The sequence below is a fragment of the Mytilus edulis genome, chromosome 3 (genome assembly GCF_963676685.1).
Source record: "Mytilus edulis chromosome 3, xbMytEdul2.2, whole genome shotgun sequence".
Lineage (NCBI taxonomy): Eukaryota > Metazoa > Mollusca > Bivalvia > Mytilida > Mytilidae > Mytilus > Mytilus edulis.
The window spans coordinates 58916743-58979681 of record NC_092346.1 but is presented as its reverse complement, the minus strand read 5'-3'; the positions used below and the strand labels follow the sequence as shown (position 1 = coordinate 58979681).

Here is a 62939-nt window from a genome sequence, read left to right as displayed (position 1 = left end):
AATCTTTTGTAGAGGAAACGCGCGTCTGGTGTACAAAATTTAAATTCTGGTATCTATGATGGGTTTATTGAAGAAATTTTATTATGCTTTACCAAAGATCAAAACATTACAGAACTGGAGAATGATATAGTAACTGTACAATTAAAGGAAAACCAGTTAAGAAATATATTAGCAAGTACACCGGAAAAACAAGTTGCAAGAGGTGAGACAACTGAAATGTACATTCTTGAATAGTTAATCAGAGGCTATTTGAAATGCATATGATGTATTGAAATCTGTTCTAAATTGTCAAATTAAAGAGAAGGCGATTACTGAAACTTCCATTTTACAAGTAATAGATGATTCATAAAGTAGTTACAAAGAAATTGGCAATGTCAAGTATTCATAAATCATACAGAATATTAAGAACTTTTTTTTTATTGATATGCAGGAATTTGAAGGACTTTTAAAAAAAAAACTTGCACCCTTCAGTGTTATAAAGAAATTATCAGGAATGGGTCATTTGAAAGGTTTATAAAAGAAGCATCACTGCTACAGCTTCTACTGCTGCTAAACTTGTAGGAAAGATGTATTTTCTTAAAAACGACAACCTCATACACATTGGACAGATTATGAGATAACAGGGACATTTTTGTAATAGATTCATGAGAGAAAAAATTCTCTTCTGAAAGGTCAATCAAACACTTAAAGATATGGACACTGGATAAATAGACGAAGAAAATACGCCAGATGATAAACGGTCACATAGATTGATGTTATTGTATGCAATAACCTTATGTGGTGGGATAACTACAGTTTGACGTAAGTTGTATACCTTTTTAAAATCTTTATAACTAAATATCCTTTTTGGTGCTCCTTCTAAACGAGGAATTCACCTGGAACAAAAACAGTGCCTGTAATAAAGAAACCTTATTCAAAGTTTTTATTTCTAGCATAAAATCAAGTCTTCGTTAGCCAAAGAAACGTTTTAGGGTTTTCCGTCTCACAAATGCAAATTAAACCACAATTCTCCTTAACGCTCAGTGACCTATACTTTTGCAGTTTAGTACGTTTATATAACGTTTTGTTATAAAGTGGTTTCAAAAATTTAAATTTGACAAGCATGCACTTACAAATTATTTGTTATAACCGAACTTATATTCTAGCGCACTAAAAAGTTACCAGACTTATTACTTGGTTAACCAGACGCATTTGGAAGATGAATTCAAGTATGAAGTTCAAGAGTAGTAAAGTTCGAAAAGTTGCGCCCAAAGGCAAAACCTCATAGATATGTGTTTCAACCGAAAAACAGTTTCCGGCAGGATTGGTTATGGACTATACAACATATTTTTATTCATTTGCCCTCAATTACATTAAAAACATTCAAGACTTAAGATTTAAGACTTCAGTTTTATCATGTATATCTTTGATATTCATTTGTAAAATTTACTGTTTGCAATAGCATAAATTGTTCTAAATGATAAGGATGTTCTTATCACAAGCAAATAACACTAGCCGTATTTGGCACAACCTTTTTCAACTTTTGATCCTCAGTGCTGTTCAACATTGTACTTTTTTTGACTTTCGAACTTTTATATCTGGGCGTCACTGGTAAGTCTTGTGTGGACGAGGCGCGTTTTTGGCCGGTATTGAATTTTAAACCTGATGCCTTTTGTTATCTATTATTCATGTGTTTCTTTGCATTATACGTTCTCCTATTTATTTGTATTGTAGTCCTGTAATATTATGTTGTCATTTTAATGTTATATTTAACATTGCCATTAAAGTGCGAGGTTTGGCATGCCACAAAACCAGGTTCAACCCACCATTTTTTCCTTTAAAAATGTCCTGTACCAAGTCAGGAATATGGCCATTGTTATATTATATTGTTTCTGTGTGTGTTACATTTTAGCGTTGTCTTTCCGTTGTGTCGTTTGTTTTCTCTTATTTTTGAGTGTGAATTCACATTACTATAAGACGTGTCACGGTACTTATCTATCCCAAATTCATGTATTTGGTTTTGATGTTATATTTGTTATTCTCATATGATTTTGTCTATTAAATGATTAGTCCGTTTCTGTGTGTGTTACATTTTAATGTTGTGTCGTTGTTCTCCTCTTATATTTAATGTGTTTCCCTCAGTTTTAGTTTGTTACCCCGATTTTGTTTTTTGTCCATGGATTTATGAGTTTTGAACAGCGGTATACTACTGTTGTCTTTATTTATTCATAATATTCTTTTAATAAAAGCTGGAAATTTATCTTACAGATTCGTAATACGTGTATTTTTGTTTTTAAAGAATATGCTGCGTTTGGTTAGGTGTTGTTAAAAAGTCGCTGTTTCCTGCAAATATGAGCAGCAAGACCTCAAATTGGTCATCATAACTAATTGTAAATCATCTTTCATTTGGGATTGTTGTCTATTGTTCTGTGCTATTTCTGCGCTTTGTTTTGCTAGTATATATAGATCTATAACATACAAAACTATGTAGTATAAATTTAATGATAACGAAGATATGCAATTTAAATCTTTTAAGATTCTTTTGATCATATATTTTTCGATCAAAGCTAACTATTTTCTCAATTTGCTTGTCACAGAAAGATAACTACCATTTTTTTGTGGGAATATAGTTTTTACGAGTACGTCGGTCATTTTCGTTTCAAACTCTTAATCAAGTATCGGGTATTTTATCAAAAGGGATTGCAACCTTACTTGGATATATGGCCACATATAAATGGAAGATATAAATACAGCATATGTGATTGAAATATTGCTTACATATTTATTCCCATATAAAATAAGAAAATACCTAAAGGTCAAGTTCATACTTACTACAAATAGATTTGTTTTAGACATTATTACGTCTGATAAATCATAATTGAAATGTTCCTTATAGCATGGAGGTATTAGTAAACAGAAACTGCCACCAGGTCACTAACAGCCTTTCCTTTTTATATTGGGGCTTGCTTTGATTTACAATTAATAGAAATAGCGAAGTGTAAATGAAGAATGGAATATATCGGACGCAGCGATAGGAATACTACCCATCACACGATGCAATGGTCTCATTCAGCAGTAAAGGTCATATAAAGAAAGCTGATAAAACCGACAAAAATGTTATTGTTAAATGGCGGACATTTGGGATCGAAAACAGTACAACTATAAAATGTCACTGACGAGTAAGAAATCTGTTACAGTCAATAAAAAATTATGGCCAACGTTGTTTTTCTTCGAATCCCAAATGAGTTTAAGCCTACAAAATCGCCACCAATAGAGCAAATGCTGCATGAATAAAGGCAACAGTAGTATACTGCTGTTCAAAAGTCACAAAAAAAACCAACCCCGGGTTTCAAAGTAAAACTGTGGGAAACAAATCAACTATAGAGTAAAACAACAGAACAACAAAAACAAATGCCAATGCAACATACATAAAACGAACAACTATATATATTGAAAACTGCCATATTCCTGACTTGGTACAGGATGTTTTAAGAACACATATCAATAATTATCGGTCGTCTGCTTAGCTCCTAATAAATTTAATATTACGGCTTTGTGACGTCAAATACGTTGACCCGTCCTTAATAACTTTGACCCCGAACTTATCAAGTCAACTTCCGGTTGCTCTGAACCTAAGAAATCTCTCCCAAAAGACACAGATACAGCCCGATAACTTGATTATCTGGTTATTTGCATGTTGATATTTTAAAATATCAGCTGTCAGTCCCATTATGAAGCTTTTTGTCGAGTGAGCGCAGAGAACGAGATCAAAATGCCTTCATATTGTGTAGAGCAGCTGATAATCGGTACTTATTGAGGTTGAACTGTATAAGATAATCATAAAAGTATTCTGACGACCATTTGACTGCAGAGACTGCATGGTGAGCTTATAAAATGATAACACTGATCTCAGAAATTTGGACTCACCCACTACAGGTTCTCGGGGATCAGTTTGATAACCAGTATACTGTTACGTTGCATAATATGCATTTAACATTAAAACTTGATAAATTTTCAGTTGTGGAAATATTTAATTTAGGATATTCTTTCCCTTCATTTTTGGTGTTACTTTTTGGTTTATTGTCCAACAGCGGTCAATACTTCCGGATGACCAATAGTATTATACTAGTTTATGGACAACTGACATCCAATAAATTTACAAAAATGAAAAAAAGACATCAGTATACCAATCCTAATTTTTTCGTTAACAAAGTTTTTTAATTTTATAAGAATGAAAATGCCAATATGCCTTTGGACTTTGAATAACCACCAATCCATCCATCCAATTTGCTCCGTTCCTGAGTGCTATTTTTATGCCCTTCCTACGATAGTAGAGGGGAATTATGTTTTCTGGTCTGTGCCTCCGTTCGTTCGTTCGTTCGTCCCGCTTCAGGTTAAAGTTTTTGGTCGAGGTAGTTTTTGATGAAGTTGAAGTCCAATCAATTTGAAACTTAGTGCACATGTTCCATATGATATGATCTTTCTAATTTTAATGTCAAATTAAAGTATTGACCCCAATTTCGTGGTCCACTGAACAAAGAAGAAGATAGTGTGAAGCTCAGGTTAAAGTTTTTGATCAATGTAGTTTTTGATGAAGTTGAAGTCCAATCAACTTGAAACTTAGTACACATGTTAACTATGATATGATCTTTCTAATTTTAATGCCAAATTAAAGTATTGACCCCAATTTCACGGTCCAGTGAACATGTAAAATGATAATGCGAGTGGGGCATCCGTGTACTATGGACACATTCTTGTTTTTCGTATAATCACATGACTATACATGCTCTACTCTCGTCTGCTGAAGGTGGTTTTATCCCCATCTGAAATCCATTGGCAGAATTAGTAACATCTATACTTCGTCGCATTGGATGTTTCGCTGATGATGTCCTAGTAGAACTTATATTTTTAGGTAAACTACTACTAACTTTGTCTCTCTCTTCACTTTCAAAAGAATTTTGTCTTTGAATAGATTTTTGTTTGTTAAACATTTTTGCAAAAGAGTTCTGGCGCGGCAGTGATTTTGCTTTTTTTTCTTTGATATTAGCCTCCTCAATCATGAAACTCAATTGCGTATTTAGTTTTTCTATTTTTGCATCCCTTTCTGTCACAGTTTCTTTCAGTTCTGTTACCTTAAAAATAAAAAAAAATGCAATTTGTCAAAACAGTTTCACTGTAGTGTATAAAATATGAAACACACTAGTTTATTATTTCAAGTTTGGAGCTCTAGTCAGGAATTTTGAAATAGTTTTATTGAATACTGTACCTGATACTGAAGTTTCGATATAGAAATATCTTTTGCTGTACAAGATGCTTTTAATGTTGCTAATTCTGTTCTGTATTGGTCAACCTTTTTCTGGAGAAATGACTGCTTTTGTAATAAATTATTTCGAACGTGTTCCCTGTAAAAACAAAACTACTGATTGATTTTCACAAATAAATTTCAAATGCTGAAAAAGAGAATTTTACACCTAATATTATACTGCGAATATATAAAAAGAAAGTATGCAGGACACTTATATATATATTATATACATTGCAATTTTTCTACCGCTGTCATATTTTAAATATTATACCAGCGTAGATCGGTCAGGACTGTTTATTGGAACTGGATTGCAACGCAGTTGTTTAACATCTCAACTATCACCACCTTTGGGAATTTAGAGTTGTGCCATATACACCAAGTGAATACCAGAGTCACTTCAACATACAGCAGTATACCAGAGTCATTTCAATATACAGTAGTATATTAGAGTCACTCCAATATACAATAGTATACAAGAGTCACATCAATATACAGTAGTATACCAGAGTCACCTTAATATTAAGTAGTATACCAGAGTCACCTCAATATACAGTAGTATACCAGTGTCTCCTCAATATTCAGTAGTATACCAGTGTCTCCTCAATATTCAGTAGTATACCAGAGTCACTTCAATATTCAGTAGTATACCAGAGTCACGTTAATATTAAGTAGTATACCAGAGTCACCTCAATATACAGTAGTATATTAGAGTCACCTCAATATTCAGTAGTATGCCAGAGTCACCTCAATATACAATAGTATACCAGACTCACTTCAATATACAGTAATATACCAGTGTCTCCTCAATATACAGTAGTATACTAGTGTCTCCTCAATATTCAGTAGTATACCAGAGTCACTTCAATATTCAGTAGTATACCAGAGTCACCTTAATATTAAGTAGTATACCAGAGTCACCTCAATATACAGTATTATATTAGAGTCACCTCAATATTCAGTAGTATGCCAGAGTCACCTCAATATACAATAGTATACCAGAGTCACCTCAATATTCAGTAGTATACCAGAGTCACATCAATATTCAATAATATACCAGTGTCTCCTCAATATTCAGAAATATAACAGTGTCTCCTTAATATACAGTAGTATACAAGAGTCACCTCAATATACAGTAATATACCAGTGTCTCCTCAATATTCAGTAATATACCAGTGTCTCCTCAATATACAGTAGTATACCAGAGTCACCTCAATATACAGTAGTATACCAGAGTCACCTCAATATTCAGTAGTATACCAGAGTCCCCTCAATATACAATAGTATGCCAGAGTCACCTCAATATTCAGTAGTATACCAGACTCACCTCAATATACAGTAGTATACCAGTGTCTCCTCAATATTCAGTAGTATACCAGAGTCACTTCAATATCCAGTAGTATAAATAACAGAGTCACCTCAATATACAGTAGTATACCAGTGTCACTTCTATAAACAGTAGTATAACAGAGTCACTTCTATAAACAGTAGTATACCAGAGTCACCTCAATATTCAGTAGTATACCAGAGTCACCTCAATATTCAGTAGTATACCAGAGTCACCTCAATATACAGTAGTATACCAGTGTCACTTCTATAAACAGTAGTATAACAGAGTCACTTCTATAAACAGTAGTATACCAGAGTCACCTCAATATTCAGTAGTATACCAGAGTCACCTCAATATTCAGTAGTATACCAGACTCACTTCAATATTCAGTAGTATACCAGAGTCACTTCAATATACAGTAGTATACCAGAGTCACTTCAATATTCAGTAGTATACCAGAGTCACTTCAATATACAGTAGTATACCAGAGTCACCTCAATATTCAGTAGTATACCAGAGTCACCTCAATATACAGTAGTATACCAGAGTCACTTCAATATACAGTAGTATACCAGAGTCACCTCAATATACAGTAGTATACCAGAGTCACTTCAATATTCAGTAGTATACCAGAGTCACCTCAATATACAGTAGTATACCAGAGTCACCTCAATATACAGTAGTATACCAGAGTCACTTCAATATTCAGTAGTATACCAGTGTCTCCTCAATATACAGTAGTATACCAGTGTCTCCTCAATATACAGTAGTATACCAGAGTCACTTCAATATTTAGTAGTATACCAGTGTCACCTCAATATACAGTAGTATACCAGAGTCACCTCAATATACAGTAGTATATTAGAGTCACTTCAATATACAGTAGTATACCAGAGTCACCTCAATATACAGAAGTATACCAGAGTCACCTCAATATACAGTAGTATACCAGAGTCACATCAATATTCAGTAGTATACCAGACTCACGTCAATATTCAGTAGTGTACTAGAGTCACTTCAATATACAGTAGTATACCAGAGTCACCTCAATATACAGTAGTATACCAGAGTCACTTCAATATCCAGTAGTATAAATAACAGAGTCACCTCAATATACAGTAGTATACCAGTGTCACTTCTATAAACAGTAGTATAACAGAGTCACTTCTATAAACAGTAGTATACCAGAGTCACCTCAATATTCAGTAGTATACCAGAGTCACCTCAATATTCAGTAGTATACCAGAGTCACTTCAATATACAGTAGTATACCAGAGTCACATCAATATTCAGTAGAATACCAGACTCACTTCAATATTCAGTAGTATACCAGAGTCACTTCAATATACAGTAGTATACCAGTCACTTCAATATTCAGTAGTATACCAGAGTCACCTCAATATTCAGTAGTATACCAGAGTCACCTCAATATACAGTAGTATACCAGAGTCACTTCAATATTCAGTAGTATACCAGAGTCACCTCAATATACAGTAGTATACCAGAGTCACCTCAATATACAGTAGTATACCAGAGTCACTTCAATATTCAGTAGTATACCAGTGTCTCCTCAATATACAGTAGTATACCAGTGTCTCCTCAATATACAGTAGTATACCAGAGTCACTTCAATATACAGTAGTATACCAGAGTCACTTCAATATACAGTAGTATACCAGAGTCACTTCAATATTCAGTAGTATACCAGAGTCACCTCAATATTCAGTAGTATACCAGAGTCACCTCAATATACAGTAGTATACCAGAGTCACTTCAATATACAGTAGTATACCAGAGTCACCTCAATATACAGTAGTATACCAGAGTCACCTCAATATACAGTAGTATACCAGAGTCACCTCAATATTCAGTAGTATACCAGACTCACTTCAATATTTAGTAGTATACCAGAGTCACCTCAATATACAGTAGTATACCAGAGTCATATACCAGAGTCACCTCAATATACAGTAGTATACCAGAGTCACCTCAATATACAGTAGTATACCAGAGTGACCTCAATATTCAGTAGTATACCAGACTCACTTCAATATACAATAGTATACCAGAGTCACTTCAATATTCAGTAGTATACCAGAGTCACCTCAATATACAGTAGTATACCAGAGTCACCTCAATATACAGTAGTATACCAGAGTCACCTCAATATTCAGTAGTATACCAGACTCACTTCAATATACAATAGTATACCAGAGTCACCTCAATATACAGTAGTATACCAGAGTCACCTCAATATACAATAGTATACCAGAGTCACTTCAATATTCAGTAGTATACCAGTGTCTCCTCAATATTCAGTAGTATACCAGAGTCACCTTAATATTAAGTAGTATACCAGAGTCACCTCAATATACAGTAGTATACCAGAGTCACCTCAATATACAGTAGTATACCAGAGTCACTTCAATATTCAGTAGTATACCAGAGTCACCTCAATATACAGTAGTATACCAGTGTCTCCTCAATATACAGTAGTATACCAGAGTCACATCAATATTCAGTAGTATACCAGAGTCACTTCAATATTCAGTAGTATACCAGAGTCACCTCAATATTCAGTAGTATACCAGAGTCACCTTAATATTAAGTAGTATACCAGAGTCACCTCAATATACAGTAGTATAGTATAGTATACCAGAGTCATTTCTATAAACAGTAGTATACCAGTGTCACTTCTATAAACAGTAGTATAACAGAGTCACTTCTATAAACAATAGTATACCAGAGTCACTTCAATATCCAGTAGTATAACAGAGTCATCTCAATATTCAGTAGTATACCAGAGTCACTTCAATATTCAGTAGTATACCAGAGTCACTTCAATATTCAGTAGTATAACAGAGTCACCTCAATATACAATAGTATACCAGAGTCACCTCAATATTCAGTAGTATACCAGAGTCACTTCAATATTCAGTAGTATACCAGAGTCATCTCAATATACAGTAGTATACCAGTGTCTCCTCAATATACAATAGTATACAAGAGTCACCTCAATATACAATAGTATACCAGAGTCACTTCAATATTCAGTAGTATACCAGAGTCACCTCAATATACAATAGTATACCAGTGTCTCCTCAATATACAATAGTATACAAGAGTCACCTCAATATACAATAGTATACCAAAGTCACTTCAATATACAATAGTATACCAGAGTCACCTCAATATACAGTAGTATAGTATACCAGAGTCATTTCTATAAACAGTAGTATACCAGAGTAGCCCAGTAGTCAACACTTTGGTGTTGACATGAATATCAATAATGTGGTAATTTTTATAAATTTCCTGTTTTCAAAACTATGAATTTTTCGAAAAACTAAAGATTTTCTTATCCCAGGCATAGATTACCTTAGCTGCATTTGGCACAACTTTTTGGAATTTTGGATCCTCAATGCTCTTCAAATTTGTACTTGTTTGGCTTTATAAATATTTGGATTTGAGCGTCACTGATGAGTCTTATGTAGACGAAACGCGCGTATGGCGTACTAAATTATAATCCTGGTACCTTTGATAACTATGTATACCAGAGTCACCTCAATATACAATAGTATACCAGAGTCACATCAATATTCAGAAGTATGCCAGACTCACCTCAATATTCAGTAGTATACCAGAGTCACCTCAATATACAGTAGTATACCAGAGTCACCTCAATATTCAGTAGTATGCCAGAGTCACCTCAATATTCAGTAGTATACCAGAGTCACCTCAATATTCAGTAGTATACCAGTGTCTCCTCAATATTCAGTAGTATATTAGAGTCACCTCAATATTCAGTAGTATACCAGAGTCACCTCAATATTCAGTAGTATACCAGACTCACCTCAATATTCAGTAGTATACCAGTGTCTCATCAATATTCAGTAGTATACCAGAGTCACCTCAATATTCAGTAGTATACCAGATTCATTTCAGTATACAGTAGTATATTAGAGTCATTTCAATATACAGTGTATACCAGAGTCACCTCAATATACAGTAGTATACCAGAGTCACCTCAATATACAGTAGTATACCAGAGTCACTTCAATATTCAGTAGTATGCCAGAGTCACCTCAATATTCAGTAGTATACCAGAGTCACCTCAATATTCAGTAGTATACCAGTGTCTCCTCAATAGTCAGTAGTATATTAGAGTCACCTCAATATTCAGTAGTATACCAGAGTCACCTCAATATTCAGTAGTATACCAGACTCACCTCAATATTCAGTAGTATACCAGTGTCTCATCAATATTCAGTAGTATACCAGAGTCACCTCAATATTCAGTAGTATACCAGATTCATTTTAGTATACAGTAGTATATTAGAGTCATTTCAATATACAGTGTATACCAGAGTCACCTCAATATACAGTAGTATACCAGAGTCACCTCAATATACAGTAGTATACCAGAGTCACCTCAATATACAATAGTATACCAGAGTCATTTCAATATACAGGGTTAAGTTAAATATCAAGGTCGTTTACCACTGGGCGATAAGCAAGCAATAACAATCTATCAATCGAATATGTTTATAAATAAAGCAGTAACTATTCAAAATTATGAAGGCTAATAGTTGGTTAACAGTCAGAAAAAAATGAGAATAGATATTTGAAATTTGAAATCAATATATGTTTGTTTAATCGATTTGTTTTTGTGTTGGGTGGCATTTTATACCAACAAAACCTTTATATTTCAACCAAAAATGAAAACTAGAAGTATAAGTGTACAGTTTAAAGGTTCAATACAATGATAATTGTGATTCTGGAAATAATATTAGTGTATAGTTGAACATGTTAACTATCATAAACCAATGCTAACAGGGATTTGTTAAAATGAGGACGGAAAACTTTATTCCTTAAATATAAATAAACAATGGAATAACACACAAAGATAACATGATTAAAGGATGAAATACTGTAAAGTTATAAACTCTTACGATTAAAGAAAGACAGTATTTAAAAGTCATGCAAAAACACAAAATATTAATCTGTATAACAATATTTGTCAAAATGAGGACATGCAAGACGATAGAGTATATACTTACTGCTCGAGACTTTCAGAAGTACTAGTAGGAGTAAATGAATTATGTTTAAAATCGATATACTCATGTATAGTACCTGTGTTTTGATATTACTAAGCAGGATACCACCTTTTAAAGTATATTTACTTTTACGAGAAGCATATATGATGGTCATTCTTTTTGGCTCATAAAATAATTTGTTTTAGTTTTTTGTTCATATTATTTTAAAGAACTGTATACAGAATATATATTTTAAAAACAAAATGCGATATATGTCCCAAAATTATACCAAATCTTTTCTTTGTTTCCCCTCTTTTGAATTACATAGTTTTTCCTATCCTATGGATATGCTAGTATATTCCATATGTGTGCAGTTATAATTCCAATGTGTTATGTTTACAAGTGAGATACTATATATTGTTTTATTCGCAGAAGTATTCTTAAACTTCTAATCGACAAACAACACAAAAATATGAAGATAAATTATAAACAACACATCTATATTAATTTAAATCAAATAATAAATGAAACGAAAACAATTCCATCAATTATCTAAACCTAACTTCATACTAGCTCACATTGACACCCATTATTGTTCGTGTATTGGTACTTACCAATTTCGCCTATCTCGATTTTTGAGTTCACTAGAATCGACACCAAGTAGATCAAGACCTTCTTTCTTCTTTTGCAGTTCTTGCTTTAATCTATCCAATTCCTAAAATATGGCAGTTGTTATCAAACAGTTTTATGTTGCATTGAGGTTTGTTTTGTTGCACTTCAGTGTTCCCGTTGTTATTTTGTTTTCCCCTTATATAGTTGTTGTTTCCCTCGGTTTTAATTTGTAACCAGGATTTGTTTTCTAAATCGATCTATGACTTTTGAACAGCGGTATACTACTGTTGCATTTATATAGTATAAGTATTGCTATAAGTATAACTTATTGTAAACAGGCATTGTAAAAAGTCAAATAACAAAAATACCAAACTCGGAGGAAATTCCCTAAGCAAATGGCAAAATCAAAAGCTCAAACACGTCAAACGAATGGATAACAACCAAACTAATTACGGGCAAATATAAGATATAACGGATTTCTTTCCTCAGAATATATAATGTACAATTACAAAATTTTTATGCCATGTTCAGGAACATCATCAATGACCGGATTCTTATTTTTTACCCTAATATCTGCATAAAACATATGAAGACTTTTAAGTTTAAAGCTCCGTCTATCGTATTTCTATCATAATCCAGACCAGTTACAAACATACCTCTTCTAGCGATAGTAAGTCCATCTGTCTCTTTTGGCACATTTCTTGTCTTCTATCTAAGCCAGACTCAATTTCATTCATCTTTGAAAGAAAGGATATAGAAAACAGAATGAACAAATGCAAGAAAAAAAGTCCAGTGATTAATTTACAATCTACTTGCAACTGTTTGAGAATACCATTGAGTCATCGGAAGAAAAAGAGCTCTTACAAAAAAAATATTGTGAAGGGTACAACTATGTTATGTAGTTATGGATTTAGAAAAAAGAATCATTTGGCGTCTGATAAGTTACATCAGCCCCCAAGCATGTGAGAAGAAATATCTAAAAAGAAACTTACAACGAAACAAACGCATGACAAGTTGTGGTCAAACTACAAGATATTGTTACCCACAGGATTTATTTATACACAGTAGACATTCCCCAACACCTGCAGACAAATTTTCCATGGAGGTTCATTCTGGAAACGGTGGTTCTAGACTAATATTGCATATCACCAAAACTTTGTAAAAACTTCTGTATTAAGTCAAGACCATAACAGTTATCTTGGAATTCATTTGTTCCATCGTGTTTCCCGTCTTGTACAGGAACTTGACTATCGATTTAGCAGTGCTTCCGTGGATTCGGTGCATGATTCTATCAGTTGTGAGAGATAAAAAAAATGTAATGATTTTTTTACAACAAATCCATTACAGATGTGAACTGATTGATATTTGGTCTTTGGTAAATAATTTTAATATTTGTTATTGGCTTTGTACAAGTTTTGAGTAACTGCTAGTTCTCTCAGATTGTGTTCTTATTTTGTGTTGTTGTAGTGGCAAAAGTGGGAATAAAGAGACATTAAATCTTGCCCTAATGATACAAATATTTACCTCTTTTTCATAATTCTCTAATTCCGTTTTTCTTTCTGATAAACTTTCTTCTTGGTCTGCTAACATGTTCTCTCTATCTATCTGGCTTTGACGTTTTGCTAGAATGTCCATGTCTTCCTGTAAACTATTTAATTTGTCGTGCCACATTTTTGTTACTGCCGTTGGATCTTTATGTAACACTCTGAAAAAAAGAAACATCTTAGAATGTATCAATTCCCATTTATTTATTTATGAGTTAACTGATATCTATAATATCCATATGCTTCACGTCCACATGCATTAAAATGTTCTTATGGAATAATGTAATTAGTCTTTCAAATGCACAGAATTAAAAAAATAATCGTAAGGGTTCCGCGGAACCCATTGTCTCGCCTATTTTTGCTGTAAATCGCAGGCTCAACAAAAATGAGGAAAAAAATCAATAAAAATATTCCTCTTTATACTATCTTTTGATTGTAAGAAGCTTCTTTCCAAGTTTGGTAGAAATCCAGGTTAGTTTAGGAATCTAATAAAAACTTTAACTGCAGAATGTATGTAATGTTAAAAATTTACTTCTGGATATTATCTTATGATCATAAACAAGCATCTGTCCAAGTTTAGTACAAACCCAGGATAGTGTAAGAAAGTTATTAAAAATTTTAAAAGTTTAACCACAGAGTGAATGTAATGTTTCCTGGCAGAAAATCAAAGTCTATTTATAAGTGAAATACGGGGAAAATGGATTCATTTTTTTACAAAATTTGCTTCATGACACTATCTTATGATCATAAACAATCTTCTGTCCAAGTTTGGTACACACCAAGGATAGATTAAGAAAGTTATTCAAATTTAAAAAAAAAAACGTTCACCACAGAGTGAATGTAATGTTTCCCCATTTATAAGTAAAATACAGAAAAAATGGAAATTTATTTTTACAAAATTTACTTCTAAATACTATCTTATGATCATAAACAAGCTTCTGTCTAAGTTTAGTAGAAATCCAGTATAGTTTAAGAAAGTTATTAAAATTTCAAAAACTTTATCCACAGGGTGAATATTTGTGGACGCCGACGAAATGTAGGATCGCTTAGTCTCGCTTTTTCGACTAAAGTTGAAGGCTCGACAAAAATGTGCGTAGTAATATACACATGTATATGCATAACTGAAACGAAATTTATCAATAGTATTGCAAATGCTATAATATAGTCTTTTGCTATCCACATATTAAGGCAAGCAACAGTTCGGTTGGTGAAACGTAGTATTAGTATAATTTCTCAGTGACTAATAACGTGGAACATTTCTTTGAAAAAAATAAAACTATTATTACGGAGTATGACATAGAGATTGGTATAGAAAAATGCATCAATGGACACTCGACAAAAATTATTAGGCTGTATGTAAAAATCAATACAAAGCTTTATTTCATGTTCTTCTTGTTGATTTTTTTTTTCGGACAAATACTGATGCTTAGATTGATGGGCATTCTGAATATGATCCTATTTAGAAATAAATTTAAAATATTCCTTGCTTTTTGCCAGAAAACATGAATATCGTAACACAGAATTGTATCAAACATTGCATATCATTTTTGCAGTGCACTTAGCTCAATTGTAGTCTAAAAAAATTCGTTTTTATACGCCCGTCAAAATTTTGACGGGACGTATTATGGTATACAAATGTCCGGTGTCCGTCCGTCTGTCCGTCTATCCGTCTGTCCGGCGTAAACATGTCGCACCGTAACTTGAGAACGACTTATCCAAATTTTATGAAACTTAACATCGTTGTTTCTTATGATGGTCAAATGATCTGTATACTTTTTGGTGAAAATAAGATTAAAACTTTTTGAGTTACGGCACTTTGTAACTAAAACAGGGGTGTGTTTTTTTCGCATGTCGCACCATATCTCAAAAACGATTCTTGATTATGGCTTAAAACTTTAAACACTTCTTAGTTATATTAATCTCAATATCTGTATACTTTTTGGTGATGATTCAAAATTTTATTTTTGACTTATTGAGTATTTTGTAAAAAAAGGGGGAGGGTTTTCTTTACATGTCGCACCATATCTCAAAAACGATTTATGATTATTGCTTAAAACTTTACACATGTCTTTGTTATATCAATCTAAAGATCTGTATACTTTTTGGTGATGATTCAAAATTTCATTTTTGAGTTATTGAGTAGTTTGTAAAAAAAGGGGGAGGTTTTTTTTTACATGTTGTGCCGTATCTCAAAAACAATTTATGATTATTGCTTAAAACTTTACACACTTCTTTGTTATATTAATCTAAAGATCTGTATACTTTTTGGTGATGATTCAAAACTTTATTTTGGAGTTATTGAGTATTTTGTTAAACAGGGGAGGTTTTTTTTACATGTCGCGCCGTATCTCAAAAATAATTTATGATTATTGCTTAAAACTTTACACACTTCTTTGTTATATTAATCTAAAGATCTGTATACTTTTTGGTTTTGATTCAAAATTTTATTTTAGTGATATTTAGTTTTTTGTAAAAATAAAACAGGGTTTGGGGTTTCACATGTCCCGCCGTGTCTCAAAAACAATATATGGTTATTGCTTAAAACTTTCTCAGAAACTATTTATGATTATTGCATAAAACTTCCACACAAGACGTCGGGCGTATCATGCGCTCATGGCGCAGCTGTTTATTACATATTTCTATCTATAAAACAAATGATCTCTTGTATTAAAGCTAAATTTGCTTCCTTTTATAAATTTATACCTTTTCTCCTGTTATAAATCAGTCGGTCTTACCCGTTCATCTCTTCTTTTGTTTCAATATCTGTTGCCTTGACAAGTAATGCTGTATCGTCATTTCTTGCTTGTTCTATATCAGCATCAGCCATGCTTTGATGCAATTCTTTGTGTATTTTTATTTTATATTTTTGCAGCTATAAAACCACAGAATGTCATAAATAAATTAAAGAAGATGTATGTTAAACGTCAGTGAAATGGAAGTGTATCAAACATATGTTTCTATAGAAATATGAATAAAATGAAATATTGGGTAAACGTCAATGAGATAGTAACCAAATGACAAACATTACAAAACAAACTCATCATAGAAAAAAAGGATAGAAACGTGCGTTTCGTCTACAAAAGACTCACCAGTGACGTTCAAATAAATAAAAGTTAAGAAGGCCAAATAAGTACGAAGTTGAAGAGCATTGTGGACCAAAAATTCCTAGAAGTTTGGCAAATACAGCTGAGGATTTCTGTTCCTGATTTTTAAGACGCTCAAAGACTGCCTTCGATAAACTGGTTCCTATGCATTATAATAAGCTCTATGTAATCCCTAAAGTTGTGAATAGATGAAACAGAAACTACTAAATATTTGCATTTACACCAAATTAAAAAAAAAAGACCAAAACATAATAATATGACACTTCCCATTCACTGGCGAGATTCCTGTCTTAGGACAAGGACACTGAACACGTGGCACTGTTAAACTAGTTTTAAATAAAATCTTTAAGTTTAATCTAGACTAACCAAAGGTACATAAACAAAACTGAACTTTCAATCTGATAATTTTTGGTTTAGATATCCTGTCTTCCTACATGACTTACCAAATGATGAACACAAACTCATTATAATAAGAACTCTTGATTTGGACATACATTTATATATAAAAAAAAACGTGCAGATAATAAGCATATTGAATAAAGAAAAGAAAAACATAAAAATCTACATTGATTAATCAAGAATTCTCTCGCATGTTGGTTGACCGCTATGGAATAAGCGTTTCTCGGATGATATCGAATATGTTCCGTGTCGTAACTACAATCCCATTAACTTTTCACGAATGTAACCTATCGAATTATACTATTTACCGGGCTTGTAATAACATGAGTAACATATTTGGAGCAGGGCTTGTAATAACATGGGTGCCATATTTGGAGCAGGATCTGCTCACCCTTCCAGAGCACCTGAGATCGCCTTGAATTTTTGGGTGGGTTCGTGTTGCTTACTTAGTCTATATAGTTTTCTATTTTGTGTCTTGACTTGTGTACTATTATTTGTCTGCTTGTCTTTTTGTCTCATACTTTTTTAGCCATGGCCTTGTCATTTATTTTTCGATCTATGTGTTTCTCTGTTATCTTTTGCAATGGAGTTTGAATTAAGAAAACTTTAAATTACCTCTTTTTCACACATCTCTCTGAATTTAAGTATCTCCTGTCCAAGAACATATATTTCCTTTCTGAACATTTCGCGGCATTCTTCAACAACATGAATATCTTCCATAACGGACTATGAAAATAGATATACTAATAATTAATAAAAAGTTTAGTATTACCAGTATATTTTAATCAAAATTGGCTAGTAAACTATTCTAGTTTAAACAGGTTTTGTGAACATTATTTATATTGGGCTAGCTATATATGGTATGTCAGAGATTGTGCAATAAGGTCGAATTTTTGGGGGCTATTAAAATGAATATATTAACTACTGTAAATAATACTATATTTTGAACTTTGGACCTCAAATGTATTTATTTCAAGAAAACGACAAAACCTGCTTTTAAAATTACAAAAATTTTCACATGTTGTCTATTCATATTCATATATAAGCATCAGTACTATTGAAATTTATTTGTAACACACCGTGTCAAAAGATTGTGCAAATACGTTTGTGTAAGTGAGATGTCCTTTTCGTAAGGCTTTGATAATACTTAAGGATCATACTTAAAATATGAACCATTATGTCAGACCATTTGGGTAATTAACCATCGATGGACTTTCAAGTGATAGCATAGGTGACAATTTTGCATGTGTTCAATGACCAAAAATATCATCCATTCATATATCGTCAAAATAACATGAACTGAAAGAATTGAAAAATGATGTCTACATTTTCAGAGGCCAATTAATGGCACTGAGTATACCTCCTTCTTTCAGTTACAGAATATGTAAATTCCTACCGAATCAGGTTCTCTTTTTTTTGTTCAGGACTTTTGTTTATTATGATGAATGTTAATGTGCTGAAAACATTTCGTTAACATACATATACCTCTCTCATTTTAAAGGAAACCTTTTTCTTCTGTTGAAGTCTTTCCAAAGGTGCCATCTGTATGGCTCTTCTTTGTCTAAGTCTAGCTGGATTCTGTTATGAGAAAAAATAATCAATATCGTCCAAAGAGAGGATTTGTCAAAGTTATATTCAGCAAAAAGTGAAATAATAAAAATATCTAACTCCAAGAAAAATTCAAATAAAACTCCCTTATCTAATGGCAAAATCAAAAGCTGAAACACAACAAACGAATGTAAAACAACTGTCAGATTCTTTACTTGGTACAGGCAATTCCTTAATATTTAGACAATGGTGGATTAAACATGGGTTTAAAGCAAGCTAAACTTCTCACTTATATGACAATCGCATAAAATTGTATTATATTGACAACACTATGTGAAGGAGACAAATAGACATAATGGGTAAAATGTCAAAAATAGGAGTAAAGCAGTCAAAAGTAAAATCACATAATTACTGAACTCCGAGGAAAATTCAAAACTAAATGTCCCTAATCAAATGGCAAAATCAAAAGATAAAACACATAAAAAAAAATGAACAACAACTGTCATATTCCTGACTAAGTACAGGTGTATTCAATATTGTGTTATAATCTTGATCACTATAAAACAAATAAATATGACAACAAAAAAAACCCCAAAAATGGCATATAGATATAATTAAAGATGTAAGACAAGAATACAAAAAATACCACAGCGCAACAACACATTGACGGGATGCATAAGTTCCGAGCCACGCCAAACAGATATTAACAAAAATGGACTAAACATTTAAAGTTAATAATTTACATACAAAGATATTTATAGACAAAGTATTGGTATCATCCGATGATTTATTTAGATGGATTAGACGTTCTTTGACAAACCCAGTTTTTTGCTCCGACAGTGATAATTGATAATTTCACAGTTTAAATCTTCTCGTTTGTCATAGATTCTGGTACTGAAATGACCGCTTATGTCAAATTCAAGGTATAAAAAGTCCAAAAATAAGCAGAGGAGGCCACGTCGGTTGTTTATTTAGTTTCTAGTTCTGGAATATAATTGGAACCCAATCATAAAAGTTTAGATTATTAATGGTCGGAATAAACATTATAAATATATCTGCATGTGAAATCAAATGATCTGGCTTCTTTGATCTTCTTAAAAGTTTTTGACAAGTGTCTAAAGGAACTTCGAATCGTATGAAAATAAGAAGAGGTCGGCAAGGAGAGGCATACAGTTCGTTCCCATAGAATGCTGACAAATTATTGAAAGAGAAACACCAAATCCACAATATTACATGTTTGCTTTTCATTTATTGATTTGTCATAAATCAGGCCGTTGGTTTACTCGTTTGAATTGTTTCACATTGTGTCTTGTCGCTGTCTTTTATAGCTGATTACACGGTAAATACTAGTAGTTTGTTCACTGTTGTAATTAGTTGTCCATTATTAATCGACTTTGGTGGATAGTTGTCGTATTACAGTGGTGTTAGAAAGATAACCTTTCAGCATTGGGGATAATTAAATGAAAAGGATCGACAAACTAAAATGAACCGTAAATAATTACGGGCTCTATAAGCAACATCCCCGAAACAATGATGATGTAATATCCCGTTTGTAATAGTATGAAATTCAAAACAGTGTAGCTGTGGCCATTGATTGACCCATCAAAATCATCCATCGACTGGGACAATTTACGTGAACGTTTGTCTGTAACAACCACTGTTCATGACGTACCTACGATAGACATTTAAACTGTGGGGTCAACAAAGGTTTCTTTACGCCTTTAATTATAAAATAATTCGAAAAATTAATCAGGAATAACCTTTGTGTTTTGATTTATATAATTGATATAAATCAAAATATCGTGTTATTTCTGATTAATTTTTCGAATTACTTTATTTAGGTGTTGAGAACCTTTGGTGACCCCATAGTTTAAGTGTCTTTAAAAAGTACATAGTGAGCATTGGTCGTTACATACAAACGTTCACCTAAATTGTCCCAGTCAATGAATGATTTTAATGTGTCAATCAATGGCCACAGCTACACTGTTTTGAATTTCATACTAAGTTCTCTTCCGGTTTGCTGTTAAAGCGAGAAAAAAAAATTATATCATGAAACAATAAATGTTTATCAGAATTTCATCATAGTAGTTGCTCACAATATAATGTCTCTTTTTTAAGCTCCTGTAAAATAAAAAAAAATGTTCGACGCAACAGCGGGTAATTGATACTATGCACTGTACAGATGCGCAGTTTGGATTTCGCCCGGGTAGCAGCACTGTTGATGCAATTTATTCTTTGTTGACACTCGTTCAGAAAGCACTTTTCAGGAAAAAATGTTTATATTGCTGTTTCGTTGACTAAAAACAGGCATTTGACTCCGTAACCAGACTTAACTTATGGTTGAAACTATCAAGAGTTGGTATAACAGGCAAATTACTGTCTGTTTTAAAATCAATGTATTCTACAGTACTGTTTTAAAATCAATGTATTCTACAGTAAAACTATTTGTGAAAGTTTATGGTTTTTATTCTGAGCAGTTTGTTCAGTTGGTCTTATGCAAGGAGAAGTTCTTTCTCCTATACTTTTTTCGTTATATGTAAATGACGTTGAAATTGAATTTCTACGTAATAGTAATATACCATATGAAGTGCAAGACTTGTCTTTATTTTTACTTATGTATGCTGATGATATGATTTTATTTTCTGATTCAGGTATTGGCTTGCAATATATGTTAGACACATTATTAATATATACTTGTAAATGGGGTTTGACTGTAAATATTGCCAAAACAAAAATTATGGTATTTAGAAACGGAGGTTTTGTAAAAGACGAAGAAGTTTGGTATTATGATGGCAATGCTATTAACATAGTGGATGAATTTTGTTACATTGGTGTACTGTTAAATTTTAACGGTAAATTTGTTAAAGCTCAAAAACATTTAGCTGAGCAAAGTAGAAAGGCTGTTTTTGGTTTAAAGTCGAAGGTTTCGTCATTGTATTTGAATGTTTTTACATATTTGAATTTATTTGATACTTAGCAGTATTTTATGTTATGGTTGTGAAATATGGGGATTCCATAAAGCTCCAAATATCGAAAAAATACAACTTGATTTTTGCTAAATCATATTAGGTGTCAAACAATGTACAACAAATGTTATGGTTTATTTTGAATTGGGTAGATATCCTTTGATATATTTTAGAATGTACAAAATAATGAAGTACTGGTTAAAATTGTAATCAACAAGCAACTGCATTCTTAAAAACTGCTACAGGGAACAACTGTATAATTTCTGTAATATTAGAAGCAGTTGGATTTATCAACTACAACAATTATTATTTAACTTAGGTTTAAATGAGATCTGGTATAACCAACACAATTTGATTATTGATACAAATTTATTATTATTTGTAAAAACAAGGATATATGATCAAGCAAAACAGACTTTGAATGATCAACTGAACGTTTCATCTATTAAAGTGTTATTAATCATAAATATATTGTCAATAATGTATGTTTACAGAACTATCTAACTAAACATATGAATTTTAGAGTGTATTTAACTCGCCTTAGATTTTTTCTCATAATTTGTTTGTTGAAGTAGGCCGTTATCATGGTTAGATGGAAAGTGTACTCTTTGTACTTTGAATATCACTGAAGATGAATTCCATTTTGTTTTACAATGTGAATGCTATAGAGACTTAAGAAGACAGTTTATTAAACCTTATTATTATAGACGTCCATCGTCGTTCAAATTAATGCAACTTCTCAGCACTGAAAATGTAAGAGATTTGCGTAATTTGTGTAAATTCTTGTTTAATGCACTTAATCATAGGACCAAACTGTTATTGGTCAATACTTGATATTTATTTGCTTCTCTGATGTATTATGTCATGTTGTGTTATAGAAATGTATTTGTATTTGTTGCACTGAGTAGCATAATGTGCTTAAAGTAATAAAGAATTGAAATTGAAATTGGTGTTGATAATTGTTGTTTTATATGATTAAATAGATAATAGATATAGGTTTAAACGAGAATGAAACAACAATATAAAGATAAACCTCTAGGGGTATTCAACACAAGCAGATACTTTTGGCAATTTCTAAATTAAAGGGAATATGAACGAATTATTTATGCATTCAGCGGACAAGACTTGGCCGTACAAAATATTTACACATTCCTTGATAATTTTCTAATTTCATGATTGTCTAGGAAAATATATAATGTTAAGAGCTCAAATTTGTTCTTTCACTTTTGTTTGTATAATTCCTGATTGCATTAAGCATATAACACAGATATCACTAGCACGCTATTTTGAATTACAATTGAAAAAAGCAAGGTATGGAACTATAAACAAAAAGGTCGTTCCATAAAGTAAATAAATGGGTTAGAAATTAAAATATCAAAGTGAACCATAACATAAATTGAAACTGGTCTTACCTTGGTGGTCCCTACCACGTATTTGTTCATTTTTAATCTTGAACTTTATAACTAATACAAGTTTTAAATAAAAGTTACATAGGTCTAGGAATAAATCGTTATCTCATAAATCCAGTCATTATCCTTTCTTTCTTCGACAATAATCTTACGTAATGGTTGACATACTTTTAAATTCCCTTTCACAATAATGAATAATAAAGTTGAATGGTTTTAATAAATGAAGTCATAACTCCGGAACAAAAAAAGGGTTATCTTTAATTCCATTACTAGTGTTTTAATTTTGGAAGTAGTTATGGTCGGGTCAAGAAATAAAAACGTTTTAAATAATTAAATAAATATTACGACTGTTTATCACGGTAAGTAAAGATTTTACAACACTTAAAGAATCCCAGGAACATGTTTACGAATACACTTGAGAAATACAAGACCATAATATTCATTTACTATTCATTGTTATAACATGGTATTTTGTACTGGGTGTTTAATTACAATTGTAAAAGGTAAACAAATCTTGGTGTATTCCATTCAGTTACCGAATAGATGATATAAACAACAATACAATAGATATAGATACTTCTACAGTTTCCTGTGCGAAACTTAAAATTTGAAGATTAAATGAAAAAATATTAGCCTATAATGTCACAAAAATGTATGTACCAGACCGTTTTAGTTGGTGAAATTCAGCGTGATATAAAACTAAACCGAGTGAAGAACCAACTCGTTCGGCTTAATAATAAGTTTATGACCCTATATATTTTAGTTTTTCTATTAACATTATCAGCTTTGAAAATATTTGTTTTACAATTTTAAAACAAAACAAAAATGTTGTTTTTCTAGAAGCCCCTAAAGTTGTAAGGAAATAGATGACATAGATATACATTAGAGCTCGTTTTTTTTTAAATTTTAATTTATTTTTAATCTGCTTGTATTTTTCCTTGTCCATGACGAATCCATTAACTTTTTATACAATATGTTTATTTTAAGAAAGACAATGTTATCAATTCAAATGCGGAATGTTTAGTCTACTAAATTTAGACTGATATCTCTTTCTTTATCTTTATCATGGTTAACGCTCTCATGACAAGTCATATCGAAACAAATTCTCTAACCAGCATAGTCTTTAACTCGTATTGTGTTAAATAGTACGACAAGAAGGAATATTTTGATTAGAAACGTTTTTATAACAACGTAGACAAGACCATTTCTTGCTGCGCTCATGTTATCAATTGATTGGATCAGATTAGGTGAACGTTCGTCTGTAACACTATATAAATAACACATAGCTGAGAGGGTGATAGAGCAGATTGTTACCACGAGAAAACATTGTCAACTGAGGCGATAATAATTATTCTTGTCATATCGTGCATGTTATAGACATTTAAACTGTGGGGTTGCCAAAAGTTCTAAACGCATGAATCAAATAGTACGAGTAAACATCAATATGATCTGAAAAGTAAGATCTACAAATGAGTTAACATGGCCAAAATTCTCAACCGACTCCTTAAGGAGTTATTGTAGGGTTGCTGCCCCTGAATAAATAATTTTAAGGAAATTTTGCAGTGTTTGGTTATTACCTTAAATATTATAACGGTATAGTATTTAACACTATTAATTGTGATTTTATTCTTATATTACATGATTTCGAAAACAACAGTAAATGCAGGTGAGCGACACAGGCTCTTGCCTGAGAGCCCATAGTTTCTTCTCGTTCACCAGCATGTACTTTACTCTTGTTTCTATTTGAATCCCCATTGGAATGCCTCTGATAGACTGAGTTAAAGTAAAATCACTGTTAGCCCATAACACACAAGTTAAAAGTAAATTTTTCAGTATTATTACCAACAAAAGTGTTGCGGTTGTCCGTTTACTATAAAAATAATTGAATGGATAACAACTGTCACATTCCTGACTTGGTACAGTCATTTTCTTTTGTAGAAAATGGTGGATTAAACCTGTTTATTTCTTCAATTCTTTCTGTTCGTTTAGGCATATTTTAATCGTTTTAACTTTTAGCTAAAATGATCATACACACAATATTACAACTCATGTATTTTTCTCCTGAATATAATTAATAATTCATTGAATATAATATTTAAAAAAAAACTTCCGAGCTGTATATCATATTGTACGACCGTGGGATTCCCATTATTTTCCCCTGAAACGCCTTTTTGAGCTTATAAATTTTGGCCCGCTCTAGCACCTACCTTATCCTGCGAAACTTCTCTATGATTATCATCTATATCTTAATGGTAATCGGTATATTTTTAGACTCTATTCAGTTCTTTGAAAGAGCGATTCTTCATTGAACTTTGCGTCGCTAGAATATCTCAATTTGAGACAATACACTACAGTTCTCTTCTAATTTTTATCATTTATTATTTTTTCAGTGGCTTGTGTTGTATATTTCTCCTTTTTAGGAATTTATCGTATTGAATTAAATATTCAGATAGTGTATGGTGATTACAGTATGTCTTCGTCAAATCTATTGTCTCAAAAATGCCTTCAAATAAGGCAATACTACTTGGATACAGTTTTGAAACTCATTTCTACTGGTAAGTTCTGAAGTCTGTCCTTAAGTTAATTGGTTGTACATGAATTTATTCGCCATATCGGGTTTTTTTTTTTGGTAAAATGGATAGTTCTTTCACCAAATGTGCATGTCTTGTAAACAATGTTTCTTTTGATAGTTATAAAGGCAACATAATAAATTAGGCAAATAAATAATAACAAATTTTAATAGAAAAATATTGCTGAACATAAAAATACCTTTGTATCACAAAGAAGAAACGTTAATAAATACTTTGTATAACAAAAAAGTGTCATTTCTATAAAGCTGACTGAAAAGTGTGAAACCAAGTTTACAAAAAGGTACCAACAGCTGTTTAACTTAAAAATATCTCCGTACAATGAGTGTTTACTGGAAGCGTACTTGACTAAGACGTACGTCTCCTTTTATGACTAGGGAGTCCACTCTTTGAAATGGAATACGATGACTGAAGGCGAATAAATGTTGATTATTTACGGCTACCTGTAAAACAAATTGTTGTTATCATATTCATTTCAATGTGACATACATTTACAAGTGCATATTAACTGAATGCTTACGGAGTAATTGCTTTAGCAAAGTTGTTGTGTAAACTGTATGCTAACGTAGCAACTGCTTTAAAGAAATTGCTTTATCAAGAGTGTTGTGTAATTTGAAGGCATACGGAGTAATTGCTTTAGAAAGATTGTTATGTAAACTGAAGTCATACGGAGCAATTGCTTTAGCAAGGTTGTTGTGTAAACTGAAGGCATACGGAGCAATTGCTTTAGCAAGGTTGTTATGTTAACTGAAGTCATACGGAGCAATTGCTTTAGCAAGGTTGTTGTGTAAACTGAAGTCACTCAAAGCAATTGCTTTATCGAGGTTGATGTGTAAGCTGAAGTCATACGTAGCAGTTCCTTTAGAAAGCTTGTTGTGTAAAATGAAGGCATACTGAGCAGTTGCAAAGGTTGTCGTATAAACTGGAGCCAAACGGAGAAATTGCTTTAGCAAGGTTGTTTTGTAAAGTGCAGGTGGTATGGACCAGTTGTTTTGTAAACTAGAGGTGCCTTTTTAAGGTTTTTGTGTAAACTGAAGGGATACGCAGCAGCAAGGTTGTTATGTCAACTATGATCATGCTCAGTTTGTTGGAGTACCTCCAATTATGTAGATTGAGAAGGGACACAGACGCGTTGGTCGTTCGAAACTTCTGTTGTTACCACACAACTAGTTTATAACAATTCGCTGTAACATATTGCCTATTGGCTTGTAAAAATACAGCAACTAGCGGACTATTTTAGCGGTTTACATGTAGTTAGCTGTGTTTTGTCTAATGATACTGGTAGTAAATTTACGTTGAAAGTGTTCACGGGGCTGTGAAGGGCAAATTCAGATTCAAATGTACACCGGTATCATAATCTCTTAAATTAAGAATTTATATTTCAAATATAGATAGTTACCTGTAAAATTATAAAATATTCAGTTATTTCAAGTTGAATATGACATTCTTACACTTACCTTGAATTGGTTCTGTTCTACAAGAACTATCATATCAAAGCTAGCATTGGGCATGAAAGGGAAATATGGTAGTTGTTTTTCTTCTGCACCCCAACTTCCGTTCTGACAGGAATTACGTACGACTACGTTGTAATCTGCACCAGCTTGAAATCGAACATCAAAATGAAGAGCTATGTCTGATCCTTCATAAGCACCACACTGTAGATTTACTGTAAACCTGTAGAAAGAAGGATATTGGAGGTATATCGTCACGTCAATAATCTCACAAATACTTCATCTCAAGAAAGAAATTTCATACAATGATTATGCATTCATTTACAGACTGGAATAAATCATCATGGAAGACACGAAAGTTATTTTACCACTAATTAATGAAATGTCCATTGAGTGTTGATCTTTTTAAAACTTGATCATCTGAGAAAATAGTCGCTCATCATTTGAACTTATCTTGAATATCCTTACCTAGTTGCTGTTGGATTTGGTACACCGCTTATATTGATCATTTTTCCGGGATATAATCCTCCTTGGATTGGTGTAACAAGTGGTACAGGCTGAAAAATATTCAACAAAACGTTTATGTACAGCGCAACTGGTTTTGCCATCACGCTGACGGGACGAATTATTTTAATTACAAAAACAGTTCCAACATTCTTGGATAGATTTCAAGATGAAAAGGTATTTTAAAGTACAGTAAAATCCTTTATATCCATTGCATCGAATATAGACTCTATGTAATGGTGAAAATATACCAGAGCTGTCTATGGCGTTGGACACGGGAGTTGTTGCAACGAATTGTCATTATTGTGTAAGTGCAAACATGAACTTCTAATATTATATTATAATCTGTATTTATGACTTCGATGTTTCTTATATTTATTTATAATTATTAAATAAAATGCCATTCAACCACCTTCAACATGGGAAAAACCCATACTGTATGTAAGCTATAAAAAGTACCTATATGAAAAAACGTAAAATAATTCAAACTAAAAGTATCGGCGTTATTTATCTACAAACCAAGAAACAAACCTGATAGACAGCAAGCAACGAAACCCATTGAATAACGGGATCTTGACTCGGTACATGTACACAATGTGACGGGGTTATGCTGGTTAAACATTATGCGAGCGGTCTTCTCTGCCCTAACCTTAGACAGTGGTGTTACAGCACAAAATAAGAGAAAACTATAAAAAAAAAAATCATTCCCAAAAAGGGTTAATTCTTCAGATTGACACCAAGCAAAAACAACTAAGAAAGAATAAGACATAAAGTACCGACATTAGTAGTCCCTACGGCCATTTTATCAAAACAATAAAAAAATGGTATAGGGATTTCTTAGTTGACTAGAACTTTATTTAACAGTTAGTATATAGTCAATAATGAATCAAGCTATATTGGACTAAAATCTTGAAGTCCACATTGTTGAATTCCAAGAAAAAAAATTAACCGAAAAGTAAACGCATTACGTACCGGGTTCATCATTGGTGCACCAGGATATCCTGAAGGCTGTGGAGGTGGAGGTTGGAAGGCCCCAGCTGGTTGAAAACCACCACCTTGTGGAAATCCTCCTGCAGGTTGTGCCATCTAAAAGTAAAATCATATGCACAATCTTATCAAAAGCTGTTTAGTTGGCTTTATTTGCGTTTTTTAAAATCTATATTTTAAGGTAATAATTTGTCTGTTTTTAAATAATAAAAGATAATGAAACTGACACTTAATGTAAAAAGAAAACAAATCCAAAGCATAGAGCACAAAACATTTACAAAAGAGTATGTTGGTATCGTTTTTGCATGCTTCTGGTTAGTATCACGTGGTTATATGGGTTTCTAGCTGTATCTTGACTTACCGGCGGTGGATTATGATGTTGGGGGCCATGATTTCCAAATTCAAATGAAAAAGGACCAAGCTTTATCTTTCCATGTGGAACTCCCTGTGTGAAACATATTTTACAAGTCAAACATAGAGTAAAATAAAACGCAATTTATGTTGGCTACTTTCTGAAATCTGTTACAAGTGAAAGTTCCATAACTAAACTAAATTTTATTTACAGTATACAATTATTACATGCATTTTGAAAAGCTTGGTCCTCCAAACCTTTTGTTTAGTTTAAACATATTTATTTATAGTGAATTGGGAAACAATTTATTGCAACTTATAGTAATCCCTTTCCACTTTGCGGGTGCGAGTGCTGTCTTGTAGCGGCATTAGCCTGCTCTTTTTCGAACCTTTTTAAACCTTTTGTATTTGCTCTAATTTCTATACACGATATAGCTAACATAGAAACCTCTTTTGTCAGATATAACATCTAAATCACACTAAAATAAATAAAGCGCAAAAAAAATAGTACTTTTACATTGCCGAAAGTAGTTTTTTAATAAGCAATATTCGTGCTCTAAAAAGTCTGCAAATCAAATTTAATTCTGAATAACAAATTAAGTTAGTGATTCAACAAAATGCAAATACATAGTAAAGTTTTGAGTGTTCTCATTCTTTGAAATAAAGGTAGGTTCATATAAACATAGAAGATATTAAATGAATCAATGATTATTTTTCGTGTGAATTAAAATAAAATCAATTCAGAAATGTATGTGCACAATATCTTTGAAAAAGCAGAGCTTTAAAAATCTATCATCTAAATCGAAACATAAAGATAACTCAAAGTTTAAGCAGTTAAAGGCAACAACCATGAAAAGCAAGAATTTGCCAACAGTTCATATACTTACGCTTGCTCCTGGTCCATCAAATCTGATTGAACTGACTTGCCCTGCTGGACTTATAACAGCCAAAGTGTTTACTTGGTGTTTAGCAATTCGATGGCGAAATTCACAGAAATGTTTTCCATTAACGGCTACCTGAATACACAAAATAATGTTTCATTGAAATTCGGTTATTGAAATATGCCTGTAATAGGAAAACATGTTTCAGAAATAACAAACCAACCAATTTCTTTTGTACTAGGATATTACTATACGTTTATTACAATGAATGCGACTGATATTGAACGTAGCACATATATGCTTTGACCTTGGAACAGTATATCTATGTCAATATATATGTTCCTGCTTTGCCTCCCACGATTTATATTTCTATCGCTTCTTATTGGAGAACCTTTATTGCCTACTTGTGTTATTGATGACGCGTAGCACTGATCGTTCCCTTTTAGGTTTGTAGTGCTGATTTCCGCTTAATGAAATAACCTCTTCGTCACTATTCCAATCCTAAGTCATCAACTGGGAATTTTAAAATAAAAGACGGGTAAAAAGATTTATAAGGAAGCTGATATATCCTCTTATCGTTTGTTTTAAATTATAAACTCTTCCTTGTTATACATTGATAAGATGAAATTAAAGGGAAAATGAAAATTCAAAGTTAGTTATTACGCTTGTTTCACGCTGAAAAGGTTTTACTATACGAATTGATAAACATTAAACTGTTCCCGATCTAATCAAAGAAAATTGTATATGTTGGATTTTTGTCATATCTTGTGTTAAGTGTAATTTTAGAAGCTTGGTGGTAAAGACAGATCTCGGATAGTCTCTCTTTTTATATGTTGGCAAATTTGTTTTAGGGCTCGGTATAATGGCAATGAGACAACTCTCCACCAGAGTCATTGACATGCAATAACATAGCAGTTAACAACTATAGGTCACCGTATGGCCTGCATAATTTTGATAATAAAGAGTCTGTATAAAACAAATGTACAATAGTTTTGACATATAGAATATAATGTTACCCAGTGTTACGTGTTTCAACTGAAGTCATTATGTTTAAAATATATTTACATGTTTGTTTAGAATATTTTTATCTATAGATTATTTTCTAGCAGAGTTCTTAGTTTGATATAGAAAATAGAAAACTGTCTTTCCTTGTAAATTTTCTTTGGAAAAAAAAACAATCAAATAGTGCAGGTTAGGTGTAGCGTAAGGCGTTTTTAATATTGTGTTACAGCTTCAAAACACACACATGGAGCTGTGGTACTGTGAATCTAAGTAAAGATTTAAATATAAAAATAAACCAAGATGTGGTATGATTGCACATGAGACAACTCTCCACAATAGACCAAATGACACAACTTTAAATCAACAACTATAGGTTTTGTACGTCCATCAAAAATAAAGCAAGGTCTATACCGTAAAGTCCTTTCTAAAAAGGCCCCTGGTGTAAAAAGAATTGAAGAATAAGAAAAAAGAGGCAGAGGATACCAAAGAGAGAATAAAAACACATAAGTTGGAGAGACAGACAAAATCAGGGCAAAATTAGAAAATAACGACAAAAACAAAAACAAGCGGCTACAAAAAAACATAACAAATGACTAACTTGTCTGGGATGATTTCAAAAACTCTTGATAAATTGTATTGGTCATATTTGTATAGTTAACTCATTGATGTCTAGACTTCACAATCTTGCCATGAACTTTACCCGAGATGAACCCATTTTATCTTAATTATTACAATTTTAGCATCATTCTTAAACTAATATTTACGACTTGCGTCTTTTAGATATAAAGCAAGTGAATGGTACCTGTAGCCAGTACATGTAAAACCAACCATTGTATACTTCCCGGCAATCAAATTTAAACTATAATATTTCAATTTTTTTTCTAGATGATACACACATTAATGAAGAAATCAAACAACTTATCTGTATATTTCATCTTGATAATATCATTTTAAAAGCGAAACTGGTTAATTTTGTTATACATAAACAGTTTTTTTTTAATGCAATTCAAAGTTAAAACAGGAAAAGGAAACATTCTGAGTAGAAATGTAGCTTGAAAATTCCCTACATGATGATGGAAGTGTTTAACGACTTTGACTGGATATACATCCCTTCCCTACATAAATGTTATCGGTCATATTTACACAAAAGATATTTTATCGATCTCCAGACTTTAATCTAGCAATGAGCTTTACCCAAGATAACCCCGTTTTATCAATATAAAGAGGGTTTCCGTTGTTTTTTCCTACATATTATATCATCGTAAATACCCGTAAGACGTGCAGATGATTCTCCGCAATATATAAACATCTTGAAAAACCGATGCGTCGTTATTTTCCTGTTGTTTAATAGTAACATGTTTTTTCCTTTAACCTTTTCCTGTTAAATAAATATCTCGTCATACATACCTTGTAGTGATGATGCTGACATAAAATTATTATTTCGAAAGGGTAATTTTTCTGAAATGGCATGCCACCAGTTCTCTCCTCCGACCCCCATGATCCATTCTGTAGAGAGTTTCTTACTGCACAATTTTCATTAAATCTTATGTTGAAATGTAAAGCTGTGTCTGATTGAGGATTAAGACTAGAGCCACTCATTAAATTTATTGTAAATCTGCAAATTTAAAAAAAAATGATTATCAAAATATATTTATTTGCTTGACTTCCATGAATTATTACGACCATTACGTATTAGAAAGGGGACTTCGGAAACAACGAATGATGAGTCGAAATGACTTTTTAAAAGGGGATCAGCTCCTTACCTGTGCTGCATTTGAAACCCTCTGTATTCCCTAAATAACTGTTTTTACATATTGATAAATTAAAATTACGTACAAACTTAAGAGATGGTAAAGCTGGAACCCTTTCTCGTCTTTTGATTGTGTATTTGCATTGTGGTCACTGGATTTGTAATACATAAGTTTTAACAGTTTCAACAGAAAAAGTTTTGGCATGGATCACTACATGAAAAAATATTTTTTATTCATACTTACGCATTTTCATGAAATGGTACGGTTCCTTGTATAATGATCTGTCGGCCATCTGTCATACCACCGGGTATTCCCCCGATATATGGAAGAGGCTGGAGAAAAAAAATAATATAGCGTATTTGAAATGTTGTGAAATTCTTTCATATATGAAAATAAAATTGTTTGGAATTTTACGTTTTCCTGTATAGTTCATAATATTTAAACTGCAAGAACTCTTTAAGACTTAGTTGGTTTTGTTTTCATATTTTTTGTGCTTTGTACCAATCTGCTGAATAATGACCATTCATGCCGGAGCCTTTTTATGCGACTATATATTGTATGGAATTTCCCTTTTTTAAAGGCCGCACAGTGATCTCTCCTCTGGTGTATAGTTGTGTCATAAACAATTATACCACATCTCCTTATTTCTGTTTATATGCTTACAGCCGGTGTTTTTTTTTTCTCTCTAGAAAAGAGCGATCTTAGAAAGGTTGTAGAAGCTAAAGCATGAACTTTTCATAAATGAAATAAGGGAGAAAAAATATCTTAGTGTATGTATTTTGACGTCTACTTCATGTGGCATTTATATACTTGATTATTTAAACGCATTAGATGCCGATACACTTTTTTTATATAGAACAAACACTGGGAAACTTATAAGTTGTAGAGGACTTAGAATGAACTTTCATATAAGTAATCATAACTTTTTATATAGAACATACAAACACGGAACCAATTTAACACAAATTCAATGTTAGAATTAAACAAAAACCGGTACTTTTCCATTTTTTTTTCTTTTATTAAAATAGATACGATTACGTGTATGAAATATGAATAATGTACTCACTGGGTTGACAACTGATCCTGCGTAAGCCATCTTTACAGAGATTTCACCGGTAAATGATGAACAAAACTATATATGTATCTACTAAAGTACACGTACACACCCCCTCACACTTGTAACATTCAGGTGACTTTTAAAAGATCATGTGATATTCAACTGATATGGTCGATAAAAACTATGAATTTCCAAATAGTTTGTAATATATAAACTTCCGCTCCTTTTCTTCCTTAATCTATTTTCAGATATAGGTCTATTCAACCGGATTTCAGTACTAAGTGTTTTAAATGTTTAAGTTCTAGCTGTAGATAATAGCGAAACCAAAACATGTGAAGCTACTAATCAAGTCTAATTTTAAATTGGCCTACTTGTTTATCAATTGTTTACAGATAATATTTATATGGAATGTAAAATTTCATTGCATTAACTATTTATATAATATAAGTTGTGTATATAAACACTTACAAGGGCACAATTCAAATGTGATCGGAACAGATTTTAAGGAATTAACCGGTACTGGCAGATGACACTTTTGTAGCTTCGTACATTTGAACTGAAGCATATTTTAAGGCAAACCATCATTTTTATCCATCAAATTGTTCACATATTTTACAGATTTGGGTCGATTGAGATACTGAGCAACTGTTTAGGGACGACATCAAAAGATCAATGTAGGATAAAAAAAACTTAATCAAATAGGGGGGGGTTGTAAATTGCTGCAAGTTTTGTTTATCCAAAAATCGATTTTACATGTATATATCCATATTGTTCAATCATTTTTTCCAAATCGAGTTAAGAGCGGGGGGAAGGGGGTCAGTGAAAAAACTATGTGAATTAAGTTTTTTTTATCCTAAATTGAACTTTTGATGTCGTCCCTTAGACGCCTGTCTATTGTTGGTGAATATGTGCTGCCCCCAAGAAGTCTTCTTGTTAGTTTTGTGGATTGGTTTCTGTCTAAATGATGTACACCACAACCTTTTCTCATTCACATTTCACTTTGCCAAATAAAAACTTAAAATCTATAGGGAAACAAACTAGAATTTAACCTCAAAACAATTACAGAATATATACTTTAAGGAAAGGATTAAGAAATAAATCTTGGAACAGATTGTAGCTTGAAAAAAAAACAAATAACAATATGCGATTTGTAAAACGGGTCTTCCAGTATATTAGACCCCGTTTACACTGACAAAGTTGAGATCGATAAAAAAAGTCTACCTCTAGAGGTGGTTTTAAAAAGATCGATCTTATTTGAATCGTAAAACGTTTAGATCGATCGCGATCGATCTTTTGTCAGGTGAATGACATATTTTGATAGAAAAATAAAGATCAGACCGGATTAAATAAGATCGATCTCGACCGATCTTGCTTGTGCAATGTAAACGCGAACTGGTCTTTTCAAATAAAGATCGATTTAATAATGTTGCAAGTGTATAAAACGGGATCTAGAAAAAAATCATATACCTATATATACATGTAGTCTCTTAATCGAAACAAATATATATATATATCTGGAGTTTAGGCAAATGAAACTAACAAACATATCAATCCATCAACTGAAATTAAATGCACAACAAAAATGCGTCTCATAAACAATCTTTCAACTAAAATTGATCGTAAGTCTTACACTATTCGTTAAACTTAAATTTTTATTTTTATTTTTTTATTTTTGTGAAACTCATTCCAGACATCTATCCATAGATGTATGACTAACCTAGTATGGTAAATCCTAAATCAATGAATGTATTTACATGTAGCTAAGTATGTATAGGGGTATAAGTATTTTTAGTCTTATCGAATGAATTGTGGTGTTTTCCCCGAGTTCAGTGAAATGCAGATCTTGCATTTCCAATTCTATTTTTGTTCCTCTTTTGGATGTTACTACACTAAAGTTTTTACCATGTCAATTTGTTCGCTCCATTTACGCAGGTGTTTGGAAATCTCTAGGTGTATACTGCCATTTTTTAAATTTTTTTTCTAAATTGAATTTCAAAGCAAGCATGCTGGCAATCTTTTTTTAGTCTCTTGGGTTTTTTTTTTTTTTAATTTTCTGTACATAAACAATCCGTGATGTCAGGTACTCTACTGTCTAAACCTTCTAAAACTCATGCAATGTACAATTATTCATATTATATTAAAACAAATCAGGATGAATGTGAAAAGATCGGAATATCTTCTATGTTTTAAAATGAGGGTCCATCTTAGATCTATTCTAATTTTTGTATTCTATATTGTTGATTTCATTACTCATTCGAGCGTCCTGAAAAACAATCATTTAGGCCGTTAGTTTTCTCGTTTAAATTGTTTTACATTGTCATTTCGGGGCCTTGTATAGCTTACTATACGGCATGGGCTTTTCATCATTGTTGAAGGCCATTCGGTGACTTATCATAGAGTTGTTAATTTCTGAGTCATTTTGGTATCTTGTGGAGAGTTGTCTCATTGGCAATCATACCGCATCTCCTTTTTTTTAAATACCAAAAGAGATGACACATTACAAATACTTGTCGCACCCTTGGTCGCAAGAAACTATAGTCTGTGACAATGTACACTTTTTCATGTTATAATAATCGAATGCTTCTTTTTGTAATTTTATACGGAGCGGGTGTAAAAGTGTTGACAAAAGCACATTTTGTATGAGAAATTAAGGGCATACGATAAAGTAGAGATCCCTCGTTGATTTCTTCTTGAAATTTTGGTAAAAAGTCAATTTCAATGTGTACTTTTGAAATATGCAAAGAAAAAAGTACCTTCATGACTTACTTTTTGTGATAATTTGGTTCGTAATTTGCATATTTGGAAGAAAATCCCTGAAATTTCATAAATAAGGACTTTTAAAGAAAGTAACAATACTTTCGAAGGAAAAGCCATAACTTAACCGTTTTTTTTGTAAAATGTTCCCTTGATCCATGGCATCAACATGCTGAAACAAGTTTAAGGTTGAAACAGATTATTTTATTCCAAATTTAGATTGCTATATTCGAAATAAAGAAATTGATTATATTTTTGTGACTATTCGGAAGTGCAGAAAAAATTTCATCGTTGATTTTTTTTTCTTGACCTTTTGGCGGAGTGGTCTTGAATGACACAGTACTTGATTGATTTCAAAAGAAAAAAAATAGGGGTCCATGTGCTTGATTTTTCAATAAAAGCCACATTCCTTGATTTTTTACGACGCTTGTCAGTATGGCGCTAAATTACGTTATACCAAACTTTTTTTCAAAGCATTATTTCAACATTTTAACGGATAGCACGTGCGATCATAGCTGTTGTATCTTATGTGGAAATGCAATCTGATTAAAATTTAGACCTAGCTTGCTGTTCGGTGTGAGCCAATTCATCGTGTTGAAGACTGTTCTTTGACCTATAATGGTTTACTTTTATAAATTGTGACTTGGATGAAGAGTTGTCTCATTGGCACTCATACCACATCTTCTTATATCTATATTAACTCGCGTGTTCGTTTTTGTCGAGCCTGCAACTTTTGTTGCAGAAAGCTCAACATAGGGATAGTGATCCGGCGGCGGCGGCGTTAGCTAACTTCTTAAAAGCTTTATATTTTAGAAGGTGGAAGACCTGGATGCTTCATACTTTGTATATAGATGCCTCATGTTACGAAGTTTCCGTCAGTCACATGTCAAATGTCCTTGACCTCATTTTCATGGTTCAGTGACCACTTGAAAAAAAAGTTAAGATTTTTTGTAATGTTGAATTTTCTCTTATTATAAGTAATAGGATAATTATATTTGGTATGTGCGTACCTTGCAAGGTCCTCATGCCTGTCAGACAGTTTTCACTTGACCTCGACCTCATTTCATGGATCAGTGAACAATACGATATGCTATAGGTCAACTATATTTGGTGTATGGAAATATTTTATGATCTATATGTCAGTCGTGCAGGTTTTATTTGACCTCGACCTCATTTTCACGGTTCATTGCTCAGTGTTAAGTTTTTGTGTTTTGGTCTATTTTTCTTAAACTATTAGTAATAGGTCAACTATTAATAATATTTGTTATATGGAAGCATTGTTAGCTGTACATGTCTGCTTGGCATGGTTCATCTGACCTTGACCTCATTTTCATGGTTCATTGGTCTTTGTTTAGTTATCTTGGTTAATGTTAAGTTTATGTGACCGTTTTTAATAAAGCTTTATGCTTAGGACTATCAACATAATGTCAATGATAAGTTAAGAAGGCGAGATATTTCAGTGTGTGCACTCTTGTTATAAGATAATAACGGATTAAATTGATTGATTGATAGATTGGTTGATTTGTGTTTTAACGCCACTTTCAACACTATTATTCTACTTTGTGGCGATCAGTTTTTATTGGCAGATAAGCCGGAACAACGAAATCAGAGACCTTTATTTTATTTAGATTGGAGGAAATATAAAAAAAATATTCGACTGCATCGCGATTGTTGCAGTCAGCCAATTAAAATAACGAATTATAATGAAACGTACAAATCAACGGAATTACACGGACATACACGGAAATGAAATTAGATATTGGAGTGCCTCACGATTGGTGTCAATTTAAGTATCATTTAAGATGTGGATACTTAAAAATTCCAAAGATCTTTTAGAGTACATACAATCTAACTCTCTTTCATCTTGTAACAGTATTAAAACATTTGACTTTTCTACTCTTTACACATCACGATTTGTGTCAATTTAAGTATCATTTAAGATGTGGATACTTAAAAATTCCAAAGATCTTTTAGAGTACATACAATCTAACTCTCTTTCATCTTGTAACAATATTAAAACATTTGACTTTTCTACTCTTTACACAAGTACTAAAGTATTCCACATTCCAAACTAAAAGACAAATTAAAAGAGTTGGTATTTATTTACTTTGCTTCATAAAAAAGAATGGCCAACGTAGATACAAGTATCTTGTCTTAGGGAGGGATAAATCATACTTTGTAAAGAATCACTCTGATTCAAACAAAAAATTATCTGAAACCGATATTATCAAGATGCTTGATTTCTTGATTGACAACATATTTGTAACGTTCGGAGGACGTGTTTTTCAACAGACTGTCGGCATCCCAATGGTAACAAACTGTGCCCCTCTACTTGCCGACTTGTTTCTTTATTATTATGAGGCTGACTTCATGCAGCAACTTCTTAGGAAGAAAGATAAGAAGTTAGCAATATCCTTTAACTCTACTTTCCGCTATATAGATGACGTTCTTTCACTAAACAATTCAAAATTTGGTGACTATGTGGAACGCATCTATCCCATCGAATTTGAGATAAAGGATACTACAGATACAGTTAAGTCGGCTTCATATCTTGACTCACATCTAGAAATTGACAATGAGGGTCGGTTGAAAACAAAACTTTACGACAAAAGAGATGATTTCAGCTTTCCAATTGTGAACTTTCCATTTCTAAGTAGCAACATTCCAGCAGCACCTGTATATATATATATCTCCCAATTGATACGATATTCCCGTGCTTGCATTTCCTATCATGATTTTCTTGATAGAGGGTTACTGCTTACAAGGAAGCTATTAAACCAAGAGTTCCAAATGGTGAAGTTGAAATCATCCCTTCGTAAATTTTACGGACGCCATCACGAGTTGGTTGACCGTTATGGAATAACCGTTTCACAAATGATATGTTCCTTACGTCGTAACTACAATCCCCTTCCCTTTCATGAATTTGACCTACCGAATTAGACTATTTACCGGATTTGTAATCACATAAGCAACACGACGGGTGCCACATGTGGAGCAGGATCTGCTTACCCTTCCGGAGCACCTGAGATCACCCCTAGTTTTTGGTGGGGTTCGTGTTGTTTATTCTTTAGTTTTCTATGTTGTGTCATGTGTACTATTGTTTTTCTGTTTGTCTTTTTTCAAATTTAGCCATGGCGTTGTCAGTTTTGTTTTAGATTTATGAGTTTGACTGTCCCTTTGGTATCTTTCGTCCCTCTTTTAAGTACACTAGACAATTTTTTTTCGTTGATTTTTTTATATAAATAAGGCCGTTAGTTTTCTCGTTTGAATTGTTTTACATTGTCATATTGGGGCCTTTTATAGCTGACTATGCGGTATGGGCTTTGCTCATTGTTAAAGGCCGTACGGTGACCTATAGTTGTTAATGTCTGTGTCATTTTGGTCTCTTGTGGATAGTTGTCTCATTGGCAATCATACCACATCTTCTTTTTTATATTGGCATTAATCTGTGATATAACCACCAATATACTTGGTGTACATTCAAACTACAATTTTGATTTCAATATTTTATTTCTTTCATATGATATACAGTCTTTGGAAATGCATATAATAGACTGTCCAGTGATAAATTATGAGTCCGCTGATACCATAAATCTGGAAAAAAAGATGTATAGCTTGTTTGATTAGATGCAAATTATCATAAGATCTATATATTACTGATGATGTATAAATAATTTTGGTTGTATTGGTTATAAACAGTATTGTGTTTCTTGTGTCCATTTTATTCAATTTTCCCATAACAGATGTGAAACTTTGACAATATGATAATAAAGTATGCAACTATGCATTTGATGTAATACAAGGTACCTATCTGACAAAGATGCAAACTAATTGTGATAAACAAATTAGTAAAGGAGGAAATTAGTACTTGATTGGTACACATTTCATAATATCTAACCGTATTAACATCTTCTTCCAATAATTACATTTAATATTTTGTTTTTCAATTATTTGTTAATCCGAACGTAAACTTACTATGAGAATATTTGATATTTTCACAGCAATACTTTTAAAATCCGATTCCCTTATACAATTACTACAAAATACACGATTAGAATTTCAAAAGGACCATTCTGAAACAACTTATGAATATAACAATATTCAACAAAGTAGAAAAAAATTCTAATTGATTTTTAAATATCATGATATATAAAAGGAGATTTACGGGCGTTCACAGACAAAGTTGATATGTCATGAAATATAAAAGGAAACTTACGGGCGTTCACAGACAAAGTTGATATGTCATGATAAATAAAAGGAAACTTACGGGCGTTCACAGACAAAGTTGATATGTCATGATATATACAAGGAAACTTATGGGCGTTCACAGACAAACTTAATATGTCATGATATATAAAAGGACACCAACGGGCGTTCACAGACAAACTTGATATGTTATGATATATAAAACGAAACTCACGGGCGTCCACAGACAAAGTTGATATGTCATGATATATAAAAGGAACTTACGGGCGTTCACAGACAAAGTTGATATGTCATGATATATAAAAGGACACCAACGGGAGTTCACAGACAAACTTGATATGTTATTATATATAAAACGAAACTAACGGGCGTCCACAGACAAAGTTGATATGTCATGATATATAAAACAAACCTCGCGGGCGTTCAAAAACAAAGTTGATATGTCATGATATATAAAAGGAAACGTACGGGCGTTCACAGACAAACTTGATATGTTATGATATATAAAACGAAACTCACGGGCGTCCACAGACAAAGTTGATATGTCATGATATATAAAACGAAACTCACGGGCGTTCACAGACAAAGTTGATATGTCATGATATATAAAAGGAACTTACGGGCGTTTACAGACAAACTTGATATGTTATGATATATAAAACGAAACTCGCGGGCGTTCAAAAACAAAGTTGATATGTCATGATATATAAAAGGAAACTTACGGGCGTTCACAGACAAACTTGATATGTTATGATATATAAAACGAAACTCACGGGCGTCCACAGACAAAGTTGATATGTCATGATATATAAAACGAAACTCACGGGCGTTCACAGACAAAGTTGATATGTCATGATATATAAAAGGAACTTACGGGCGTTTACAGACAAACTTGATATGTTATGATATATAAAACGAAACTAACGGGCGTCCACAGTCAAAGTTGATATGTCATGATATATAAAACGAAACTCACGGGCGTTCACAAACAAAGTTGATATGTCATGATATATAAAAGGAAACTTACAGGCGTTCACAGACAAAGTTGATATGTTATGATATATAAAACGAAACTCACGGGCGTCCACAGACAAAGTTGATATGTCATGATATATAAAACGAAACTCACGGGCGTTCACAGACAAAGTTGATATGCTTTTGGCAAGGCGCATCATTCCACATGAAGTTGCTACCACGAACTAATTCGATACAATCTTCTCCACCCAAGTTCATGCTAGCACTGTCTGGTTGTCCTGGAGCCCATCTAAAATAATCGATTGACCTCCCTTCCTTAGCCCAGATCCACTCGCCGTCCACTAGCAAGTCGGTACCACTAATCCAAACATTAGTCTGATTTGCTGTTTCATATAACAAGTAGTTAAAAATAATCAATGTTTAATAACAACATTTTTTACCAAATATCATGCATAATGACCTTTTTCCAAACGAATCGGATTCATCAGACACGATTAGGCTGGAATTTGGAAAGAAATATCGGGAGCATAAATAAAAAAGAAGATAAAAAATGCAATCGCAAGTAATTGAAAATTCACAAAATATATATAAAATCTTACGATTAATTATTAAAGGAGTAGGTCCAGTAAGACCCCTTTTTGGCCCACAAATAAGGCAGTTTTACAAAATTGTCAAAATGTAAACTTTTAGTTATGTATTGGACAGAAGAATGCTTCGGCTACATACATATGGGCTGTTTTTGACAATACCATGTACATATATCGGGTAGTAGCACCATTAAGTCATTCTACATTACTGAAATCTTCACAATTCTAGCATTTTAGTTAAATTTAAGACGGTTTCCGCGTAAAACGGAAGTGGCCGCATTCGTGTTCATCCTTAATATTGAAATGTAAGTTGCATTTGATGATAATACATAACATATATAAAGGTTGAGGATGAACACGGATGCGGCCATTTTCATTTTTGACAAAAACCATCTGAAAAGTGACATTTTTCGGCATATTTGGTAGATTTTTCATATTTGAGCTTGAATCGGATAGTTTTTAATGACTAAATCAGTTAAAATCTTTCACATAAACTAATTGAATCAAATGAAATAGACACTTAAGTGTTTAAAAAGTGGTCAAAAATCTTTCGTCAGATGAACCTGAAATTTGATCCCAAAATCGGTCCTTACCGGACCTACTCCTTTGATAAACTTGAAAGGGCGGATATATATTAAATTACCATTTTTCCACGTTGAATTAAGGTAACTTTCAAGAAAGAGTTGTTCTGCTTCTGTCTCGATAACTGCTAATTCTCCCTGGTAAATTTCACAAAATTTCTGAAATAATTAATCATAATTATAATTACGTTTTTGTAGTGTAAGTAAAAGGTTCTCCAAAAAAATTACTCATCATCTGGACCGTCATAATCCAAGAATCAAGCAGTTCACGTTAATTTCAAATTTAAAAAGATTTTCAACAGCGACTGTCATTTGGAGTATGATCCAGTGTTTGAGATAATAGATTAATAAGACTTTAATGATAACAATTTGGTTGTTTCTTTGTTGGTTTTTTTTATCAATCGTTATTGCCGAAAATTTGGTGTTAAAATGTGATGTGTCAAGAGGAAAACAGTGAATAAACCAGACATAGAATCTGGCAATGAGTCATGAAACAACAATTACCAAATCTTTAAAAATGATATGATTCTTGTTTTTAGATCATGTACATATCAAATATATTACCATGGCTTGTATCCAGGAGACTCGAAGAATTGAAAACAAGTAACACGAATCTCCATTATGGACGAAACCACCTGGACATTCAGAAAGTACTACAAAGAGAAATTTGAAGAGTTGTAACAAAAGAAGTTGCTTTTGCTTTTTGTTCGTTGCTTTTTGTCCGACACTTTTGCTTTTTGTCCGTTGCTTCCGGTCCGTTTTGCTTTTAATATACCGTGAATTTATCCCGTCTATACAATATTTTCACTATTTTCTGCGTTCTCTTTATATTATCGATGATGCAATGTTTGTATTACTGCATTCATAACGGTAAACTAGGGCATTAGTCAAGAGTACGTTCAGGGTTACATGTACAAGAATTACGGACATTTCAAGGCGAGATAATCGTATGAATTTTCTATTCTGGTTCCCATATTGTTCTCGTCGTCTGGTGATCAGAAGATAAGAATTTGAAAAGATAACTCCCCTAAACGAACACCCCACAAAAAGATGTCGCTTTGCCGTAAGGCATATCTCGTAATAAATAATAAATTATTAGCATGTATACGATAATTTCAGACGCAATAGTTTTTAGAAGGAACCCCCACTATGACTATAAACAGATGAATGGCGAGAAAATAAATCATTAGAAAAAAAAAGTTTTGCCACTGTGACATACAAGAAACATATATGACATATATACACATATATGACTCTGGACATACCAATAATAAGAAAGGGAAAAAGGCAAATGAAAAAGTTCAAATTCGGCGACAAATGACCTTAAAAACTCTAGGTCAGCGAAATAAAGCTTTATAATGATCCTTGATTTTAGAAGAAATTTCCGAAGCAGAGATCAATAATAAATTAACTGTTGATTTAATAAAATTGAACAAGAAGATTATATGATACAGACCATTCTCTAAAATTGTATTTGAAAAGTAACGGTGTAAAACCAAAGTTGTGGAATAGAGAAAAGCTGTAAAGTCTGATTTTGTCATTGAATGTGAAAATTATTTGATTAAATATGTAGTTTATTGTTATTTCTGTATACTTTATTTAAGACAAATGTATCAACAAGTTTTGATTCCTTTATTCTACATTTGCCAGAGGTACAATGTATAGCGCGAGGGTTGAATTCTCACAAAACATGTTTCACTCCGCCGCATTTTTACGCCTGTCCCAAGTCAGGAGCTCCTGGTCTGTCTTTGTTAGTCTTGTGTGTTTTTTTTTAAATTTTAGCTCATTTATGTGTTTAATTTTTGGAGTTTAGTATGACGTATGGCCTGGTATGTATTGTGCATATTAACTACATGTAAGAGTGCCTATAAATGCACCTTTTACATGTCAATAAATTGAAACTCAATTTCATACAGGGAACGATAGTTTAGATAATTATATTCAGAATATTTTGTGTACAGAAATTGAACTTACCTAATGGTGATCCGAGAACAGCAAGAGTGATAAAAACTGACAAACATTTCTTCAACATTTCTATGGATCCAGGCTATCACAATTTTTGTCGTTCGAAGATTTATACTGAATACGGACAAATCTCTCAAAATATCCTCTAAACGTCTAGTAACGTATTTGAGAACGCAGTTATTTTTGTCCGTTACGATCCCTAGTCAAAGTACATGAACAGTTTACTTTTAAGATCGGTGTTTCTGTGTCCAAGGTCACAGGTTATCTAATGTATATTCTACTTTATTTCCACATTATTGAACTGAACATGACATTGATTGCCACGCTTACAATACTTGGACTGTTTGTTGTGAATGGTAAGATTCTTTTATCTTGTACTGGAGATTTTTAAAATATTGAATGCTTGGGGTTTTTTTTTGGTCATAAACTTAACGTTAACATTTTGTCAATCGTTTACTTCTAAAGCCTTGGTCACACCTTAACGGATAGCACGAACGGAATGCCAATTATTGGTATGTCAGATTTCTTGAGGTTCATAAATTCTTATTATTCATAATCGATCTTAGAGGAAGGACACGTCCTCACTATCAAGCAGCTCTTATTCAGGCAAGACGCTGCCCTTTTGGCGACATTTTGAAGAACAAACCAAAACCGCTTACACAGAAACATTATGAAAATTTATGCGATTTACATGTATTATTATTGTCGCCTTTAATTTTTCTGTATATCTTGTTCATCCGTTTTATCCAATACGCTTCCGTTAGGTGTCTGTTTTATGAGGTACTCGTCCGTTGGGTGTACGTTCGACATCCGTTCTGTCGGGTACGTTTCCGTTTCTCGTACGTTACATGTCCGTTGTGTGTCCGTTATGCATTCGTTACGCATCTGTTTAATTTGGTCAGTACATCTACGGACTGCCAACGAATAACAATTTGTCAACGGACAACTTTTATTTTCATCCGTTCGTGCTATCCGGTAAGGTGTGACCGAGGCTTAAGTTAACTCTTTCAATAATATATTTTCCAAATGTAACTTGGCAAACATGTAAATTCAAAGCATTGATTGCCAGCTATATTTTACAATTGGTTCAATTACCCCAAAGATGTGTTCTTGAAAGAACAAATACAGCATATATATAACTCATAATATGATGAATTAATTTTCCAAGAAAACAAAAATAAATTAATCTAATTTAATTACAAAATGTACGTAATTATCAAAACATCCATATTAGCGGTTTTTTTGTTTTTTTATGTTTTAGCTGTTTGCGATTGTCCTAATGGTTATATGAGGCATGACGATTCCTGCTATAAATTGTATGCTTCCACCAAAGCGTCATGGGCCGAGGCATTTGCAAGTTTTAAGATACATAATATATATATATGCTAATTTATTATTATGTAACCAATACTAAATATTCATATGAACTGCTGTATACATTTTATTTTCGATTCCTTTAAATTGTTTGGGAATAAGTTGTCAAGTTAGTGACCAATTGTAAAAGAGGTCGGTTTAGTGTTCTCTATATTTGTTTCAGTCATGAATGCCAGACAAATTTTAAAAAGTTATCCTCATCCTATCTTTATTAGTACCGTTATATTTATTTAACATGTATTAATGGTTTATAGTTCTAAAATACATTAACCTTTTCCTTAGTATTATTTCAAAGTTCATTTTTTTATTTCTGAAAATATCGTGCACGACAGTAACCGAAAAACAAAAATCTCAAGCCGGACATTTTGACATTAATATTTACTGTTGTATGGTAACGGTTCTTCTTCTGTTTAGGGATCTTCCATTTGGTTTTTAATAGAGAGAGCTAGGACGAAAAATGTTGTTCTGCATTTTTTTTAATGTAATCTTCTCCTGTCTTTTTATTTTTATTTTATTCGCTCCTGCATTTTTTTATTAGTTTATCCTGACATTTTTTACATACACTGTCATCCTGCCTTTTTTCCGCAAAGTTGTTCATCTCCCATTTTTTACTCATAACTCCTGCATGTCCTGCCTTTTTTCCAAATTTCATCCAAGCCCCCATAAAAATCAAATTGTAGCTCCCTTATGCTTTAATTACTATTTCCGTGATAACATTAGATTAAATCAGATGTGTTAATGATTATATATGTGTGTATATAAATCTGTTGTTTTATCACAGATGTATTGCCAAGTGTTTGGTTCCGATTTGGCAATAATTGAAACAGCAAGAGAACAGAACTTTGTAGAAGGTTTTCTTAGAAGGGAATTCAAGTCAGGTAAAGCTCTCCGAATATCAATCTTCTTCTTATAGGGTATTCATTTGTACATTTTGAACATCTAGCATGTTCGACATCAAATATTTAAGAAAAAGTATATACATGTAATAGCAACCAACAATCATTAATCATTATAGCTTTAATCACGATAAAACTGAAATTATATTTGATATTTTGAAACATTTTCCCGTACTTGCGTTTCTCTAGCAATGGGTTGAGATTCTTATTTTCACTCATTCGACGCAAGTTTATTTTTATAGTACAGTACTATCGAAATTACTTTTTGGGGACAAAAATGAACAATTTGGCTGAATCAGGATCAAGAATTAAACAAAGTTTCCCCTAAAAAATCAATGTTATGAATTTAAAACAAATTGAAGCACACTGAACCTTAATCAAAAGATCAATAAAATTGAGAAAGGAAATGGTGAATATGTCAAAGCGACAACCACCCGACCATAGAGCAAACAACAGCCGAAGGCAACCAATGGGTCTTCAATGTAGCGAGGATTCCCGCACCCGTAGGTGTCCTTCAGCTGGCCCCTAAAATATGCATAATAGTACAGTGATAATGGACGTCATACTAAACTCCGAATTATACACAAGAAACTAAAATTTAAAATCATACAAGACTAACAAAGGCCAGAGGCTCCTGACTTGGGACAGGCGCAAAATTGCGGCGGGGTTAAACATGTTTATGAGATCTCAACCCTCCCCCTATACCTCTAGCCAATGTAGAAAAGTAAAAGAATAACAATACGCACATTAAAATTCAGTTCAAGAGAAGTCCGAGTCTGATGTCAAAAGATGTAACAAAAGAAAATAAATAAAATGACAATAATACATAAATAACAACAGACTACTAGCAGTTAACTGACAAGCCAGCTCCAGACCTCAATTCAACTGATTGAAAGATTATGTCTTCATCATATGAATATCAGGTACAATCCCTCCCGTTAGGGGTTTAGTATCATACTATCATAAAATATATGAGAAGAACATAACCCGTGTCATGCCAACAACTGTTTTTTAGAAATAAATGTGTTTAGTTCCGATGCAAAGACCCTATCAGTGAATCAATGTTAAAGCCAAAATATGCAATTTTTAATGACCTGACAACAGTATCGTAACTATATCCCCTTTTAATAAGTCTATTTAAAGGTTTTGTTAGTTTCTGAGGAGAATACTGACATTTTTGTGCTTTATAAAGAATATTTCCATAAAATTTTGGATGTGAAATACCTGAACGTATTGACAGCGGACATTTACCGTTTAAGAGATATGTTGCGGGCAGGGTACACGTGAGCCCTGTATTCTGTGGTTTACCAAACTTAACAAAACTTTAGCAAGTATGTTTGACGTCCAAACATTCGACGTACAGTGCGATGATTTGTATTTGTTGTAACAATTCGTTGCTACCAATAAAAGTCCGTACACTGTACGTTGCTCAATATTCAAGGTGGAAATGGGAAGAAAAATTCCTATACACTTCGTGTTTTGTAAGTTTGTCATGGTAATGAATGTGATCCTGTATTATTTGAAGGGAAAGAATCAACTCATTTCCGTCATATATATCCTTTCACTTGTATGATAACCCTATCAACAAAATCGATTAAATGTCATTTCGAGAAAAAAATCTGTTATTTTGTTCTAGCTTTATAAAAAAGTTCAGTTCCATAATCTAGTGAAAATCACTAGTTGTGATCGAAATTTGGGGGAAAAATGTCACTTACGTTTATTATGAATATATAAAGGTATGTCCGATGGTGTGTGGATAGGAGGTACAGATTCTTTAGTAGAAGGAGAATGGCAGTGGGTAAAAACTGGAGTGTCCATCAACCAACAGGAATTCACTCATTGGTGGCCAGGAGAGCCAAACTCGAGTGGAAACCTCGGAGAAGATTGTATGGATCTCCTTCACCACGAAAATTATAACTGGAATGACGAACGGTGTGATCGCCAGGCAAATTTCCTTTGCGAAAAACCGTAAGTTTTGGAATTCATGTGTTCGATTTTTTTTTAACTTTAGAGATTTGATTAAAAGTTATCTTTAAAATATCATGTCATCTTCATGTCATCGTGAAGTAGGTTAAAGATAGATATAAGAAGATGTGGTATGAGTGCCAATGACACAGTATCCATCCAAGTCACAATTTATAAAAATAAACCAAATTAGGTCAAAGTACGTCCTTCCACACGGACGTACGCTCACACCAAACAACAAGCTATAAAGCCGCAGTTGCTTTTCTTGTTTGAATGGTTTTACACTGGTGAATTTGGGGGTTCTTAAAGGACAATTGTAAAACCATTAAAACAGGAAAAGAAACTGTCTAATCTATTATAAAAAAAAACGGGAAACCGAAACACTTATGAACCACATCAACAAACGAAAACTGGACCTACTTAATTTATTTTTTTATATAAAAAAGAAGATGTGGTATGATTGCCAATGAGATAACTGTCCACAAGAGACCAAAATGACACAGACATTAACAACTATAGGTCACCGTACGGCCTTCAACAATGAGCAAAGCTCATACTGCATAGTCAGCTATAAAAGGCCCCGATAAGACAATGTAAAACAATTCAAACGAGAAAACTAACGGCCTTATTTATATAAAAAAAAATGAACGAAAAACAAATATGTAACACATAAACAAACGACAACCACTGAATTACAGGCTCCTGACTTGGGACAGGCACATACTTAAATAATGTGGCGGGGTTAAACATGTTAGCGGGATCCCAACCTTCCCCCTAACCTGGGACACTGGTATAACAGTACAACATAAGAACGAACTATAAAAATCAGTTGTAAAAGGCTTAACTCATCAGATGGACACAAATACAAGAGGACGTGGCCGGGTACTTGTACATCCCGACAAAAAAAGACACTAGGAACAGATCTGAGAGTACTCGTAGTTATCTGACTGCTAGTTCAAAGCCACTAACAACTAATAAAACAAATCATGCATCTAAGACTAAACTATCAATCCGTACACATCCAACATCCAATGGGTTTAGTGTAAAGACGTCATAAACAGCCAAAGAAAAACATGACCTTGTGCAATGCCAAGTTACAGGTATCGACAGATTGTAGATCCATGAATGTGTATATGTATAACCTACTAGTAATATTTAGTTTGCTTTTAATTTACTGATAACAAAATCAATATTTATATCTTTTTCAGGGCGGCTACAGGACAGCAGATCATTGGATAAAGGGCGGACTTAATCATCATATGGTCGCTTACAAGTCATAAAAACAAAACAAATATATAAATTTTTATATATAGACTTACTGCCTTCTGATTATATGTAACAATAAGGCCTTCAACAAGGAAAACACCAATACCATCAGAATGTCAACAGGAAGCATGGTCATAAGCTTTCATGATGGTCTATATATATATGTAGCAACTCATATATTTAGTTTTGTTTTAATTTAACAAACACAAAATCAATTTTAGTACCAATATTGAATGCTAAATGTTGTTAAAACCTCTTTATTCACAACTTATTAAGACAAATGCTGGTCAATTTTTCAAGACTGTGTTTAATTTTGTTGGTATATCTGTAAATGTGGTGTGTTGATATGTTTATATATCTTCCATTGGCGTATACACCAGGTTTCTTTTTATCAATATTACTGTTTCAATACAATTTTTTTTTTTTTTTTTTTTTTTTTTTTTTTTATCTTCTAGCAGAATTGCAGGTACAACAAATACGAAATAAAACTATATAATGAATAAAAAAAATCGAGAATGGAAAAATTCGTCAAATGTTTTATTGAAGTTTAAACAGAATATAGGTCAACCAGTTTGAGGAAGTGCAAATCTTAAGCTCCACTTGTCCAAACGATGGTACATTGCAGTTATTACACGCACACATCTGAACTTGATTCTTGATATATGTTTGTGGTTCTTGATTCGGTAACTTTAGACTTGAGGTTATCAATTGTTATATCGATGGCACATGGTATGGGTTTGAATGTTCTTGGACCAATTAAACAAAGTCTTAATCTTCTACCTATCTCCCTAGTCAGCTGCTCTGGACAGTCTATATTAGGGGAGTCTCCAATATTTCGTTCAGCAAAAACTTCTTTTAAAGTCTAAAATATAAACAAACATATTTAAACAGTCGAAATATGAATCAGACTTAAGTGTATGATCCTGTATCTGTGGAGCTTTTTTTGTCAAGTTAAATGGTATAAACACGATATCATCTTTATAGCGGTACTTAAAGTTAGAGAGTGGTGCTATGATTTTCACTCTTCGTTAACAGCCCTGATTGACATGAACAAAGGAACAAGTCGATGAGAATTGCAGCGGTTTCAATATATATACATGTATCTATAATACTAAAATTACGAGGTCCAATTTGTCAGCCGTCATCACATAAAAACGACGAATCAAAGAATTCAACTTTATATATAACTAATATAGTACAAAGGTGTAGATTAAAAATTACACCACTCTAGTACGGGGCGCCGAATGGGACTCTTGTGGTTTTGTACTCAAAATTCAATTTTGTACGGACAAAAGTGACTTTTGTTCAACAAAAATAAGTTCAGTTTAACAAAATTTGTATCATACTACAAATTTAAAATTTTGTCATACAAAATTATCTATCAGCGGACAAAAGTCACTTTTGTCATGACAAAATTCATTTTTGTTACACAGACTTGAATTTTGTTACCTAATTTGAAAATTGGGCGACAAAAGTCAATTTTGTATTCAAATTAGTTTAGTTTGGTTTCTGTGAACTAATTTGCATACAAAATCGACTTTTGTTACACAAAATTGACAAAAATGAATTTTGTCTCAACAAAATTGACAAAATTGACTTTTGTCTCAACAAAATTGACAAAATTGACTTTTGTCTCAACAAGATTGACAAAATTGACTTTTGTCTCAACAAAATTGACAAAATTGACTTTTGTCTCAACAAAATTGACAAAATTGAATTTTGTCTCAACAAAATTGATTTTTGTCTCACGAAAGTCAATTTTGTCACATAAAAGTCAATTTTGTTGTTACAAAATTGAATTTTGTCGTCACAAAAATGAATTTTGTCGTCACAAAATTGACTTTTGTCTCAACAAAATTGACAAATTGACTTTTGTCTCAACAAAATTAACAAAATTGACTTTTGTCTCAACAAAATTAACAAAATTGACTTTAGTCTCAACAAAATTAACAAAATTGACTTTTGTCTCAACAAAATTGATTTTTGTCTCAACAAAATTGACAGAATTGACTTTTGTCTCAACAAAATTAACAAAATTGACTTTTGTCTCAACAAAATTGACAAAATTGAATTTTGTCTCACAAAATTGAATTTTGTCTCACAAAAGTCAATTTTGTCTCACAAAAGTCAATTTTGTCTCACAAAATTGAATCTTACCTCACACAATTGACTTTTGTGATTTAATTTCCATATCAGGTAACAAAAGTCAATTTTGTATGCAAATATGTTTATATTTGCATACCTTTTAGACAAAATTGACTTTTGTCATGACAAATATGAATTTTGTCTACAAAAATGAATTTTGTCATGACAAAAATGAATTTTGTCTACACAAATGAATTTTGTCATCACAAAATTGAAGTTCTCACAAAACAAGTCTGTAGCACATAGTTTTGTAAGACAAAAATGATTTTGTTATGACAGAATTGAATTTTGTACAAAACCACAAGAGTCCCATTCGGCGCCCCGTATCTAGGCCCTTTTGTTTTCCACGTAATTGATATTGCCAATAATTAAGAAGTTCCGGGTCCAGTCCGATACCGATACCAATAGTATATTCACCTGTTACCGATTACCTTATCTGTACGTTCCGCATCTGACAGGCGCACCACCAAACGGTGTATTCAGGATTAATATGCTAAATACACGGGTCATAATCGCAGGGTTGACACTACTAAATTGTCAAATTGCTACCTATTGTAGTATTTTGATCAGTAAGACTTTCTAAGATAACAAGACGAATACTAAAAATCTGTGACTAAAAATAAGGCGTATAGGTACAGTTTTCAATTTGTTAGCGGGCGTGACGTAAAACAGCGAATCAAAGAATTCAACTTTATTCATAACTAATATAGGACAATACTCCATTTCAGGACCTTTTGTTTTCCAAATAATTAATATTACCAATAATTGATAAGTTCCAGTTCGACGGGTTCAAACAGAAAGATTTGAAAGCAGAGAAAAATGTGTATCTTATAATCGGCATGACTTTATCAGATGACAATACTAATACTAAAATAAGGCTTGCGCATAGGTATACTTTAATTCAGTCACGGACCCGCGATATCACGGGTGTGTTCTAGTATATATATATATATATATGACCTGAAAAAAATTATGTGTGGACCTATTTCTTTTATACTTTGATGATTTGGGGTAAAACCCAACTTGTGTACGAAAAAGGAAAATGTTTAATTGATGATTTACATGTAAATGGTGCGGCATCGAAACATCAATTAATTTGAAATCCGACAGTAATTACTGGGGTAAAGCTGATGACCGTAACTGCATTCACGGTCATCCCAAGATGTCGGATGAAAAATTAGGTCAGATTCTGTATTGTCTGTTAAAGTGTTTCTATATCATTTTCTTTACAAATCATACATTAAAACGATGTAAATTTATAAAAGAATCACTCGAAAATCATTAATTACTTCCGAGAAATGTGCATGAAACGGGAAATTCGATTTGAAAAAATCGTTAAGATGACCGTAAATCATAATCAAAATATTTTCAAGATGACCGTAACATAAAACAAGGATGACTGTGATTGGTAAAAAGATGACCGTAACTTGTAAAGGATGACCGTAATTTGTAAAGACTGACTGTAATTTATATAGGACGACCGTAACTTTTATAGGATGACCATCAATTCTAAGAAATATCCGTGTTGTATTCAAAGCTTTTTTGTTGAGTTTGTCGAACTCAATAAGGGCTCGGTTAGCGGATATAAATATGTTTCATAAAGGAGTAGGTTCAGTAAGACCCCTTTTTGGCCCCAAAATATAGCAGTTTTACAAAATTGTTAAAATGTAAACCTTTAGTTATTTATTGGACAGTAGAATGCTTCTGCTACATAAATATGGGCTGTTTTTGACAATACAATGCACATATATCCGGTACTAGCACCATTAAAACATGCTAAATTACTGAAATCCTCATAATTCTAGCATTTTAGTTAAATTTTATACGGTTTTCGTGTAAAACGAAAGTGGCCGCATTCGTGTTCATCCTTAATATTGAAATGCAAGTTGTATTTTATGATAATACATAACATATATATAAAGGTTGAGGATGGACACGGATGCGGCCACTTTCATTTTTACCAAAAACCATCTGAAAAGTGACATTTTTCGTCATATTAGGTACATGTAGATTTGTCATATTTGAGCTTGAATCGGATCGTTTTTAATGACTAAATCGGTTAAAATCTTTCACATAAACTAATTAATTCAAATAAAATAGACACTTAAGTGTTTAAAAAGTGGTCAAAATCTTTCGTCAGATGAACCTGAAATTTGATGCCAAAATCGGTCCTTACCTTCTTTTTAACCGGATTTTTGTGACAAAAATGTCGGTTATTGATTTGGGGATGTACGGCGGGCGGTCGGTCGGGCGGGCGGGCGGCAATCAAATGTTGTCCGTGCATTAACTCATGAACCGTTCAACCAAAGCTTTTAAAATTTTACGCATGAAATGTTCTACCTAAGCTTCCCAAATTTTAATATGTTGTTACTGATGACAAAATGGAGGTCAAGTTCAATAATGACGATTTTGACTTTTACCGTTCAGGAGTTATGGTTCTTGAAATATTGAAAAAATGGTGTTTCCAGTCGTGTCCGTGCATTTTCTCATGAACCATTCAACCAAAGCTTTTGAAATTTTTATATGTTGTTACTGATGGCAAATTAGAGGTCAAGTTCAATAATGACGATTTTTACTTCAACCGTTCAGGAGTTATGGTTCTTGAAAGATTGAAAAATGGTGTTTCCAGTCGTGTCCGTGCATTTTCTCATGAACCATTTTACCAAAGCTTTTGAAATTTTTATATGTTGTTACTGATGGCAAATTAGAGGTCAAGTTCAATAATTCCCGATATTTCTTAGAATTGAGGGTCATCCTTTAAAAGTTACGGTCATCATTTACAAATTACGGTCATCTTAAAAGCAGTTACGGTCAGCCTTGTTATGAATCGCTGATTCTGTTACGGTCAGCCTTGTTATGAATCGCTGATTCTGTTACGGTCAGCCTTGTTATGAATCGCTGATTCTGTTACGGTCAGCCTTGTTATGAATCGCTGATTCTGTTACGGTCATCTCGATTGTGATTTACGGTCATCTTGGCGATTTTTTCAAATCGACTTTCCCGTTTCATGCACATTTCTCAGAAGTAAGTAGTGATTTCCGAGTGATTCTTTTATAAATTTACATCGTTTCAATGTATGATTTGTAAAGAAAATGATATAGAAACACTTTAACAGACAATACAGAAACTGACCTAATTTTTCATCCAACATCTTGGGATGACCGTGAATGCAGATACGGTCATCAGCTTTACCCCAGTGAGTAATCGCATATCACCAGTTAAATACCTTGACAAAGGTCTTTCTCTTCTCTGTGATTTTCTGTTCAAATATTGTACTATCAGGATAACTAAGTGCTTGTTTTACCATAGAAAGATTCTGTTTTAGGAAGACAATTGGCAAACGTTCAGTTCTTCTTACTGCATTTAAAAGGTCTAGAGACGATCTGTAAAATTATACATTGAGTGTTTTTTTTCATTGTTCAAAACTTTCCAAAATTAGATAAATAATGAAAAAGGAGCGATCTCAGGTTCCATTTACAGACTAGATGTAACGGTCCTTGCTTAAATCAATTCCAGTCGAAGCCGTTGAGTGTATTTAACTCATAGCTATTAAGTTCGATAAATCCTTACCACTGATTTTCAAAACTTACATTATAACCGGTGTGTAATGATAAGAATAAGGACAGGAATTTCTTTAACTAAGTTATACCCAATTCAATTTATTTTAAATGCAATAACCTACGCATTTTTTATGCTAAAAGTTTTCTTTAAAACAACCTCCTGGATAAATGGCGAAAAAGGCTTAAATTTATTTGGTTAATCGTGTTTGAATATTCAGCTTGAAAACAACCCTTTTGTTAGTAATATGGGGAATTTTATTAGTGTCTGTGTTCCATTTCTCTGTTAAGAAGTCAAGTTTTTCTCGAGCTTGTGTGATCTGAAAATGCCATATATAACTTATTAAGGTATAAGTAAATTTCCTTATATATTCGAGCACACGAGTAAATATGGATCAGAGTTTTAATCAGATTGCTGTCCTAGATGTGACATTACTGAACGCTGTAACATACTATTTCCAGCTTAACGTAATCATTTAAAAACAAAATCACTGACAAATTCTTTTTTTTAATACTATTGTTAAATTTCAACCAATCAGTAAATAGTGCCAAGTACAAGAAAGTAAAAGGACATACTTACGAATGAGGTTCTACAGCACTGTTAGAATGGTTTTCTCTTTTCCTTCTCTTTTCTCTGCTACACTCCATCAATAGCTGAAGATAGTTTTACAACAATAAAATATTTTATCTTGTGTGGCTGTCAATTGTCCCTTATACTCCCTTTTTTTAGAGAGTTTTCAGAATTTAAGTATTTTTTTGGTATATTTTTTTTTATCTTTCATGTGGTTTTTTTTCTGTTGACCAAGTTTGTCATATTATGAATTTTAATTATCTTTAGTATGTTTGTTTTTCTTAGCATCGTAAAAACAATCTATAATTACTATAAGTCATGTAGTATAACATAAGTATGAAATGAAATAACAATATTATTAATATTTCTTTAAATTACTTTTACAACTACAATAATATTTTAAAACAACCATTGACCTTATTTACAGTACGACGAACTATTGACGTTTTTTTTTACCACTAATATAGATTGACTTTACAATTTTCAAAAGATTCTTAAAAATTACTTATTGGAATTATGAGAACCATATAATCATATTGTTTTATTAGTTAGCATAGATACACTGTACTACCTGATTTGCACTCATGTCTGAAGGTACTAGTTCTGTGTCTGGTGATGGCCAGTATTCCTCGGGAAAGTCATAAACGCTAGGGTTTGGTGCTGGTCGTTTACCTTTTCTCTCTGTTGCTTTTGGTAAGGATTTGTGTTGGATAATATTAGTAGGAAGCATTTTTTCTGGTAAAGGAAGAACTTTGTTATTTTTACACACAGACTGTAAAAATCTTATCTTTTCGTCACACTTGATGTTACTTTTTGTCATCTTTAAAATATCTTTCTTGATGTTATCCCTAAATGAAAAAAAAATCTACCTGCACACAATCTGAGAATTTCAGAACCGCTCCTATTAAAATCTATTTGTGATGTAGGGCCTATATACCCAATTTTAGCTCCATCATTTACAACAACAGGTCGAACCTTTCAAATTGTTTTATTTAGTAAAATTTATATACAACACTGAGAAACTGTATTTACTTTAGGGGTCCCGACCCTTATAGAGCATTTCTAAACTATACTAAACATAAAATCTTACCCTAACCCATACCTAGCCATAACACTAGCCCTAACCATCAAACATAACCCTAACCTAAAACATCCCCTAACCTAACCATTACAATGAATGAACCCTACCCCTAAATTATAGGGACCCTTAAAATAAAAGAAGGCCAACCTTTATAAGTAGATTGAAGTTATTTGACTGTAACTTATAATACATGATACATAACGTAGATGCCGTCACTCGCATTTGATTTAGAGTCACTTAAATCTAGAAGATGGAAACATGATATATGTAAAACATATAAACAGACAATTTATTCGAAATGAGTATATCGCATACTAGAGGCCACAACTGTAAGATAAGTCAAGCAACTGATATTACTATTAGTAAAAAAACTTTTCTCAAATCGAGAAGTAAACTCTTGGAACCCGCTTCCCGCCTCTACTGTCATTGCGCATACTTTGGACATGTTCAAAAGGAAATTGCCATAACCTATTACCAAACATGATGTCTTACCTTTCTTTACGTAAGCTGTCGTTTTTATCTTCCACGTCATAAAACACGAAATTATGTATAGCACATAGCCGCCAAAATGACGCTGTTCGATCCACTGGTCACAGTATATCCTTTCATTTCCATTACTAGTATATTTAGTGCTGTCTCAAGCTGGGAAAAGTATCATCCTTCATGCTTGTGGCATATTCTCTTATATTTTTATGGTTCTAGAGATAACTTCTGTTACTGTGTATTACTTCCTTATCTCTTTTTGGCCTGTTTTCTGTTTTCGATATTGGTTTGAAATCCACTGAAACTATTTTCCATTTTCATAGATCTTCATTTTGGTGAACACGTGGTTGTTTAAATGCGCATGAATATTCTGTATTTTGCGAAGAGATTGTCGGGTATTTGATCTATTACAGTATATTTATAATTCTTAAATCGACATAGTTTATAATGATTTGATGTTACACTGAAGTTGTGATCTTCAATACACAGTTGTATCGTGAAAGAAATCGAGCAAAGAATTATGCTCGAACTATAGTTCTTGAACATACAGTGCATGGAGTGTGAGCTTTAACTCTGTTTTGACAGTTTTATTGTGACTTTCAGATAAAGCGCAGCAATACAAATATTTTAGATTTGCTTTTGATTTGTCTGGTTTATATTTGTGATTTATCATTAGTTTTAGTACATACATGTATTCACAAATATTTAGAATGAAAGAAAAATTGCAAAGACTCGAAAACATGAATATTACCGACTTATACTATTTACCGGATTTATAATAACATGAGCAACACGACGTGTGCCACATGTGAAGCAGGATCTGCTTACCCTTCCGGAGCACCTGCGACCACCCCCATTTTTTGTGGGGTTCGTGTTGCTCAGTCTTTAGTATTCTATGTTGTTTCTTGTGTACTATTATTTGTCTGTTGTGTTTTTTTTTCATTTTTAGCCATGGCGTTGTCAGTTTATTTTCGATTTATGAGTTTGACTTTTTTATCTGGTATCTTTCGCCCCTCTTTTACTCCAAAACACGATGACAGATTCCTCTTCAATTTTCAGAGTATAACTTTTAATCTAGCTTTCACAGTTTTGAACATTACAGTTAAAACTAAGAGGTGATACACACTAACATGTCACGGGCAATAACTCAACAAAGGGTCTTCAGATTTTTCTGATATTTTTGGGGTAGATAATACTTGCCATGATGTTGTTCATTTCAAACTTTTAACCTAGCTCCAATAGTTTTCTAAATAATAGTCAAAAACATAATACTTGCCATGAAGTTGTTCATTTCAAACTTTTAACCTAGCTCCTATAGTTTTCTAAATAATATTATAGTCAAAAACGCCAAAAAATGTTTGCCTTTTTTGAATCGTTTCTTAGTTTGTTTTCCGCTTTATAGACTTTTTGTGCTGATGCTGCGTAAAACAATCACCAATCAATCATTCATGTTTATATTGGTTTTTTTGTTGTGTTTTTTTTTTATTTCCGTTACTTTGTACTTTGTGCTTTCCTGTGTGTTTTTGGCTCTTGTTAGTTTGTTATCTTGTTTTTTTCTCTCATCCGATCCACGGTTTGTGTTGGCGTTTGATTTGATGTCCATGTCTTCCAGCTTTGCATACCTGCCAACTAGTGGTGGGGGATTTCCCCCATGAAGGCTCCCAAATTGAAATTTTGAAAGAGCAATTTTCACGGTCCACAATTTAAACAAAACAATTAATTTTCCAATGAACTTAGGCTTATAAAAGTATGAAGAAGCCAAAAAACAACATTACAATGTATTTGCAGGCCCTCTTGAAGGTTTTTTTTTAGGACTATATGACTGCCATCTTGCAAGCAAAAACCCCCATGGGCATTTTGAAAAGTTGGCATATGGCTTTAGATACTTGTTTTTTTACTGTTTAATCTTCTCTGTTGCAAGCGATAAATTAATGAAAAAGTTACACGATGAGCCAAATAGAAAGATTAATAAATACTTGTACTTCTGAGCTGCAACTCCGCCAAATGTACACATGTTTGTAGTAGTTCAGAAATCATGTCAGTGGTTGTTTTAATTTATATCTGAATGGTTGTGTTTTTGTTTATTATGGAATTTGGTATTAACTGACTGTTGACTATCCCTTTTTTCTAAATAGTACGAACTTACGTTTAGGAAATAATGTGATTTTTCAGAATGAGAAAAAGATGATTAAGGAGGTTATTTGCTTGCAAGTTTTGGATTTTTTTTGTCAGTTTTTCGGAATCCTCTGCTTTTATTCATTTGAATGCCTTATAAAAATTTGCCCATTAACCCCCATTTTTCTTTTTATAAATCGTTTACATGTATTATGATAAGCCATCTTTAAAAGTCTGATTAAATTTTTTATCATTTTTTGATAGTTTTTGAGATCTTAAACTTGTCAATGATAAAGCTATGAAAAGTCAAGAGAGAACATTTTCCCGCCAAAATTTCAATGCCTAATATCTCGAAAACAAGCACATTGACCTATATACTTTTTTTTTTTGCTCTTTTATTTCCTTTATTAACCCCCTATCAATATATACTAGTGTTTTGAAAAGTTAGTTATTTTGAAACTGAGAAGCGAACGGATGTTTCTATACAAACAAAAAACAGTAATACGTAGTAGAAATATATTTGTAATTTTCTAATATAACGACTTAGATTATTGATAACATAATATACATAATAAACTTGCGTCAATTGAGTTCAGAACCCGTATTCACCCGTTAGATCGTAGTCATAATCATATATATCCTCATCATATTCAAAATCGTTCTCCGAGTCACGGTCCGAAGGCGAGGTTCCGCTATCTTCGGTTTCTGGTTCGGACAGTTTCATTGTTACATGAAGAGCATTTGCATAGCATTCGTCATATTTATCGAATACTTCAAGTCCGTTTAAATCTTGACTTGATAAATATCCAGCCGCAACTAAAGATAAATTATCTATTGGTGGAGGAACGTGAACGATCGGGTGAGGAAACGTTTCATTTATTTCGTACATTGAGGTAGTAAATGGTGCATCATTTTCTAAAACAAATATCCCATTGTTTGTTGCCACGTGTAGATGGAAGCCATATGCATCTGCATATTTGGTTATCTCTAAGGATGGAACTTTTCTTAACGATATGATCCATTTGTATCTTACTTCATCAAGAACAAGTGCCGGTTTACCAGGGTGGTAAATTAAAACCGTCTCGTCTCTTACACACAAAGTGTATGGAGATGAAAAATCATCATAAGAAATCTCAGGAGGAGATATTTCCCAAGAATTGAATATTCTATTTTTAGAATCAAACATAACGAAGCCAATATTTTTCTTGATACTGAATTCTTCTGATGGGCCAGTTCTATGTCTAAACCAAAGAAATATGAATCGATCATTCTTAACAACAGCTCTGGCGAGACTGATAAAACGAGCACCAGGAATTTGAAAACATTTGTACTGCTGATTAGTTGTATTGCACATGAAAATATTTCCTGTTCCTTCTCTGTTGCCAACAATATATAGGTGGTGATTACAAGCTACAATAGCTGGAGGGACGGATCTATAGTTCGTTAAGGTAGTCCGGTAGCTAGGGTTGTAGAAATCTGTAGTACGGAATGAATAGAGAACGGGAGCTCCTTTCAGCATATCTATCATCAGTATATTTATCTTTAACATATCAGTGGGATACGGAAAACTAGAACATAAATACATATATAAGCAACTTCTGTAAGATACAAGACTACAGACGGTCTGTCTTGTTGGGATTAAATGTGATAGTTTTTCTCCCGGTATAGGGAAACTGTACCATTTTCTGTCAAAAATACTGTAAACAAGCATCTTAATATATTTCATACCTTGATTACATACTACACTATATAATACTGGTTTTGGATCTTCCTGCATTCCAAAAGAACCGTGCATGACATTGTCTCGCACTTGAGATAGAAGAACATACCCTTTGGCCTTACGATTGCCGTCTGTAAGCGAAGATTGCATAGATATTTCACTTTTATAGAAATCCATGCAACCGAAAGACAGCATAGTACTCGGCGTATCTGTTGAGTCACATACCCAAAGTTTGATGCAAGCACTCAAATCTTCATGAAAATCTATTCGTGTAGCTCGATCGAAATCGACCCATTTTTGTATTAGTTTTTTGAGGTCAGAATAATTCGAATGAATCACGTTTCTTGGATCCTCCAGTAACTGGAAAAAATATTGTGGGGGTAGTGCTATGATATCAGGCTGGAAAATAAGATAGTCATGAAAGCGCGACTCAATCATCTTTTGACAGGCATTACAAACATCTAATAAATTATGGGTTTCAGCTAAAAATCTGACCCGGAGACAATTGGACAAGTCCAAATTACCTAAGTCTATGTAGAATTGTCTGCAGTATTCCTTCACATCATCCAAAAGCAGAAAGTTTGAGATTCTTAATACTGCTTCTACATTCTCTATGCAGATGGTTAACGATCCCGTATACATGTAATCTAAAACTAGACCAAATACATCGTCATCATCTAAAACAAGGGATTCAGACAGATCTATTTCCTCTAGAGACTTTTCTCTCATATCGCAAGTAAACATTGAAAGAAAATATGGACTCCATAATCCAAGAATTGAACGATGTGCACTGAATTTTTTCCCGTTAATTACCAATGTGATGTCGCATAGTTCTCCTGTCTGCCGCTGTCGCAACAATGGACGAATAATAAAGTCGTGAACATTTTTGGAGAACTGTTT

General features: G+C 32.8%; 6 protein-coding genes across 8 annotated transcripts in view; 1 reads left to right on the top strand and 5 right to left on the bottom strand.

Annotated features, from left to right (window-relative positions):
* Window positions 1-4710: 4710 nt before the first annotated feature.
* On the bottom strand, window positions 4711-23372 carry LOC139514416 (uncharacterized). Of its 2 annotated transcripts, XM_071303630.1 has the most exons (10): window positions 23230-23372; window positions 18789-18881; window positions 17919-18029; window positions 16536-16672; window positions 13781-13961; window positions 12913-12993; window positions 12259-12359; window positions 11669-11689; window positions 5246-5381; window positions 4711-5111 (listed from the first exon to the last, which is right to left on the bottom strand). In XM_071303630.1, the coding sequence occupies exons 1-10, from the start codon at window positions 23257-23259 to the stop codon at window positions 4749-4751; spliced, it is 1254 nt and encodes a 417-aa protein (XP_071159731.1). In that variant the 5' UTR covers window positions 23260-23372; the 3' UTR covers window positions 4711-4748. The 2 variants fall into 2 exon arrangements, with proteins under 2 accessions (XP_071159731.1, XP_071159732.1); XM_071303631.1 differs by lacking the exon at window positions 11669-11689.
* Window positions 23373-25948: 2576 nt separating this feature from the next.
* Window positions 25949-34210, bottom strand: LOC139514417 (galectin-4-like). Of its 2 annotated transcripts, XM_071303633.1 has the most exons (9): window positions 33808-34178; window positions 32985-33073; window positions 32398-32605; window positions 29995-30123; window positions 29118-29201; window positions 28742-28855; window positions 27734-27822; window positions 27272-27488; window positions 25949-26257 (listed from the first exon to the last, which is right to left on the bottom strand). In XM_071303633.1, exons 1-9 carry the CDS (start codon window positions 33835-33837, stop codon window positions 26144-26146), a joined length of 1074 nt encoding a protein of 357 aa, XP_071159734.1. In that variant the 5' UTR covers window positions 33838-34178; the 3' UTR covers window positions 25949-26143. The 2 variants fall into 2 exon arrangements, with proteins under 2 accessions (XP_071159734.1, XP_071159735.1); XM_071303634.1 differs by lacking the exon at window positions 29118-29201 and having other exon boundaries at window positions 33808-34210.
* Window positions 34211-40081: 5871 nt separating this feature from the next.
* On the bottom strand, window positions 40082-45016 carry LOC139516946 (perlucin-like). The gene is made up of 5 exons (XM_071307430.1): window positions 44876-45016; window positions 43466-43554; window positions 42964-43060; window positions 41888-42116; window positions 40082-40146 (listed from the first exon to the last, which is right to left on the bottom strand). Exons 1-5 carry the CDS (start codon window positions 44931-44933, stop codon window positions 40122-40124), a joined length of 498 nt encoding a protein of 165 aa, XP_071163531.1. The 5' UTR covers window positions 44934-45016; the 3' UTR covers window positions 40082-40121.
* Window positions 45017-45068: 52 nt separating this feature from the next.
* Window positions 45069-50416, top strand: LOC139516945 (perlucin-like). The gene is made up of 5 exons (XM_071307429.1): window positions 45069-45222; window positions 46128-46219; window positions 47022-47118; window positions 48873-49104; window positions 50310-50416. Exons 1-5 carry the CDS (start codon window positions 45135-45137, stop codon window positions 50338-50340), a joined length of 540 nt encoding a protein of 179 aa, XP_071163530.1. The 5' UTR covers window positions 45069-45134; the 3' UTR covers window positions 50341-50416.
* A 471-nt stretch (window positions 50417-50887) lies between these two features.
* On the bottom strand, window positions 50888-58300 carry LOC139516944 (uncharacterized). Its single transcript, XM_071307428.1, has 5 exons — window positions 58214-58300; window positions 57212-57488; window positions 56650-56723; window positions 55739-55895; window positions 50888-51229 (listed from the first exon to the last, which is right to left on the bottom strand). The coding sequence occupies exons 2-5, from the start codon at window positions 57458-57460 to the stop codon at window positions 50996-50998; spliced, it is 714 nt and encodes a 237-aa protein (XP_071163529.1). The 5' UTR covers window positions 57461-57488; window positions 58214-58300; the 3' UTR covers window positions 50888-50995.
* A 2521-nt stretch (window positions 58301-60821) lies between these two features.
* The window catches only part of LOC139516942 (uncharacterized), a 2333-nt gene continuing 215 nt past the window's right edge, over window positions 60822-62939 (bottom strand). The window contains exon 1 of the mRNA XM_071307424.1: window positions 60822-62939. This exon is cut by the window's right edge and continues 215 nt beyond it. Within this exon, the coding sequence (XP_071163525.1) occupies window positions 60912-62939 (2028 nt within the window). The 3' untranslated portion in view covers window positions 60822-60911.

What these genes read in the sequence shown, in the direction of transcription:
- LOC139514417 (XM_071303633.1), bottom strand. Translation starts at nt 33,837, where the DNA reads ATGGCTTACGCAGGATCAGTTGTCAACCCA. An exon ending in CCAAATCCAACAGCAACTAG is followed by an intron (nt 27,489 to 27,733) that starts GTAAGGATATTC and finishes TTCTTTCTACAG; the next exon opens with GTTTACAGTAAATCTACAGT. An exon ending in TAGAACAGAACCAATTCAAG is followed by an intron (nt 26,258 to 27,271) that starts GTAAGTGTAAGA and finishes TTTGTTTTACAG; the next exon opens with GTAGCCGTAAATAATCAACA.
- LOC139514416 (XM_071303630.1), bottom strand. Translation starts at nt 23,259, where the DNA reads ATGAACAAATACGTGGTAGGGACCACCAAG. An exon ending in TTTCCTTTAAAATGAGAGAG is followed by an intron (nt 18,030 to 18,788) that starts GTATATGTATGT and finishes CTATTTTCATAG; the next exon opens with TCCGTTATGGAAGATATTCA. An exon ending in TAGAGAATTATGAAAAAGAG is followed by an intron (nt 12,994 to 13,780) that starts GTAAATATTTGT and finishes TTTCTTTCAAAG; the next exon opens with ATGAATGAAATTGAGTCTGG.
- LOC139516945 (XM_071307429.1), top strand. Translation starts at nt 45,135, where the DNA reads ATGTATATTCTACTTTATTTCCACATTATTGAACTGAACATGACATTG. An exon ending in CGTCATGGGCCGAGGCATTT is followed by an intron (nt 46,220 to 47,021) that starts GCAAGTTTTAAG and finishes GTTTTATCACAG; the next exon opens with ATGTATTGCCAAGTGTTTGG. An exon ending in TAGAAGGGAATTCAAGTCAG is followed by an intron (nt 47,119 to 48,872) that starts GTAAAGCTCTCC and finishes GAATATATAAAG; the next exon opens with GTATGTCCGATGGTGTGTGG.
- LOC139516944 (XM_071307428.1), bottom strand. Translation starts at nt 57,460, where the DNA reads ATGACAAAAAGTAACATCAAGTGTGACGAAAAGATAAGATTTTTACAG. An exon ending in CAGACATGAGTGCAAATCAG is followed by an intron (nt 56,724 to 57,211) that starts GTAGTACAGTGT and finishes AACTATCTTCAG; the next exon opens with CTATTGATGGAGTGTAGCAG. An exon ending in AGTGCTGTAGAACCTCATTC is followed by an intron (nt 55,896 to 56,649) that starts GTAAGTATGTCC and finishes ATAATTTTACAG; the next exon opens with ATCGTCTCTAGACCTTTTAA.
- LOC139516946 (XM_071307430.1), bottom strand. Translation starts at nt 44,933, where the DNA reads ATGTTGAAGAAATGTTTGTCAGTTTTTATCACTCTTGCTGTTCTCGGA. An exon ending in TAATTCAACGTGGAAAAATG is followed by an intron (nt 42,117 to 42,963) that starts GTAATTTAATAT and finishes TATATGAAACAG; the next exon opens with CAAATCAGACTAATGTTTGG. An exon ending in AACTTTGTCTGTGAACGCCC is followed by an intron (nt 40,147 to 41,887) that starts GTGAGTTTCGTT and finishes CTTTTTTTCCAG; the next exon opens with ATTTATGGTATCAGCGGACT.